Below are 72,089 nucleotides of genomic sequence, written 5' to 3'. Positions count from 1 at the left end.
ACTCCTATTCGTATTCACACTCCTTTTTCTATAAATATTAATGAAGAAATAGGTGAAAAATTTATTCATGATGGCAATACAACTCCTAATGCTTCTAATAGTGACTATGAATATGTTGATGTGGACAAACATTTATCTGCATAATTTTCAAAAGCCTTAATCCTATCTACTAGAATCAAACAAAGTGACTCAGCACATGAGCATAGTCCTTGTTTGAATCTTGTGATAGCTCCCCCTGTTGTGCTTGATGTCACTCCTCTGCCATGTTTCCTGCCTTCCCAAAATAGTGATCAGTAAGATTGGGAGAAGGATGACATGCTAGATTAGCTTCATTAGCACCGTAGATTCTTTACCTCTCTCTCTTTTCATTCTCTTTTGTGACCATTATTCTATGTGTATCCCTATTCTTCTATTTTCCCTATTAATGTCTACTTGAGGATGATGCAAAGCATTGAGATCTCTTTTGGTCTCTTTCATGTTGACTCAAATGACACCTTCTATTCCCTTTCTTCCGAGGTAGTTTTCTTTCTTTGGGGAATGATGATTATTCTATGCACATATGCATATGATATACATGAGTTATCATAAAACATACTGACCTTGAGGAAAGTGGAACTACCTTGTGCTTTGTGTTTTGTGTTCATTATCCTTGAGTTTATTCCTCGATTGGGCACTAAATCCTTGCAATAACATGCTCTCTCTCTCTCTCTCTTGGGTGTATCCTACCTTAAAGCAATCACTCCCAATAAGGCGTGTGAGATCACTTTAACGTGGTGGCATACACTCCACTCATGTTTTCCTTCTTGGTACTCAAAGTTACTTAGTGAACTTGGCTTTGCTTTGTAATTTTTGGTATTCTTTCTTTTCATGACTCATAGTGAGGGGAACCTTGCAACTTGTAGTCATAGTTCTCTCTCTTGATCTTCCCTTTTACTTTGTCAATCGATTTCATAAGGTCCTTAGTCCATTGGGGGCTTGGTATATCTTTCCTCCTTGACATGGTGAAAGTTTTTCAATCTTGTTTCCCTATACTTTACCGGTAGTATTAGCGTATGCTTATACTCCCGCTAAAGGAAGGGGCTAAATGTAGCATCATAAAATTGTGATCTTGCAATTTTCAACTACATTTGGGTCTTCACATTGGTGAAACAAATCCCTAAGCCCGACTGGAGACCTGAGACATGCTCACACTGTCTGAAACTTGTATTTTTCTTGAATCATGCACTCCCCTTTGCTGCTTCTTGTCCTGAATTAGGGCAGGACAAGGGCGTGGCACCCCTATCCTCCTAGGATAGGGACGTGGAGCCCCTGTCCTTGCCTTATTTTGGGCCCCATATGCATTTATCCTTCATTGGGATTTTCATTTGGAAAGTAGGAAAAGTTTCCCTATGTCGGCCTATGATGAAAAATCAGTCAATTAACCCTAATTGACGGATATATAAGATGCATTATCTCTCCCATTTTCATGATAAGTCAATAAGTTGACATGATTTCACTAAGTGGAAATTGCGATCCTAAGTGAAATCAAGCATTGAAGTATTCAAGAATTGAGCATTCTCAAATCTCTTTTCAAGGCTAGGTGTTGCATTCAAGTCAAGGATTCAACCATTGAAGAGGAGATCTCTTGTGACATTCAATTCTACATATCCTTTCAAACAATTCTATCAACATTTCAATTGCATCCTCTCTTGAGGTGAATTCCATTTTAGTCATTTACTTTCATTACTTGTAAGTAATTTTCATCATTTGGTTAATTCCAAAACAAGGGTTTGACGGTTGACCTGAAGGCAAACCCCCAACTCAAATAATTTTTTTTCTCTTTTCTATGTGTAGGTTGCAGGTGTGCAACTGTATTTTTAGATTTGGACTTCATTTTCAGAGGTGGAAAATATCTTTTTGACGCGCAGATTTTTCAGAGGACTGTGTGCGCTTTCAACACAGTCCCGACAACTTTCGCCCAAATTTGCAGGGGAGCTTCATCTCGATATTTTACTGCTAATTCTAGGTGCACATCTTCATCCCTCATTTCTATCTCAACTTATAATCATTTCTTTGTCACATTTACACTTAGTCTTAAATCGCATAATTCAACCTATTACATTCTAAAAGAGGGGTTACTTTCACTTTCCAAATTCATCATCAATTCACTTAACATTCAATCCCTTGAGATTGGATTTAGTGAATTCTCCCCCCTCTTTTAAATGTGATGGGCATGAGAGGTTGAGGGGAATCTTTTGCGAAACTTTTACTCCTTTTCTTGAGGAGAGAAAAGATTTCCTCTTGATTTCTCCATCACCCTTTTCACACCATTACAAGCATAAGGACAATAAGATATTTATCTTGTTCAAATTAGTTACTACCTTTTAGATATTAAATGTTAAGTTTATTAAAATTAGTTGATGATTGAGTCAAGATATTTTTATATTTTTATTTACATTGTCATAAATAAAAAACATTTTCTATTTTTTTTTTCTCTTAATGAAAGAAAATACACACAATTTGTTCTAAATTAAAGTGGATTAATAAATGATATCTAATGTAAAATGATGATTTTAGATTATTTTAAGATAATTGAAAAAAGATAGTTCTAACATTGTAGACAATTCTACTATCTCTAATGAAAAACATCTCACTTTGTCTAATCGCTACACTAGATTCTAGAAAAAGTTTGTGGCCTTGAATCACTTTGGTGGATGTGGATTTTTTTTAATAGTCTACAAAGTTTACCTTGCTAAATGCATATTTTTTCTATATGGTTTACTACAAAATATGAATCTTTGCGAAACAATCATGATTGGTGGGGTCCATAAATATATATTGGATCGTTGAACCGCATGAATCTTGTTCTCCTAGATCAATCCTCTTCTTAGGATTGAATTTATGATCATGAAAAGGGTAAGGATAATAACATTGAAATATGTGAATTCTCTTAAATGATTGTACTAAATGATTGTACAAAATGATTTTTTTAGTATTTCAATCAAGTGACTTTTATGATGAATTTTTTTAAATGTGAATAACTTAACTTTTATGTTCATTGGTAAAATGGAAGTAATTGTATGATTAAAATTATAAGCACACGAAAAAATCATTGAAAAACTGGAAAGAAAAATAATAGGTTAGGGTCAACAAAAAAAACTTTCACATTACATTTGAATATTAAGTTTATAAGGATTAAACTCATAAATGTAGGATTGGTCCTATGCTAACGTGATTAACTTAAGATGAAGGAGAAATAATGTCATTGTAGGGAATGAAAGTCTAGATATGAATGCCAGCATACGCGTAGATTATTACAATTTTTCTGTGGTTTCTAAGAAATTATTTCAACTGTTTACATTTCTCCTTTATAAACTTGAACATCATACATCAACGCATCATTCAAGCTTTTATCTTATGTCATTTTGGTATAAGAGAATTTAGAAAGGGCATGGAAGTTTTCTCGGAAGGCAACCTGTATTTGTTATTATAGCATAAAGAAGAATGGAATAGTCCTACGACAATAAATAACGGCATCATATGGTGGGCGAATTGTTCCATACTGCCAGGTAGATACGTTCCAAAATTGAAGTCACCTTTGTTCTCTCACCACTTCCACACCAGTCAATGTTGATAGTTTGCAAAGAAAGAAAATAGCGAGGCATCAAGGAAGAGAAAGAAAATCAAGCTTCGCGATGAAATTTTCTGTATAATATTCATTTTATTTCTGCAAAATGGTGATTTCTCTTCATAACTGTTTACGTAATTACTTGAATAAGGCAATGGAATGCAACAAAACTAAAAAGCATGGTAGCGACTCTATTTTCTATGCATGTATGATGAATTGTTGGAGTTAATGGCGCCTACTTCCTTTACCCGTCTCGATAGACTTCTTCACTCTCCCATCATTAACTTTTATTTTCTAACTTATCCATTCATGCTTTATTCACTGTTCCAGTTCAAATCGATTCTTAAACCTCACACAATAAGTAAAATATTATTGTGTGAAATATTAAGTCTAAAGGAGGTTAGTCAATTCTGAATGTTTAAAAGTTTTAAGTCTAAAGGATGTTAGTCATTTCTGAATGTTAGTCAATAATAATAATAATAATAATAATAATTCAAAATACTGCGACTTAGATCTATTACCTACAAAAAAAAAAAAAAACTATATATAATTCATCTAATTAATAATTTAATATTTTTCAACATCTACAAAATTTTACATAGAATCTCCATCTTAAGAACATGATATATAAGAGATATAATACATGAAATTTTCAAATGTGAACTAGAAAATTATTATTTAAACCTATTAAAATATGATATTCAAATTTCGAAGTTTGATATGAATCTAAGGGCAAAAAGTTACATATAAATATTCTACTTATTATATCTACTAAAAAAAATTGGTGCACCATTGGAATTCCATTATATTCAACCAAAAATACTTTGACATGTCATGCCATTCATCATAAATTATTTAACTTATATATCTCTTGCTTGAAAATCTACTTTGTATTCAACACATTTTCACATTTTTAATGTTAACTTCTAGAGGTTATAACTTTTGAGTAGAGATGTTAATTTGACTCACTTTTTTAAATTTTAGAGCTCAAAATTGAGCTATACTGTAGACACTACTTCTATAAGTTTTAAACAACCTTAAATATTATTTTGGAAACAAGACAAATATTAGATCCTAGAAGTAGAGTTCTTGTTTATGAACTTAAATTGTACTTTTTGTAATTTTTCATTAATACCAAGACTGAGAAACATTTGCAAACAAATTCATCAATTAGTAAGGAAAATCATATTTAGAGAAGAAAAGTAGGTTTTAGAATCCTAATGTAGGTAGATAATTGACAATACATGTTCATTATAGAAGCTAATCATTGCATATTCTTATTTTTATTTTGTAGGTTTCTATCAAGCACACATTACAAACAATATATTAACAAGATGCTATTTGAAAATCATATTTTTTTCACATACATGTCTGTGATACATACATGCATTGAGATACATAATCATTTTATGATTTACATGCAGCTAAAGTAGGAGCAAAATTTAATAGTGAAATTTCCATATCCAAGCCAATTCCCATTTAGTTTAAGAATATGTTTGAGTGCAATTATATATTTATAAATTTTACAATCAAGTAAACTAGAAAGTAGCAATATGCATCCTTTTAGGCAGGATTAGTAACTTGTATGAAAAAATCATATATGTAAAAGTAATCTATAAGTAGATGATTAACATGTATTAAGGATAAAATCTATGATAGTATCAAGATAGGAACACAATATTTTAAAATGGAAAGTACAAGGTAAATGCCAAAATATGCCATAAGGAGTTTTCTTCCAGAGATGAAGTTACAGTGTATCTCCAAAAGGAGAGGTTTCTAGTAGGCACATACAACAAGCTAAAGATGAAGAAGTTTGGATATTGTAAGATCGTTAAAATTTTGATTTAAGAAATTATTTTGAGGTGGAATTACTAGAGGGAATTGATATTTCACCTATCTTCAACATTGTAGAACTACCAATTTTATGGAGTACAGTCTCATGGAAACATCAGTGAAGCCTCCTTTTGAGAACAATCACTACAACAACAAGCAAAGTAGATAGAGTAAATTATGGATAGCTATAACACTCACAAAACCTAGAACAATGAGTATAGGGCATACCTATCCAAGTGGAAATAAAGCCAGTAGAGGATGTGAAATGAATCTCAAAAGCTAGATTGGAATGACTTTGATCATTTTTTAGAGCTAGCAATGCACAACATGCCCTTTTTGAATAACCCCAAGGGCATGATATAGGAGCATCTCGAAGAACCTTATTCCATTCTATCACAATGGTCAATTTATCTTTATAGAATAGAATTGGGACATCATGGAAACTATACTATAGCATATTAAGGGGACATAAGTTGTGGACTAATCATCTAAAAAATTTCACCACCAAAACTTCACCTTGTCAAGTAGCCATAATTTGGACCTATGAGAGTGTGTGGAACTCTTTCATACCTTGTAGAGCTTCCAAAATAATCGCATGATAGATATGGGTCAAGGCAACCACCAAATAGATTCACACTCATCCACATCACATGGTAGATATGGGTCAAGGCGACCCCTAGATGGATTCACAACCCTCCACATCAATATTGTTGTTTCTTCATCTTCCCTGGGATAACACATATTTTTTTGGATATTAGGCTTGAGGACTAGCTAAGGCCAATTCAAATCACTCCAAAGGATTGTAGTCAATACATAATCATACTCTTAATTTACATGTGTAAGTAGGTTATTAGTTAGGTAGTTATGAGTTATGAAATAAGGATTCACAACTAATTGTTAATAATCCTATGGTGACCTATGAGCCTACACTTGTGGCCAATGGGGCATGTTGTAATTCGCATATGGAAAATCCTGTGGACATGTATAGTTTCTATATTAAATCAGTAAATTTATATGTTTCATTCATTTTTTTTTGTATTGATTTGAATTCTATTGCAAGGTTGGGTAGTCTATTCCAGATTCTCCATCCTTGACTACATCAATTCAACTTCCCTAGGAGGTTGCCTAAAGAGGTGTCTTTTCAATATTCCAAAATGGTAACCAAAAAGGTACATTATCCTATTTTCTCTATAACAACATAATACATTTGAGTGCATTACTCTTCCCCTTCCTCATTTCCACATGTCAAGATGTGTATTTTTCTTAATATTTGCATTATGAATGATACGAAAAATGTGCCCTTTCCTAAAAATTACAATTTCCTTTATACATAGGCCTTAAATATAAAATAATTTTATCCCCTATGTCTCTTTTGACATTTTCCTAGGTACATGGATACATATGATAGATTTCATTTATCCCTTATTCGTTATACCAAATTAAAATAAATATTTTTTGGTCAATGCAAGATTTCTCTTACACCTCTCTTCATGCTTTCACATCAGTATCCTAATTTTTATTTTAGAAAGGACTCCTATATAAATTAAAGAAGTTAAAACCATTTAAATGAGGTCTATTTGATATTCCTAGAACAATGAGACATATACATTTATATTAGACTTATCTACATGTATGGTGTTGTATTGTATTGTATGTGTTCATAACTTACATCTCTTTGACCCTTCTATACAAGATGACATAGAAAATTATCAATTTCATCTTATGAAAATATTTTATCAATAAATATTAGCTAATAAATAATGTTGTATCAAGAAGAAGGAAAGACCATTAAAGAGGGTAGAGAATGAATCTAGGCATTTGAGTTTGCAAGGATTACTTCCATGAAAGGTTAGAGTTAGACTATAGAACTTAAAAAATAAGGTGAGGAAATTTATTTTTCATCAACTTTATATTTCTAATGGCTGAAAATATTGTAATTGAAAAAGTTGATCATTCAAATTAAATCATTATATTAAAGTGATTTTAAATATGAAAACCATTATTCTTGATAGACTATGAGCAAAAAAATTTACACAGTTGATTTCTGAAGCTATTCATGTTAACATTATAGACTATGAAAATTATATATCTTCATTTATTATTTATTTCAAATTGTAGACACCTAAAATTGTCCTCTTTAATTAAATAAATACTTTATTTATTTAATTACCATATCCCAAGTCTTCTATTAATCAAATAAATATTTATTTATTTAATTAATTCATTTAGCCTCATCTAGCCCTTTTCTTATTTAAATAAATATTTTATTTATTTATTATATTTTTCTAAATTAAATAAATATTTTATTAATTTAATTGGTCCCTCTTCTTCTATTAATCAATTAAATATTTATTTATTTAATTAATTCATTATCTTTTTCATCTATGACACATTTCATTCATCCCTTAATTTTCCTCTACCTATCCCCTTCATTATTTTATTATTTCTTCTACCTACCCTTTAATCCTAGCCAACCATTTATTTCTTTCACCTCTTAATCTTATCCCTCCATTTTCTAAAGTGTCTTCTATATGAGAAGATGCTCTCCTTTCATAACCCTAATCAATCATCTAATCAATACTTATGCAATCAAGCCTTCTTGCAATCAAGCAACTTCACAACCACAATTTGTTCTTTGTTGAGATCTTGTACACATACAAAATTTGAGAGAAATTATATCGAACACTATCAATGGAGAGAAGAGACAATGGAGATTTAAACCCTACTTGGCATGTGAATGGTAATATCGCTTCATTTGTTGATTTGCATGTTCTTAGGTATCTTGATTGGTGTATGGTGAATGCTTAATTATATGATTAGGATTATTTGTGCTTGGATCTTTGTGGTTTTACAATAGTTTATATCATCATTTTTCACTGTATACACAAATCATAATAGTTAAGTACATTTATCTTGGAAAAATATTAAGACAGGCCACTTTTTTAATCTTTATAGGATTTGAATAAGTGCAATTTTTAGTGAATCTATATAAGTTATCAATCATTTTATGATGATTTAAAAAAATACAGTTAAAATAGTTTAGGAAAGGTCCTTGGAGAATAAGTTGACTGGTTTTGACTAAGTGTTATTTGATGAATAAACTTAGTTTAATCTTTAATTTAATTTTGTAGCTAAAAAAAATCAAATAATATTCATAGAAAAAATGAAAAAAGAAGAAAATTTTTTCAATATAAAAATTTAATTTATTTTCATTATAAAATTTTTAAATGACAATGTATGATGCTCCATGTTACATAGGAACACAATGTTAAAAATTCCATGTCAATGTTAAAAATTGATTTTCCTACCTCCTTCATCTTATAAAGGAAAGTGCTTGGAATCTTATATGTCTCAACCTAGTGGGGTTTCTCCCATTCCTCCTCCTTTAAATGAAGGAAAAAAACTATGTCCATTGATCCTCAAGCTTCACAAGTCTTAGCTAAAACTAAAAGGAATTGTTGTGTGAGAGAACGCTGATGAAGAAATCATGCCAAGCCTAGTGAGCTTGCTTCCCAAAATATTTCCTCTTTGAAGACACCAAATTTTCACTTGATCCCATATATCTAGCCTTTTCCTAACCCTATGAAGGAAGTTCAACCTAAGTCACCAAGATTAAAAAAGGTTAAAAAAAATGATGGTTCATACTCTTTTCGCATTAGAGATCCTAATTTTATTAATATATATAATGAAATGGATGATGATTTTATTCATACTAAGAATGTCAATTCTAATGATTTTGATAATATGTATGAGCTTATTGATATTAATCATGATTTATCTTCACATTTTTAAAAAGTATTAACCCTAGCTCCTAGTGACAAACAAAGTGTTTCATCATTAGAGCATGGTCCTTGTTTGGAATTTGTATTATCTCAATCTCTTGTAATTAAAATGGATCCTCTTTCATCTTATCCACCTTTCATAAATGATGTTCAACAATGTTCAGAGTTAGATGATTTTCTTGACTAGCTTCACTCAAGTTGTAGATCCTCTCTTGTGTGTTTTCTTGTTTGAAATGTGTTTCCTAGTATATTTTTGTTTTATGTTAGGTTCTCTTTAAATGAACCTTGTTACTCCATTGATGCAAAGATGTCAAATCTATTGTGATGTTTTTCTATTATCTTAACTCTTCTATATATGTTGTCCCTTTTCTTGTCTACTTGGGGATGATCCAAAGCATTGTGATCTTTTTTTGTGTCTTCCACGTTGACTCAAAAAGATGCATGTTCTCTTCTTCCATTATGTTTATAGTTCCACTATGTAATACCCCGCCAGAAACCCTAAAGGAAAACAACACAACTAGGCAACTAAAGGGTGAAATATTTAAAAAAAAAAAAGATTAAGTGCTTTAATTATAACAATTGCATGTTTAATATCACAACAGAAGTCTAACACATGATTTCCTAAGGATTACCAACAAGATTAATTCACAGATTATATTAACACCATGGTTAATCCAATAGTCCATCTAATTAGGAAAAATTAAATACTTAAATTTTAAACATACTCATACATCTATATCCCATAATGAAAGAATCTAAGTATCCCAATGCATTAATTTTTCCATAGATCATTTATACAAAAGATTAAAGCAACTGAATTTACATATATTCTACTAATATAATATTACAAAATCCATATATACATGGTTTCCAATAATACCACGAATTACAAAGTTACAATGTCAAGGTTACATAATTGTTTGATACAATGACCACAAGATCTCCACTGAACAATGATCATGAACATGAGCTAGTACATGGACCACGAACCAAGAAACACCAGCGAAGCCTTTCCTCGCCTGAAGATACAATCCAAAACATCCAATGGGAAGTGGCACTACCACCCGATCATGTGATCCCAAAATGGAACCACCCCACCGTGCTAGGAGATAGTAGAAGACCCTCAAGCAAGCCAAATAAGATAAATACGACAGAACTACATGACTCCGCAAAAATCCATGTGACTCAACTCATAAAAACTAGTGACTCTAAGGAGAGAGTGTCATCGCATGGCTTAAGGTGGTTATCCTAGGTAGGCCTCCATAGGTCCTAGCCCCCATCTAGGGTTATCCTGGTAACCTCTCCTGAACCCCCGGCTCCATCTAAGCATCATGCAGACCCTACCAATCCTATTGTGAAGACAAGGTGATAATTTTGCCATTCCAGGCCTTCTCACCACATCCTGAGCCTATACAAGCACTCAACCATGTGCGAGGCACATTATCTTAATTAATATTTTAGCTACCCACCCCTTAGTCAATTATTAGGTTATCACTTTTTAACTGACTTTCGAGGGGTTATCCTGCCATCCACTTTGGGCACGACCCCCACCCAAAAGCCACTCTCTCTCATAGGACACTAACAGGAAAGGTCTCTCTCTATGTGAACCCTATGGCAAAACTGATAGCCATATCTAATCCTGACAAACTGATAGGACAACTAGTTGACAACACTCACAAGAGTGTAATTGGGTAAAATAGGGTCAACTACTATCTCCTTCATTTCCATCGGATAATATAAGGCACACTCAGACCTGTGAACCTAGGTGGAGACGATACCCTATACCTACTCAGTACTTGTACCTGCAATATCCTGCATCACGAACCACACATGCATATATACAATATAGAAAACATGGCATGCACAACGATGAAGGAGAATCGTGACATTCCCTGTCTCATCAGAGTGAGTGAAGGAAAATTGCCCCCTTGCATCCAATACACTCACAGACATGCAACATAAAATTACACATTGCATAGATAAAGTAAAGTGTCAGTACATGGCAATAATCCATAAAATACCATAAATCACAAGTACTGAAATACTGCAAATAAATTATGCATCTCATATCCAGATAAAGCATGAAATAATGTCATATAAGTCTGAATAACACATCATAGTAATGTATCCACTGAAAGAAAACAATAGTAAAATATGAGTCTAATAAGTTCAAACGAGGAGGGGTACTACATTCTCCCCCCTAAAACTAGGCTTACTCCTAGAAGCCTAAAACAAATAAGAATACAACTCTCTCATCTTCGCTGCATCCTACCAAGTCATCGAGGTCTCATCATTTGGGTCCCATAGGACCCTTACCTGGTCGATGGTACAACCCCTGAGGGTCAAATCTTGATGTTGAAGAATGTGCATGGGCTCCATGGAAAGCTACCCATCCTCGACCTGCAAAGAGTTCCAATCAAGAACCTGTGTCACATCAAGATGATAAGGTCAAAGAACTAAAACATGAAAGACATCGTGGATGCAGGATAGACTCAGTGGCAAGGCAAGACAGTAGGCAACAGGTCCTATCCTCTCAAGGATCTCAAAAGGGCCAAAAAATCAAGGTGCCAACTTAGAACCCTTTCCATAATGAATCGGACTCTTCCGCGGACGCACTCTCAAAAAAATTGGTCACCTATAGAAAATTGATGATCTACCCTATGAGCATTGGCATACTTCTTCTGCCTATCCTGTGCAACTACCAAATGCTCATGAATCTGCTCCACATACTGCTCCATCTCTAGAAGAATATTCAATCCTATAAGCACCCTGTCCTCTAGTCGATCCCAACTCAAAGGAGTGCGGCAAGGATGACCATACAATGCCTGAAAGGGGGACATACCTATGGAGCTATGATATCCATTGTTATAAGAAAACTCCACTAGATAGATACAGTCCTCCCAACACGACTGTTGGTCCATCACATACATGCGAAGCATGTCCTCTAACACCTGATTCACCCGCTCGGTCTGACCATCTGTCTCCAGTTGATACACTGAACTAAAATTCAACTAAGTTCCCAAAGCATGCAAAAGTGAGGTCCATAATGCTGAGGTAAAGATAAGATCTCTATCAGAGATGATCCGCCTCAGAATCCCATGCAATCTCACCACATCTTCCAAGAAAACTTGTGCCACCACTGCTACCATATAGGAAGCTCAAATAGGAACAAAATGAGCAACCTTAGTCAATCTGTCAACAATGACCATGATGGCATAATGACGATGTGAAGAGACAGGCAACCCAACAATGAAATCCATGGAAATGATATCCCATTTCCAATCCAGTACCAAATTAGGTTGTAAAAGCCTTGTCGGGTGCTGATGCTCTACCATCACTCGCTGGCATTCTAAACATCTCGACAAAAAATCAGCAATGTCGCGTTTCATACTTGCCCAATGATAAACCTATCTAAGATTTGCGTGCATCTTCTTGACACTTGGATGTGCTAAGTAAGGCGCACGATGGGCCTCAGTCATGATCAACACACGAAGATCCTCTAAAGGAGGTACATAGATCCATCCAAGGTGACAAAGAAGTCCATCTGCCTCAAGGTTATATCCAAAAAATAAACCCTCTAAAGGCCTTCCGGACTCTATCACAGCTCTAACATCCTGATACCAAGTATCCTAAGGAAGAACTCCAAGAATCCTCCCTCTCAAGTCTACTCCCAGGGATAATACTGAATTCTCATTCCACCTATGACTCAAAGCATCTGCCACCATGTTCTCTTTCCCCTGAATATAACAAACTTCAAAATCATACTCGCAGAGGAATTCCATCCATCTCCGCTGTCGAGAATTCAAGTTCGGCTGGATGAATATATAGTGTAGACTGCGGTGATCACTATGCAACTTAAACTGATGCCCTAACAGAAAATGCCACCATCTAACCAACGCATGAACTACAACTGCCAACTCTAAATCGTGAACTGGATAGTTCAACTCGTGGTTCTTGAGTTTGCAAGACTCATAAGCAACCACACGTCCATCCTGCATAAGCACTACACCTATACCTTCCAAAGAGGCATCTATGCATACCATAAAATCTCTAGATAGATCAGGAACTGCCAAAATCAGAGCACTGACAAGGAGTTCCTTCAAGGTATGAAAAGCTACCTCACACTGCTCTGACCAAACAAACTTCTTCCCTTTCCTCTGAAGAGAAGTAATCGGGTGTCCTCTCCGGGAAAAGCCTTGAACAAAGCGATAGTAGTATCTGGCAAAACCCATAAAACTCCAAACTTCTGAAACACTGGTCTAGGTTGGCCAATCAACAATGGCTTGGATCTTTGAAGGATCCACAGGTACACCTTCTCCCGAAACTACATGACCAAGATAGTTCACCTCAAATTGGAAGAAGTCACACTCCACCAAATTGGCATAAAGTTGATTCTCCCTCAAGCATTGCAATACCTGATGTAAGTGACCCTCATGCTCTTCCATAGTTCTAGAATAAATTAGAATCTCATCCAAGAATACAATGAAGAAATGATCAAGGTAGGTGCAAAAAACCCCATTCATGAGGCTCATGAAAATTGAAGGCACATTCGTCAACCCAAATGGCACCACTGGGAACTCATAGTGACCATAACGAGTATGAAATGTTGTCTTATGAATGTCTGCATCCTGAATATGCAACTGATGGTATCCATATTTCAGGTCAATCTTAGAGAACACCTTGCCTCCCTTAACCTGATCAACAAGATCATCTATACAAGGAAATAGATAACGATTCTGGATGGTTACCTTATTCAGCTATCGGTAATCAATGCATAACAAAAGAGAACCATCTTTCTTCTTAATGAAGATAACAGGCACACCCCAAGGGGAAACTCCTGAGTAGTCATCCGATATGGATCTCTCGAAATAGGTTCAGCACCAGGAACCAAGTCTATGCGAAAGTCTATGTCTCGCTTCGGAGGCATACAAGGAATATCCAATGGAAACACATTAGCATACTCTCAAAGAATAGGGTGACCATCAAGAGCGATTTCTCGACTCTCAAACTCATCCACATCCTCAAGAGTAACTACAAAAAGATAACACCCTCTATTCATGCACCACTTAAGTTGCAGAGCGGAGATCATACGTACAGATATTGGTCTCTAAACTCCAACAATCTCCACTTCTCTGGCCAGGTCATCTAAACACTCCACTATCTTCTTGTGATAGTCCACATGAGCACTGTGAGATGATAGCCAATCCATCCCCAACACAACTCCATAAGAACCCAAAGGAATGACTCGAAGGTCAACTGACAACTGGGAATAAAGGCATCTACATAAACACGAACACCTGTAGCCAACTCTGCTTGCCATCTATCCACCTGCCTAGCAGATGTGATTCTACACCGCTCCACAATGGACGAAGAAATGAAATAATCTAAAGCACCAGAATCAAAATTTACAGAGATAGGAATTCCACACAACACACTTGCTGCCTCAATAACTGTACCCTGATGATCAGCCTAGCGGTCATCCACCACTGCAAACACTCTATGGGATCTACCCGCATCTACCACTGTAGGCTCTGATGCTACTGGCCTCTGACTACTTATATGGTGGGAACGTTGAGGGCACTATGCGACTATGTGACCAAACTGCCCACAAGAGAAGCAAGCTCCCCTACCTGGTCCTCTATTTCCTATCGACCCACTAGACTGATGGAAAATTCCCAGGCTAGGGGCATGAGATGTACTCTGCGAAGACTGGCCTGAAGGGCCCTGTCTGCCCCTTTGCCAGTTCCTGTTCTTCGTATACTGCAAGTTGCCACCCTGCTCGCCTTGGAATTTTTTTGGTCTTGACGGTTGTTGTTGCTGCTACTGTCCACCCTTAGCGGGTGCCTGAGGAGTTCTAAATGGTACAGCTGGCTGGGACTGATTCCCATGAGCTATGTTCCCACTGGAAGGTGCACTCCCTATCTGCACACTTGACTGACCACCTAGTGCACGACTAAGGTTCAGCTCAACCAATCTAGCTTTCACCATGGCTATCTCAACTGACGCTGGCTCAAACACCCTCACTCCTCCACTAATAAGGTCATTTAGACCCCTCAAGAAGTGCTAAACAAGCATCGCCTCATCATTACCAATCCCGACATACTATTTGACCTCATAGAACCTATGCTCATACTGGTCTACTATCATACCATACTGACGCAAAGCGTAGAACTCATCTGCCCTAGTCTTCTTCCACTGGGGTGAGAGAAATCATGCCCTGAATCTCTCTAGAAATAGCTCCCATGTTATGGTGTTAATGCACACACCAATCTTCTCCTCCTCTAATCTCCACCAGATTGAAGCAAAATTATCGAGACGCATGATAGCACATCTCACCTTGGTGTTTCTGCTGTATGGAAACATAGGGAAACACCGATCCAAACTGATAAGCCAGGTCTCTGCCTCGAGACCGATACCCATACCATCAAAGAAGGGAGGGTTGGACTTCATCAAGTCCTTTATGTGACCCAAAGAAGTTGGATCTCGGTCAGCAGGGATCTCCCTCCTCTTGGGTGATCTCTCTCTTTCTCCTCTAGAACTTGCTGATGCAACTCCTCAACCTGAACATGATTAGGCTGATCAACCTCAGGCCTAGGGCCTAACCTGGCAAGAACTTCCTGAAACATCTGTCTTAGCTCTTCCCTTTTGGGAACCTTCTCTCCTGCATGCTATGAATCCTAATGAATAGACTGTTCTGGCTCAACACACATGAGTGGGTGGTGGTGAAGGACTATGACGGTCAGAACCATGGCCCTGTCCTCCATCTTTGCCTCTATTGCGACCACCCGTATGACCACCTCCCCTAGCTTTTCTAGCCATGACCTAGTATAGAAAAAGAGAAAAAGGTTCAGATCTACGGTAAGGATAAAACAAGGGAAACAGAAACATTAAGACCTAAGTAAAAAGGTCAAGTTGAATGGGCTCACTACAAACCCAGAGTACCTAGTGTTGAAACTTGGCCTCTGATACCAAATGTAATGCCCCGCCAAAAACCCTAAACGAAAAAAACACAAGTAGGCAACTAAAGGATGAAATATTTTATTTTTTAAAAATTAAGTGCATTAATTATAACAACTGCATGTTTAATATCACAACGAAAGTCTAACACATGATTTCCTAAGGATTACCAACAAGATTAATTCACAGATTATATTAACACCATGGTTAATCCAATAGTCCATATAATTAGGAAAAATTAAATACTAATCCAATTTCCTCACCTGAAGATACAATCTAGAATATCCGATGGGAAGTGGCACTACCACTTGACAATGTGATCCCAAAATGGAACCACCCCACCGTGCTAGGAGATAGTAGAAGACCCTCAAGAAAGCAAAATAAGACAAATACGATAGAACTACATGACTCTGCAAAATCCATGTGACTCAACTCATAAACACTAGTGACTCTAAGGAGAGAGTGTCATCACATGGCTTAAGGTGGTCACCCTAGGTAGGCCTCCATAGGTCCCGACCCCCATCTTGGGTTATCCTGGTAACCTCTCCCGAACCCCCATCTCCATCTAAGCATCATGTGGACCCTACCAATCCTTTTGTGAAGACAAGGTGATAAGTTTTCCATTCTAGGCCTTCTCACCACATCCTGAGCCTATACGAGCACTCAACCATGTGCGAGGCACATTATCTTAATTAATATTTTGCTACCCACCCCCTAATCAATTATTAAGTTATCACTTTTTAACTGACTTTTGAGGGGTTATCCTGCCATCCTCTTTGGGCGCGGCCCCCGCCCGAAAGCCACTCTCTCTCATAGGACACTAATAGGAAAGGTCTCTCTCTACGAGAACTCTATGGAGAAATTGACAGCCTTATCTAATCCTGAAAAACCATAGGTGAAATATACACAATCACTAACCCAAGATTGACCATTCGGAAACATAACACACAATGGCTCACATCAATAGGGTTATACAACGACACCTGACTAAGGGGTAAAACAACCTTAGTAACAAGACAATAACTCAAATCAGATTTACAATGAAATATGCTTTTACCAGAGAATACCCTTTATTCTAAAGATCCTATAACAGGCAATTTTTTTAAAATAGTAAAAAGGATTAATTACTTGCAAATGCAGATATTTTAGAAAAATAAGAAATACATCTCATTAATAAAAGAAAAGCAAAATTGTCATTTGATCAATAGAGCTAAATTAATCACATAAAAATTTATCTCCTAATGTATTTCCAAGCATAAATATAGAATCTTAAATTATAAGCTTTTCTAGAAATAACCAAATTCTAAATTAATTATATATATATATAATAATATAATACAAATATATATATATATATATATATATAAAATAAAACATGAATTAAAGCACAATATTAAATAATACTAAAATGACACAATGCTCAAAATTAAAAAAAAAAACTTATATATGAATATATACATATATATACATATACATATATATATATACACATATATATATGTATATATATATGTATATATGTATATATATGTATATGTATATGTGTGTATATATGTATATATATGTGTGTATATATATATATGTATATATATATGTGTGTGTGTGTGTGTATATATATTATATATAACATATATATATACACACATATATATATATATATACACACACATATATATACATATATACATATATACACACATATACATATATATATACATATATATATATATATATATATATATATATATATATATATATATATCACATATCACAATTTAATTAAAAACCGAATTAAATAAAACTGGGCACGAAACCTGAATGCACCATATTCTGGATAACAAAAATTATAACCCAGGGAAAAGCAAACAAATTAACTTACTGCTACCTTACGGTAGCAGGTACTACCGCCGGTAACATTGCTACCGCACGGTAGCAGGTACTACTGCAGGTAGCACTGCTACTGTATAGTCATTGTACTACCGTCGGTAGCAACTACCGACTCCTCCCCAAAACAAATTTATATATATATATATATATATTTTATTTTTTTCTTTTTTTCTTTTTTAATTTTTTTTCTTTTTTAAATTTAAAAATTAAATTATAGTAAATGCATAAATCAAATACATAGAAAAAAATGTACAGAGACCCCTTTCTCCTTTTTTTTATCAATTTTTACTGGAATTAAAATTAATTTTCATAGGGATGAAAATTAATTTTCAACAGAGATAAAATCAATGCATCCCCACTCTACTCCATTTTTATTTACAGAAATATCTTCCATAATCCAATATTTCCTTAACCCAAATTTTTTTTAATAAATTTCTATAACCAGGAAGAACACAAAAATTGCATAACACACAGAGGAACTTTTTATGGAACAAAGGAGGGTGAATTTGGCAAAATTTTGCCAGCATAACCCCCTATGATTTTCACAGTACCAAAAAAAAATTAGAACTTACAAGAAAGAATCAATAAACATGAGAATCTCCACAACAGAGATTGGAGATTCAAATAACTAAATTATATTTATTTAAAGAAGACAAGAGAACACTAGACAAAGCAACCCAACCTGTAATGCTTTCTTGGAAGATTCACGTGAGTGGGCTCTATCCTGCAACAAGGTTTCCAATCCAATCCCTCTTACCAGCAATCCTTTGATAATTTCTTTTTCAACAAAACATAGCCTCCAAAATAATTTTTCTTTCTCCAAAAATCTCTACCTCCTTTTTCTCCAACCCCTTCAAAAGAAAAAGATATATTCCCTTTTAACCTAAAATTTTAGGTTGCACATATTTTTCCCCAAAACCCTAATATTTAATTTTAGTAATAAAAGCAATTTTATTTTCTTTTCTAATTCCTACAAAAGGAATAAATTAACATGCAATAAGCAAAAATCATTTTTTTCTTTTCTTTTCTCATGCAAATTAATTAATTTCCTTAAAAAAAAAAAATTAAAGTAGTACTTTAATTCTAATTTATTCTTTTATTCATTTATTTATTTATTATTATTATTATTGTTATTATTTTTCATTTTTTATTTTTTAATTCTAGGAAACAATAAATGAAATTTTAATCTAATTTATTTTTCACTAAAATTTAAATAAGATATATTTCTAATATAATGCAACTTGCAATTTAATTTAATAACTTCTTTTAATTTAATTAAATTTATAATCTCAATCCATAAAGTACATAATTTTAAAAATACCAACTATGAGATAGCTCCATATATTTAATTATTAAAATTAAATCCACTAAACACACAAACTGAGCAAACCCCAAGCAAAGACTTAGAAAAAGTCAAACAACAATACACGAAGGCCGAACAAACTGACGACACTCACAAGAGTGTAATTGGGTAAAATAGGGTCAACTACTATCTCCTCCACTTCCATCGGACAATATAAGGCATGCTCAGACCTATGAAGCCAGGTGGAGACAATACCCCCTACCTACCTGGTACTTGTACCTGCAATATCCTGCATCACTGAACCACACATGCATATATACAATATAGAAAACACAACATGCACACCGATGAAGGAGAATCGCAATGTTCCCTATCTCACTAGAGTGAGTGAAGGAAAATCGTCCCCTTGCATCCAATACACTCGCAGACACGCAACATAAAATTACACATTGCATAGATAGAGTAAAGTGTCAATACATAGCAATAATCCATAAAATACCATAAATTACAAGTACTAAAATACTACAAATAAATTATGCATCTCATATCTAGATAAAGCATAAAATAATGTCATATAAGTCTGAATAACGCATCATAGTAATGTATCCACTTAAAGTAAACAATAGTAAAATATGAGTCTAATAATTTCAAACGAGGAGGGGTACTAAACACTACCTTTTTGGGATGAGGTCAATTTAATACAAATTATATTGATATACATTATTTATCATAAGTGGATACTAACCCTAGAGTTAGTGGATTCCTTATGTGCTTTTTTTTCATATATGTTTTGTGACCATTATTATTTTATTTCTCCTTTCTTGGGGGAATATCATTGTGGTAATGTGATTGTCTTTTGGATGCATGCTACCTTCAAGCAATTCCTCTTGATAAGGTGTATTCAATCACTTTAATATGGAGGCATACACTTTTCTCAATGTTACACTTTTTGCACTCATCATAATGTGTTTTCATAGTCAAGTTACTTTGAAAAATGAGCTTTTTCTTTGTAATTTAGTATTATTCTTTTTTATGACTCGTAGTAAGAAAATGTAACTAGGATAGCACGATAATGTGCTCTCTCTCTCTCTCTCTCTCTCTCTCTCTCTCTCTCTCTCTCTCTCTCTCTCTCTCTCTCTCTCTCTCTCTCCTCCTTTCTTATGATGTCCCTTTTATCTCGATATTAGAGTTGTAAGATCCTAAAGCCCTTGTGTTCTTAGAGTGTCTTGTCTCTTTTGTATCTTCATGAAAGTTTTTCAATGCAAAATTATACATTACCATTGGTATGTAGCTTAGTCTTATACTCCCACTAAAGTGAGGGCTAAATGTAGTGTCCTAAATTGTACTCACCTACAATTTTGTCCTCACCTAGTCCTCACTTTAGCATTCTAGTTTTTAAGGCTTGATTACAATGTTGATTCTACTCACACCACCTATTACTCTATATTTTCATCTTCTTCCTAATTCTCCCTCTATGCTGGAGTCCTGATTTATAAGACCAAGGCATGCCACACCCTAGGCCTCTAAATTAGGTCCCAATCTACAGCCTCATAATGGTCATCACAAATGAGTAGGAATTTGGATCTTGTGTTGACCTATTTTGAAAATTGAATTTGACAAAGTTTAGAAAAGTATGAAATGAGGTTTTCCCATCTCATTGGAAAAAACTAACAACTTCTGAGATCTCAATACACTATAGAAAATTCAAGTGAGAAAGAAACCGGTCATTCATCAAGCATTGGAGTAGAAGTGAAGCCAAATTCAAGAATTGAAAATAGCATTCATCATCAATGTTTTATGAATAAATCCTATACAAAACCATAAAATCTTTGTGTGAAGGTGAACAAAACTTCATCACTGTAAATATTGTGGTTTCAAGAATTAAATTTGAGATTCTGTCTTTCCCTCAAAACAATAGTGATCTATTGTAATCTTTTATTAAATTTGTCAATTCAATTTCATGGTCAATTTTAAAACCAAGGTTTGACCTAAGGAAAACCCCTATTCCAAACACATTTCCCTTTATTTATATGTGGAGGAAATATGTGCAAAGCTTTACTCGAGAAATCTAGCAGAGTCAACAGTGACAAATAGGTTCAATTTTTTGACAATAAAAAATTAGAGGACCGGGGTAGATCTATGCTACCTAGTCCCAAAATATCAGGTTGAACTTCTGAGAATAGGTTCTAAACATCTTTTTTTCCTTGATCTAAGTTTGTGGTTAAATGGGATATCTATAGATTATTGTTTCCATTAGTATACTTTAATATTATATTATTTTATTGTAATTTCAAAATTACATTATAAATTCAATTAAGAAAGAGGATAATCATTACCAACTAGTTGAATCCAATCAAAATCTCAGTCTCTTTCCCATTGGGATTGAGCCTAGATCTCTTGGGTTCAACCCTCTTTCAATCTAAGTTGGTTAAATTGGTCTATTTAGTGGATTTACTTACTGAAACCCTAATTCCTAATTTTCCACATTACACTACCAAGGAGAAACATCACCTAATGAACTTGCAGATCTAAGAAACATAACCTTGGGAAAGATATAAGATAAGTACATTCTCAACTTAGGCTCACTTCTTTAGGGCAAGATATAGAAAATTATGCTAGAAGACACATTGTCATTCATCATTAACAGATATAGTAGAAATGATATGTTAAGGATATCCTAGACATGAAATTATCCTTGAATAACATAATCAAGTGATTAATATCATGGAAAACATCTCTAAAAATAATCTTTTTCTATGCATATTGTCTTCTTGAATATATCACCTTCAAATATTTTCAAAATATAACTTTCATACATTCACAAACTCAAATCTTCTTCCATATCATTTGTATACACTTCTCATCACTCCGCAAACATTTTTCTTATTACCTTTAACTCACTTATTCCACTCTACACAATTATTTCATCTACACTTCTTAAATATGAAATAGAATGTCAAAAACCTAATTGAGGTTTGACCAAGATAGAATGAACATAATGGCACAAAATAAGGCACCCAAACCAAAAGTACTCAAGGTGGTCCACTCTAGGAAATAGAGGGGACCCAAATACATCATGAAACATCCTTCCAAGATGGAGCAAATGATTCACACACACTAATACTTCCTCTAAGGTCGGTACCAAATGTAATATTTAGATAGGCATTAAAGCTTGTTAAACAATCGGCCAAAAAGATATCTTTTGATGTAAAATATTTCATGTGGATCTCTACATGTGACTAAGGTGTAAGTCATAACAATATTCCAACTTGACATGCAAAGTGTATCTAGACCAAAAAAAAAAGATCAAAATAAGATAATCCAGTAAAATATGCCAAACCACAACATAACTAAATATATTATACTAAAATCAACATAACTCACTTGCAAAACACAAAAAGCACAAGTATACTATAAGAACCATATAGTTACATCCACTAAACCACAAAAAAATCTTCAACATATCTAGAGGCCAACAAAGACTATTTGGACTAGTTTGATAGACACTCTACTTGCTATAAAGTAATAACAATTGACTTATAAAAAAAAAAAAACTAGAAAATCAAATCAAATGACCAATGAAACATTAAAAACTCTTTCTTGCATATTGCCACAACCAACACCAAAATATTTCCACCAACTAAAACACCAATAGAAGATATATCTAGACCTGAATCCATTTGGATAACCAGGTTTGACATCAATGACAACCATACAAACTCATATTTCCAACAACACAATATTTTTTAGAGAAATATAAAATTGGAACACAAACATTTTATTCTATTGATTTAAAAGATTACAAGAGCTTCTTCATCAACTAATTAAGGATCAAACTAATTGATAGAGAATGAATTATGATTGCCTCATTATATAGATGTCTTAGATACATCCAAATACAGGAAAACTTTTATTATTGGAAATGGAGAAAAAAAATAAAACTAGAAACCTTAAACAATTTTTACTACATAGACATTCCAAATAAAGCTAAAAAACTAAAGCATAAGACAATGCAAGTGGGAGGAATTACTAAACAATATTCCAACAATCTCCCCTTAATTTCAACCACTAATGGCTTTAACACAAAAATAATGATATATAATCTCAAGTTCTTCTCTTCACAACATCTATGACCAATTTCATTTCTTCATCCAACTTGTGTGGGTTTCTCCTCTACCACGGTGTGGTGATCTTCTTTTCAATCCCATTTTATGTATTTATTACTCCAAATGTTCATTCTCTCTCCTTCTATAGAGGGATTTAATTATTTTTACAAAATTCTATGACATTTTTTAAGCCTAATATATAGCTTCCTCACACAAATTCATGTTGGTGGCTTTGACTAATTCTTTGACATTTACAAGTTCCACAATCTTTATCATACAAATCACCATTTTTTATGATTTGTAATAGTTGTATTTTTATTTTTCAACAATCTTATAAATGAAGGGATTCACCTTTTTGGAGGTGTATTTAAACTTATAGTTTATGCCAGATTGTAATCTCATCTTTCAAGGGTTTACTTCACCTCATTGAGTATGTGGCTTTTGCATTGAAAGCAATATTGACTTTTTTTTCTTCAAAAAAAAATCACCCTTTCAACACAAGTGTCTTATCTAATGGAAAAATATCATAAAAATGGTTTATGATCTTCGTTGATCTCCTCTGGTGGCTTTCTATGCATTGTTTCTTTTGTATTCAACTATTTTTTATTTAATAGTTTATATAGTTCTTTGACTAGTTCTTTAACGCACACTCTCTTCCTTCTTCAAATTCATTAACCCAAAATTTTTTATAGAACCTACTCTGATACCAAATGAAGGAAATATAAAACTAGAACAAAAATATACTATTTTATTGATTCGGAAGATTACAAGATCTTCTTGATCAGCGGATCAAGGATTAGACTAACGGATAGTAGAACTACCTCATTTTATAGATGTCTTAGATGCATCCAAATATGGAAAATTTGTATTGTTGTAAATAAAGAAAAAAATAAAAGTGAAAACCTAAAGCCATTTTTACTACATAAAAATTCCCAATAAAGCTTAAAAACTAAAAGCATAAAACTATGAAAGTGGTACGAATTACTAAACAACATTCTATCAACAATTTTTACTAGAAGTTTTCAAGCGGTGGCTTAGCCATCCCATGAAATACAAATGTTGGAGTTCCTTCTTTCTTACGATACTAAATATGGAAGTTGCACATGGTGAACATTTTTAAAAATTGAGCTATAATTACAAATACAAAATCAAGTGGAGGAAGAAAAGGAGGATTCCAAGATATTGATTTTAGTTTTGTTATTCATGTCGACATTTTTGTAATGCCTCCTGGGTAGCCTCCTCTACATTTCTCTCACAATGTATCATCATTATTTCTTTATGACATGTAGAAAAATGAGAGTATACAAAACAAAAATTAAATCAAGCCAATGTTTCAGATAGAGAACAATAGAGAATGATATTATTGAATTCTTTAGGATTGAGTTTCAATATAAAACAATAGTTTTTATAATGGTTTTTTCAAAAGCTTATTGAAAGGAAATTACTTATTAACTAAAAGTAAAATATTTAATTAATGATTTAATATTGTTCAAGATTTATACAATTCTACATAGAATCTCCATCTCAGAAATATGATATATTGGAGAAATAAACAATGAAACCATCAAATGTTAATTAGAAAATTATTATCCAAAGCCAAAAAAATATTTTTCCAATTCCTAGAGCTTGATATGAATGGAAAGGCTAAAAGTTGCATATTCCTTCGACTTATTATCACCTTGTTATAATCCACTAACCAAACTGGGTGTTCCATTTTGATTCCATTATATTGAACCAAATATTATTTATGATGTGTCATGCCATGCATCATAAACTGGTCAACATCCATAGCTCTTCCTTGAAACTCTAATTTGTATGCAACACATTTTTTCATAGGTTATAAATTTTCAATTGAGATGTTAATTTGACTCACTGTTTAAATTTTAGAGCTCAAAAGTGAGCTAAATTAAATACATTATTCCTGGAAGTTTTCAACAACATAAAATATTTCTTTAGAAAAAAGACAAATGTTATAGCCTAGAAATAAAGTTTTTGTTTATAAACATAAAAAAATTATTTTTATAATTTTTCATTAAGACGAAGGCTAAGACACATATCCTAACAGATTCATCAATTAGTAAGGAAAATAATCTTGAGAGAAGAAAAGTTGATTTGAGAATCCTAATGTAGGTAGATATTTTTTTAATTAATTAAAAATATATGTGTAGAATAGAAACTAATCATTGCATATTTATTATTTATTCTGTAGGCTTCCATCAAGCACATATGACAAAGAATAGATTGAAATGATGTTATTTGCAAGATTTTCTCATATTTATTTCGCATACATGTTTTTGATAGCTATGTAAATTTGATGACCAACATGCACCTAAAGTAGGGGTAAAATGTAATGGTGAAATTTCCACATCCAAACCAATTCCTATTTAGTTTTGTGTTATTAAATAGGAATACATTTGAATGCAACTATATATATATAATTTTTTATAATTAACTAAACTAAGAAATTGAAATATGCATCTTTTTTAGACAAGATTAATGAATTGGATGAAAAATTTATAAATGCAAAACAAATTTAGAAATAATTAATTAACATGTATTCTACAAAACATAATTAAAATGTATCAGGAAATCATTCGTTAGAAAAGCAATGGGTTCATTTTTAATAGCTCCTTAATTTCCCATAATGTGATCATCCCTATCACATGTGGAGACAATGAAGGCAATCAATCCAATGATAGCCTTTTTTATGAGTATTTTTTACTGGACAAGGTTGGTTTTATTAGTTGCAGTTTGTTATTGTGACACTTTTAGACTCTCTATTCTATCACTTTACTGTAATCTACTGATATGAGGGGCTCCTTAAAGAGGACTAGGCCTAAAAGCTGCAAGGAATTATAGAAAAACAAAGAGGTGTAGGATATTTTCCACAAAGTGGGTATGACACCCTTCTTTTTGGCCATGAAGGGTTATCATAGAGCTATGTCGACAAGATTTTGTAATTCTTGGCCAAATGGCGACATGTTTGCTGGTCAAATTTCCTTTGTGGTTTTGTTGAAGCTTATAGTGGAAGTTACTGGGTTGCAAAATGAGGCCGAGAAAGTGGAAAGGAAAGGCTCTGGCGATTACATGACTTACATGAAGAAATTCTTTGAGAAAGGGAAGAGGTCAATGGCAGTGCAAAATGGGTATGGTTGTTTTGTCTTGCCTAAGCCTTATGCTATTGTTAGCTATTTTGTGATGAAATATTTTACCTTAGAAGTTAGGTATACCTCTATGCATGGCTGCCATTTCTCTATACTAAATCACATTAGGCATGGAGATAGGATTGATTTGCCTTATTTGCTTTTCACTTCTCTTGCACCTAGTATTGCTAATAGTGCTAACCGTCCATTGCAGTTGTTTGCTTACCCTTCTTGAAAACTTGGAACCTAAGAAAGAAGCCCATGAATTCTCTGTTAAATTGAACTCATAGAAACTAATCCCATGCCTTCACCTGATAGTACCCCTATGACCAAATCCAAAGGCAAGAAGCCCTATGTTGTACAAGAACAGGAAACCCTCAAGGTAGCCTTGCTTAAAATTAATCCTAATAAAATAAAATTGAAAACCCCTAAAAATAGTCCTATTAAGGATAGAAATCTCAACAAAGATTCCTCCAAAAAAAGGATCACCATTCACCTTGACCTACATTACTCTGACAAGGAAGAGGAGAGGAAAAAAGAGAAATAAAAGGAGGGCAGTTTTGGAGAGAGAAGGTTTGCTCATCTCTTGGCCAAAGATAGACAAGTTAGGATCGAACTTAAAGTGACCACTCATAATTTAGCTAAGGAATTTAAGCTAGAAGAGGATGAAACTTCCTTTAACTAGGAAACCGAGGATGAGGAGTTTCATATTGAAGAGGAGGAATGAGAGGAATACTACAAAGAATAAATGAATGAGGAGAGTAAATCCTCAGAGGACAAAGAGGATTTTGTTTTGGTTTCCCCATCCCATTACTCTCTAGATGACATTGATATGGAACCTTGCTCCAAGGATTCACCCTCTAGTGTGGGGAAGGATGGCACTAGGAAGATGCAGGATTGGATAATTGATATGCAAGTTAGGGTGATGAACCTTGAGGAAAAAATTGAAGAGTACAGGCAGGGATTTCACCAAATGGGCAACCCCTTAAGCTCTCTATGCACCATCACCAATAGCATTATGAGGAAAGAGGCTATGGGATATGTTTCTGGATAGAGCAGGATAAAAAAAAAAGTTAGGAAGTTGTCAAAGCAAGGCATACTGGATGACTAAGACAAAAATGAGGAGATAATTCCCTTGGACATCTTGAATGAATAGGTTTAAAGACTGGAGAGAAACTGGAACCTCATCAGGGAAGATTAAGAAGTTTCTATTTTACTTTTTGTTGTTGATGATATGTAGTACAGTTAGGCATAGGTGTTATAGTGAAAGTCTTTTGAATAGGCTTATGTGTCGTTTACTTCAGACTTTTATTAAAACTATTTTCTCTGCTATGTTCATGGACTCTTTATGTTTAGTTATTCGTAGCTATATTTTAGGTAGATGGTGGCTTGATCAGAATAGTATGTTTAGATATATGGACATAATGGTTTTTGATTACTTCTGAGAGAGGTTGAAATGGTGCATTGGTGTAGCTGTTTGATGATAGATTCTGTGATGCTACACTTTGATTTTGCTGTTTTGTTGGGTTCAAGGCCCTCTCCCTACAAATATAATAGAAAGAATGTATTAAGACTAAAATCTATGATAAGATCAAGATATTTTCCAAACAAAAAGATATTAATTATAAATTTTAGAAATCAGAATTCCACATTCTTTACCCAAATTATTTTTCTTGGAAACTAAAATTGACCACATCTTACCTTATAATTGCTTTAGCTAAACAAAAATAAAAAAATCTTATGATTCTAAATTATCCATACCCATGCTTATCACCTATTAATCTAAATTAATATATATTTGTACAGACACTTTATTAGATTATAGAGTTTATTTTCGTTATAGTAAAGATAATTTTGCTTTGCATTCACGAAATGAATCAAGTACCACTGTCTAAAATCATGTGCCTGCAATCTCTTCTTTTGTCTGTTAGCAAATGTACAATTATCGCTTGGAGTGAGGTTCGGGCAAAGCATCCATATCTGGCCTGCAGCGTGCTTTTGAAGTCGTGATAAAAAGTCCATACATGTTGTCTGGGTAAAGAATGGCGAGCCGTTACTTTGGAAAAAGCAAGATTTGGCCGCGTTACTTTGAATAAATACCCGTTTCATTATTGGAGGAATAAATTAGTGTTTGTTGTTAACATGTGGAAACTTGTGGAAACTTTTAGGACAGGAATTTTCTTTTCTTTGCAGAGTCTTTACAGTGTGAGTGTTCAGAGAAATGTAGAACAAATAAACGAAGTAATGTGACACAAAAGGCAATGTCCAGATATGGTTTACAAACCGTAAAATGCACGTCACTTTATTATTTTAAAAGAGCTGTTTCGAGTTCGCTCCAATCCAAATTAGCGGGGAGCATAATGAGAATACTTCCTAAATCTGTTAGTATTTATATTGTTGGATCATTTGGATTTAAACACACTCATCTTCTACACTGCCCTTTTAATTACATCATTGTTGTGGTCTGTTTGTATTGAGTTTAGGAGGGTTGGGATTGGAAATGGATTATGATCTGGATGAAATCAAGATGATATTTGCGCCATGTGCTCTAATAATATGCATGGTATGGGATATTTTAATGGAGCTGGCCAAAGACTACGTAAACATAAGTTCCTGGGTACCAAACAATCTCTTCGTTTTAAGTGCTCTCACAGTAGAAATTCTTGGCTATATTGATATTCAGAAAGTGAATGTTCTTGACCCGTCTAGTCCAAAAGACTTAGAAGTCTTAATTGATGACCAACTGAAAATGGATGCAGCAAGGCTCACAATGTGTGTTTTCCTGGGATGTCTTCTGCCGGGGATGGCCATGGCAGGTACCAAAGGGAGGTGGAGCAATGTAGCCGCCCTGTTCTTAAGTTTGTCATTTCATATTGGCACTGAAATTTATGCACTGTAGAATCTCAATGGCTCCGAAGTCGAAAGAGAATCGGGTCTGTGGTTCGTGTCATCTGGTTTGCTGCTCTTAGTGGGAGTATCATCTCTCCTGCTCTTGTTAGGGGCAGTCATCTTGTCTGGTAAGCTTGCGCATGATGGTGTCCTTCTGATATTGGAGAAAAGCTCGGGAAAGACGTAGAAAATGAAGGCTTCAAGCGGGGGTCGTTAAGAAGTGAGGTGATGGAGTCGTGGGTTGCAGTTCGCGCATGGAAGACATTGTACTTTCTGTCAAGCTCAGTGTTCAATCCAGGTGCGGCAATGATTGTGACAATTTGTGTTGCTTTCATGGCCGCTAAAGTGAGATGTCGTTCATATCTTCTTCATCATAACCATGGAGAAGGTAATTTCACATTTTATCTTCAATGCGTTTTTATTTTAGTGGGATGGATCCTAATGCTCTGCAGATGGATCAAGACGGCACTTTCTTGTGCAACTTCTTTCGAGAAAGGAAGATTCACAAAAATAATGGGTTTCTTCTTAAAGCCAGCAGCCGTTGTGGTGAACCCGTTGTGCCCTAGCCTGGCATATTTTCTCCTAAATCCAAAAGAGATTAGGCTGAGAAATATTTTAGTTTCCTTTCCCCGCAATATATGGTGCCTGGTTTTGTGGAATATTTTAATTTCCCTTCCCTGCCTTGTACTCCTCCTTCCTTTGTGTAATTTAATTTTAGCAATCATTTAATTGGGCTTGTTCTGCTTTATCTGTTGGCATTTCTCGGCTCTTGTATTTGGGAGCAAGTTAAGTCAGACACTCTGGAAAATTTACAGCAAGTCTGATTTAACGAATGATGAATATTCGAGATACCAGTCGGTACTTGAGCCCATATATTCTAACAAAGTAAAAATAGACACTTTCTGGGTACTCAATAAAAAATCATTTTGTAGAATAAAGCGTAGCATGGATGGAGTTGATAGCATTGAGCAGAGGTGCACAAAATTGCTTTCCATAATGGGAACCCGTAAACTGTCTGAAAATCAGCGTCTTCGGCCGGCTGAGGGAGGATGGATGGAAACAATGTCAAGCATATTCAAAGCTATAGCTGATATTGAGATTGGTTTGGATATGGAGGATGCTTTTGAAGCATACAGGGAGACACAGGATGTGCTAAAGTTTGTGGACTGTCCAGACAACATAGTTGAAGACAACCTCAATATTTTTGGCACATTGAATGTCATAGCCTTTGCGTACAGTATAAATTGGGAAGGAAAAATTTGCAAGCTGGAGAAAAAGTTGAAGCAGGGCCTACGCACATCTCTTACAGAAGAGCGGGAGAGAGTAGGAGTAATTATACCAGAAGAGCGGGAGAGAGTAAACGAGATGCTTAGAGAATTTAAGCACAAATTGGAACGATCTTGTGAAGGAACGTCCAACAGTCTCTTGATCAGACTTGAGGAATGTTCTTATTATAATCTGGTGGAATTGGGTGATATGCTACGCGCGTTGGTGAGCCATGTCATAGTTTCCAGTGTATTAGAAGCTCGGGATGCTATAGTTAAACACACAAAGCAGTGGGTACGGAATTTAGATGAAAGGAAAATCAAGAGAGCTATTGAACTTGCAGTAAAAGTGAGCGCACTGTTAGAAAACCTGGTCGAAGATGAGGACATCTTATTTAGCAATTTGTAGTATTATAAATAATGTATGAAATTTCTAGTAGTTTTTGTATTATTTAATACTTTTATGTGTCAAGTTAAAGCATAGCAAAAATCTGAAAGCAATAATAAAAGCGAAATGCATGTCGGTAGTGAACTTTTGGCTTCATTGCATTTGTCCCTCTCAATTCAGCTTTTTCTTAAATTATGGACCCGAATTTCAGATTTCAATTGTGTTTAATTTCAAGTTTTTAAAAATTCTATGTATTATTTTTGCAATTCAGTTATCTTTATTGTATGGTAATATTGTATGTCTGTTATTAATAACATTTAGAGAAGAGTGGCACTTCCTTTGGAAATCAGATTAACCACCTTGCCAAATCCACTGCTTCTTTTTATGGCATCAAAATGACTCACTCGTTGGTTATCACAAAGTGTGGGTTGAGTGTGATTTGTTCAACATTATCAATTATTTGACGGGGTCTCAAAATCTTAGTTGGTTTATTAAAACATGGACTCCTTAAACCTTATTAAAGGCTTTGATAATGTCTTTATATCTCATGTTTATAGGGAAGGTAATTTCCTTAATGTTGATATCAAGAGTGGATATCATTAGATAAGAATTTGGGAAGATGATGGATGGAAGAATACACTCAAGAATGATGAAGGATTGTAAGAGTTGTTAGTCATGCCTTTTGGACTAACTAATGTGCCAAGAACATTCATGCAATTAATGAATGAGATGTTGAAGGATTTCCTAGGTGAGTTCTACATTGTTTACCTAGACAATAATAATTTTTCATAAAACAAAAAAAATAAGAACATCTATGGCATTATATTAGACAAGTGTTTGAATGACTGAGAGGAGAAATTGTTGCTCAATTATCAAGAAATGTAGTTTCATGAAGAGAGTACAGTTTATTTGGGTTTTTCCATCTTTTTAGAAGAACTGAATATGGATCAGGAGATTGTGAGAGCAATTCTGGAATGGCCAACACTAATAGACATTAGGTAGGTATAATCTTCCCATGGCTTGGCAATTTTTTACTAAATGTTCATTAGAAAATTTAGTACCATTGGTACACCAATGACTCGAAATATGAGAGGAGACCAAAAGGAGTTGAAATGGAAATTTGAAGCACAAAAGAGTTTTTCAGTTATTGAAGAAAAAAGAGATGGACGAATTGGTACTATCCTTCATAGATTTCAACCATGTTTTTCAAGTGGATTGTGATGTCAGTGACAGTGTTATAGAAGTTGTCTTGAATCGATATGAAAGACCAATTAAATAATTTAGTGATAAATTGATTGATGACCAAAGGAGATATTTAGTATATGATCAATAATTCTATGTCATAATTCAAAGCCTTGAAGAAGTGGAGAAACTAATTGCTACCAAAGGAGTTCATGTTATGTATTAGTCATCAAGCTCTTTAGGACATGAATAGTCAAGGTAATTTGAACCAAAGGCAAATGCAGTGGGTTGAATTCATGTAGAGCTATACTTTTTTCCTATAACATTGGTGTGGAAAGTCAAATAAAGTTATGGATGTAGTAATTAGGTCAAGGAGTCCAATGATGAAAATGATAGTGGCAATGATTGGATTTCATGAACTGAAAAACTATATGAAGTTGATCCTAATTTTGTGGAGGCCTTGAAGGTAAGCATAGGTCCGTTAATAATTGATTAGAGGAAATAGATAGACTATTTCATCCAAAATGATATGTTGTTTAAGGGTGACCTATTGTGCATTCCTATGAACTCTATGCAACATAATCTAATGAAGGATAAGCATTATGGAGGATTGGAAAAATACTTTGGCATTGATAAGACCACAACATTGATAGGTGAGAATTACTTTTGGCCTGCGATGTCCAAAATTATGTTTAGGAATTTTAGAAATGCCAAATAGATAGGGGGACAACTCGCAATCCTGATTTCTATCAAACCCTTATAGTTTTGGAAAGGCCTTGTAAAGATATCAGCATGAATTTTTTGTTGGGACTAGGAAGAATCCAAAGAGGGTGTGATTCTATATCTTTGGTCATGTATTGATTCTCTGAGAAGGCATAATTCATTTCTTGTAAAAAAAACCCATGATGTTGTGTATATTACATTTTTTTCTTTTGGAAAGTGGTGAGACTACAAAAAATACCATAGAAAATTATTTTTGACCTAGATACCAAGCTTACCAGATTTTTTTAATAACATTGTTGAAGAAGATGAAGAAAGACCTGAATTTTAGGTCCACATTTCATCCCTAAACCAATGGATAAATCGAGATGGTGAACAAAATCTTTGGGAACCTACTCAAATGCTTGGTAGGAGACAAGATTACAAACTAGTATTTAATTATACAACAACAAAAATTTGTATACAATAACTTGTAAAGAAGAGTATATGGAAGAAAGTAATTGACATTGTTATCAAATTACATCCCAAGGGAGTTCCAGATCTCAGAGATATCAACTTAGAATTAAAAAGAGTGCAAAGGTAGGGGAATCTATATACCATATGGAGATTATGCAAAAGAAAGTCAAGCATCTTTTGGAGTCTATGAATGAAAAGTACAAGAATCAAGTCGATGCCAAAATATGTAGTAAGGAGTTTCATTCTAGAGATGAAGTCATCGTGTATCTTCAGAAAGCGAGGGTTTTAATAGGTACATACAAAAAACTAAAGATGAATAAGTTTTGACCTTGCAAGATCATTAAAAATTTATTTTAGGAAATTCTTATGAGGTGGAATTACTAGAGGGCATTGACATTTCACCAATCTTCAACATTGTAGAACTCTACCAATTTTATGGAGAACAGTTTCATGGGAACATCAATGAAGGGTCTCTTTGAGAATAGTCACCACATCAACAACCAAAGCATATAGAGAAGATTCTAGATAGCTAGAATAGGCACAAAACCTAGGACAAGAAATATAGAGTGTACCTAGCCAAGTGTAAAGACAAGCCAATAGAAGATGTGACATAGCTCTGAAAAGCTAAAGTAGAATGAATTTGATCATTTCTGGAGATAGCAATGCACAAAATGCCCTTTTTGAATAACCCTGGGGGAATGATTAAAGATAATCTTGAATAACCTTATTGCATCCTATTGCAATGGTCAATTTATCTCTAAAGATTGGAATTCGGACATTATGGAAAGTCTAGTATAGCATATCAAGGGGACATCAGTTGTGGATTAATCATCTGGAATTATTCTCCACCAAAAGTCCACCCTGTCAAGTAGCCAAAATTTGAACTTATTAGAGATGGTGTATGGAACTCTTTCGCACCTTGCAGAGATTGCACAACAGTCACATAGTAGATATGGGTAGAGGAAACCCCCAGATGGATTAGCACTCCTTTGCATAAATTTTGTTCTTTCTTCTATTGGGAAAATGGTGTCTCAACCTTACATTTACATAGGTTACTATTTATATTAATTTTTTCGTTGAGAACAAAATGGTGTGAAATTCTCCCCAAAGCTTTGTATTAGCTAGATAAGCATGATGGTAAATTATTGTTGCGAGATCTTAGCTAGTTTTGAAGATATTAAAGTTTTCATTTTTGAAGGGTGTGATGAAATGTTTAAAGGTAATTTTGAGGATTTTAGACCATCCAAAATTTCTTAAAAAGTGGACATAACCAGCATAGCAGGTTACAAGATAATAAAGCACTTTGTGAGCTTTCCGCCACTTCAAACAGTTTGTCAATCAGGCACAAGGTTTGTGAGTTATTGCCTCTGGAAGTTTGGAATCCTGAAATAGGAAATATAATTTGAATCGGACACATAATGAGCTATAAAAGGGGGGGACATGTGTTGATGTCTGTTTTGACATGCCATAAGGCATATAGATTGGAGATAAAGTCGGGTCTACTTTATTGGGTGGTTTTAGCCCATGGTTTTATAATATTGTTTGATGGTTTCTTGTATTGTATCTCCTGTATATGAGATACCTGAGATAGAGGTTGTGTGTAAGAGTGTTATGGCTATTGAGTTACCTCTAAATGTTTGATTAGTGGTACGCCTATAAAGAGATTTCTTTGCAAGTATATTGTAATCTCTTATTGATTGCTAAATAATATATTGAGCTTCTTTTCGAGTGTGGGGCTTTTCTTTCAAAATGGTTTTCCCCATGTAAATCACTATGTTGTGGTATGTATGTTATTATGTCTATTTATGTTAAGTTTTTGTAACTATTTTAACAATCTGTAAAAGTTTTACATTACCCTCCTCTCAAGGTTAGTGTAGGAAGTTGTTGCGCTACTTAACTTTGTTACATCTTCATCTTCCTTGGGTTGACACATACATTTCATTAGGCATTGGGCTGAGAGTCTAGCTAAGGCCAATGCAAATCACTCCTAAGGATTGTAGTAAATATATAATGACTCTAAGTTTATGTGTAAGTAGGCTATTAGTTTGGTAGTTAGGAGTTACAAAATTAAGGATCACCACAAATTTTAACATATAATTTGTAATAAGCCTATGGTGGCCTATGAGCCTACATGTGTGGCCAATAGGGCATGTCATAATTTACATATGAAAAATTTATGGGCACATATAGTTACTAATTTCAATCAATAAATTTACATGTTTCATTCAATTTTTTTGCATTGAGTTGAATTCTACTATAAGGCTAGACAATCCATTATAGACTCTCTATGATTGCATTATTTCAACTTCCCTAGGATGGTGCCTTAAGAGGTGTCTTTTCAATTTTCCAAAGTGGGTATCTAAAAAGGTGCCTTTTTCCTATATTCTTTGTAACAACGCAATACATGTGAGTGCATGACTCTTTCCCTTACCCATTTCTCCACCAAGAAGGGGATTTTTTTTATTTTTTGCATTATAAATGATAGGAAAATGTGTCCTTTCCTAAAAAAAACAATTTTATTTATAGATAGGCATTAAATATAAAATAATGCTATCCCTTATGTTCCTTTGGACACTTTTCTAGGTACATGGAGACATATAATAGCTTGCATTCAGCCCTTGTTGGCAATACCAAATTAAAATAAATATTTTTAGTTAATGCAAAATTTCTCTTACACCCCTCGATGCTTTTGCACTAGTATCCTAATTTATATTTGAAAAATGACTCCTATATAAATTAAAGAAGTTAAATCCATTTAGATGAAGTCTATTTGAAGTGAGAGAAATGAATTTATATTAGACTTATCTACATATATATGGTGTTTATTGTATTGTGTTTGTTCAAAACTTTCATCTCCTTGAGCCTTCTATATAAGATGATATAGAAAATGGTCAATTTCATCTTATTAAACTATTTTATTATTAAATATCAAATACTGATGTTGTATCAAGAAGAAGGCAAGAGCATTAAAGAGGTTAGAGAATGAATCTAGGCATACGAGTTTGCAAGGATTACTTCAATGAAAGGTTAGACTATAGAACTCGAAAAAGAAAGTGAGGAAATGTATTTTTCATTGACTTTATATTTCTGATGTTCAAATTATCATGATTAAAAAAGGCGATCATTCAAATTAAATCATTGAATAAAAGTGACTTTAAATACTCAGATTGTAACAATTAAGTACATTTATCTTGAAAAACCATTAAGATAATTCAGTTTTCTATTCTTCATATGACATGAATAACTGCATTTATTTAGTGATTATATATAAGTTGTTGATCATTTTATGATGATTTAAAGTTAAAATAGATAAGGAAATGTCCTCGGAGAATAAGCTGATTAGTTTTGACTAGTGATTGAATTTAATCTGATCTTAGTTTAATTTTGTATGCCACAAAAAATCAAATAAGATTCATAAAAGCAAATGATAAAAAAAAAAAAAAAAATTATCAGTGTAAAAATGCTTTTTTTTTTTATTATAAATTTTTAAATGAAAATGTAATATGCTCTATGTTACAAAAGAATGCAATTTTAAAAATTCAATACCAACGTTTCTAAAATTTAGAATCTAACTAACTAAGAATATATTACATTTTGTTAGTGTAATTAGTTTTCTCATCATAATTTTTAAGGCAGAAATGTATTCTGCCTGCATGTTATGTTAAAAGTTGAATGGAAGGGTTGTTAAATTTAGAATCCAAACATGTATTAGCCATGCATAAATATACTCTACTCCCAAGGAGTCCTTGTCCCTACAGTTTGATATGCCAACATGTCACAGTTGTTAATAATACACGTATAATGCCAGATACCTCAAGTAGGGCAAATTTTGTGATTTAAAGCAACATGACTACATAATATATTTTTGAGATCATTACTTTTACAGTGTTTATTACTCAAGAAATGCTTCTACAATATACTAAAGGAAGTATTATTTGATTGTGTCGCATCACTGGATTACTATCCCTTTTACAATTCTGATCTAATGGGTGTTTATACAAAGAAAAGCATTTGATATTGAAAATAAATTTCACAACATTCTCTGCAGATTCGTTCACCATAATTCTTGAGCATGAACCCACATTCCTATTTAGTCAAAATTTTGAGGTCCTATCTCCATAATCATTAGTCATTTCAGGATAATGAAATCTTCATAATCAAATCAGGCATATTAATAAGCACAATATACCATTTCTTCTTATGCACGGATTCTCTATAGCAGGACATGCTGCAGCGCCATCTGATTGACTAGGACTGTGAAATTACATTTCCTTTTAATTGTTTGTTTTTCATTCTCTTAGGACAAAAGGGGTTTCAAAAGGAAAGAAAACAATCAGAGATTCAATAGAAAATAAAGAAATTCAATATATGAAACTGCCATTCATATAAGTTTTTGATATTGTTAATAGTTGCAGCACTTTGGCAGACAAGAACTCATATCCCAACCGAAATTTGCAGAGGATAAAAGATAGCCGTTACGTTGTTCACAGGTTTGCCGTTTAGTTCTGAATTAAAGACTCCGTTAGTGCAGGGTTATCACGATTGCCAATTATAAGCGACCACATAACCTGCACATCCTGGTAATGGCAGAATTTCACTTCCTCATACAAGATAGTAATACCCTGATTGGAACCTGAGGACAGAAAAAAAAAACACAGTATCCGATAAGCACGAATAACCCACAAAAGTCCATCAATCATATCCCAAAAGGAATGGAAATACACACCTTTTCTGTGGTTTCTATCGTTTGATTGCCTGTGAATGCTCTTCCATACCTTTCTTATGGGTAATGTCAGAATATTTATCAAGCCCATAATGAATGGTACAACAATCAGAAAGTTTGTCAGATAAGAATGAATTGAATCTAGAAGCTATTTAATACATAGATTTGGTTTTTTTTCTATTTGCAATTCCTCTCAGTTTGTTCACAGATTGAGTACTGTAAGGAAGTTAGATTTAGATGATGTTGTGTCTCCAAAACACATCCCTCCTTTAGAATACACACGTCATAACGTGCCTGTGCAAAACAAATCTTGTTCCAAAAATATCCTACTAAAATATATTCAGATCACAGCTAAAATTCTAAAACTAGACAATCCTACCTTACCTGGCAACAACTAAACTGTCCCAACTTGCTACAGCTTTTGGACAATCCTCGAGCTTAACATGTTCTTGTTAGGTATTGTATAATGCATTGCCCGTGCAATGTCTTTTTGTTGGCAAGATATTTATAAATGCACCAAAAATAGATGGATACTTTCAAAAGTAGTTTTATCTACCTGAAACTGAAAGAGGGTGAAAAGACACGAAGCTCAAATAGTAGATTGGATTATTAAAAAGAAAATCAAAAACTTATGAAACAAACATGTAACGTTTTAGAGAAAACTATAGAGCACAAATTTTAGTTAATGGTGGCTCCATTATTAGCTGAGACATTTATTAAGCCTTAAGACACTACGGTACATGGACATTTTTCCAAGCATTTATATCCAATGAGAAGGAAAAATAGAATTTTATTTGATTGGTTTGTAGTTGAGCTAGAATACAGATTGAATCTAAAATTAGAAAAATATTGTTAAATCTGAAGAAATAGTGGGTGGTGTGAAATTATATCTTAAAATTATTTAAATTGGGAGATGATATTTCAAATAACAATTTCTCAAAAAAGAAAATAATTATAGAAACTACTGATCCTAAACGGAAACAATTATTTAAATAACAAATGTATAACACAACACACTCAAAGAAAAGATTTAGTATAAGTGCAATAAATTCAAGACTAAGAAAGGGGTCCCAATCTTAAGGGTTGAACTCGGACTATCTTAGGTGTTGGAGTAATCTCGCATCTTGAAAATATCTCTCATATTTATTTGTTTGTTCTCTAGTAGGCTCTATAAGTATGCATATAATGGACATGGTCTTTGACGTATGGAGCAATGAATTAAAGTTCTTGTGGATATTACACCATAATATTATAAATCTAGGGTGTGGCATTCCCACCTTACTCTCCACCTTCATCTTCTAGAACACACACAAAATTGCCTTTACATGAGATAGGATTGCTTCCTAATCCTTATCCTTTATCTATAGAAGATTAAACCTTCTTGATGCTCCTAAAGGCTCACTTGATTACCCTTCCTTCTCTTAAATATCATCCATCTAATCAATCCAATCCTTCCTTTTATGGCTATCATCATTTAGTAGGTTGTAGCATTGAACATTTGATGTGTCTTCTCTCTCTCTTTGTTGATTTAAATTTCCTTTTTATCATGTTTCTCCTCACTATGTGACATTGGTGGGTTCATTGTCATTCATGGTGGGACAATATTATGTGCTATGATACTTTATCTTTGATAGCAACATAATAATTTATGGCAGGGCTATACTTTTCTATGCATTGGGAGAAAAGATAATTCATGTTTGATGGGTGTACCCTTGTTTAGGGAACTCATCTCCTTATTTTGGGAACTGTGTGTAGAAGTTGATCATCAACCATAAGAGCCAAGAATCATCTACAAGCAAAACAACTATCACACAAAAGCGATCAAGCAAAGATTTTATGCTCTATAATAACTAGTGAGTTCTGTATTATTGCACAAAAGAATTGAACATTCAATATTGAAGGTACAATTACAATGAATGAATGCTTTCCTTATAGAAAGTAAGACATGCCCTAATCCTAAAAATTTGTATAACTAAAATAATTCAAAGTAAGAGCTAAATTAAGCTCAACTAGAATCTATAAAAGATAACTAGAAGTGCCTCTAAGTGAACTCGGACTAAAAAGCATAACACCTAGATAAAATAAAGCACCTAAGTTTAGCTTAAGTGAAAAAATAATTAGAGGACCCAATTAAAAATAATTCGATACTTGTCCTAAAATTACTCTAACACCCCCACTTAACTTAGGGATAAGTTAACGAGCTAATATATGAATGAGTCTTGGCAACAAAGGCTTGATTAGGAATTCAAGTACAAACCAATGCAACATAATGAAACTCACACCAATGAGGTCTCTCAAAATGGAGAAAAGGAGAAAAATTACATGGGAAAAAACCCCTCTCAAAAAATGAGAGATACAAAGATACTACATGTGACTAAGATACTAAATCGTTCAAAGAAGTACAAAGAATATGCCCCCCATAAGAGATAGAAGAAGAGATGATGTATCCCCCCCCATAATAAAGAAGCTCCAATGCTGAAGATGAAAGCTTGAGGATTTATGTTGATGGAGATCTAAGAGTGGTAAACCACGTTACTCCCCTTAGGAAGAAAAAAGTCAAGTGGCCAAGGTTGAAAAAAATCCATGAAAGGAGATGGAAGGAATAGTCTTTGGATGTGTGTCATGGAAGATTTCTTAGCTATCTAACTATTTTTAAAAAAAACTCCAAATCAACTAAACTGAATCCAAACAACTATGAAAATGCATGGTGAATAATATTTGAAGGCACTAAAGATGGGATGATAGAAATTATCAAATTGTCATCAAAGAGGAAGCCCAAGTATCCTCAATCATGTTCCCAATCTCTAGAGTGTGTTATGTATCAGATAACTACACAATATGTTGCAAGTACTCATCCCACTCTTCTGAAACTAGAAAGGAACAATCAACTTGCTAAACTAAATTGATCTCTGAAAAATTGGGAGGTGGAGGAGGATCAAAACAAGCATCAATAATGACTATAGACGATTGAAGAACACATAGGTTCAACTGACCAAATCTCTCCTTAGATTTCTAATCTACTCTCGATGCATGAGAGATATGACCAGCCACTGGATTTGCATGCTCAATGGAGACAAATGTGAGAACTCATACAATCACACTGCATGATCAACACTACCAATTGCAAGTAGCTCTCTACTATGAAGATCTCTTATTAGCACTGAATTAGGGGTAAACTCAACTGTCTTGGCTATACAACTATGAGTAATCTAGTAGATGGAAAGAAGGTTTGAAGATAATGCAGGGACACAAATAACATTGTTAAATGTGCCACCATAAACCTCAATAGAAGCACTCCCATTAAAATTCGTTTGAGTGTTACTACCCATCAATTATTATGAAAAGGACGATGCTCAAAAGAATAGAATATACCCTCTGATGATGCCATATAATGTGAAGCTCCTGAATCAAGAAGCCACCTCAAGGAATAAGAATGTGTAGATGAAAATAGAGCATGGACCTTCATCTTGTCTTCACCATATTCTATAGAAGAAGACTCAGAATGTCTAGATCCTAAAGTGATAGAAGAAAATGTACTAGGTGAAGGTGGTTGAATATATTGCTTCTTTAGAGGATGTGTCATCCCATCAATCTTCTTTGCAAAACATTTATTCTAATCATGTCATATCTTAGTGGAATATACACACTTTGACTTATCTTTCTTCAATAATGACCTATTGGAAGAGGAAGAAGAATCTAAATAATCATGTGATTGTGTGTCCTTGGGCTACTCATGTGACTTGGAATCCTTGTGTTTCTATTTCCTATCTTTGCCATGTGAAACCTTCTTATCTTTGGAACTCAAAGAAGAAAGAAGAACCTATGATTTAGAAGACTTCAATCTTCCCATATAAAGAAACTTGGTTTTCTCATGTGTGAGTTGAGAAGAAAACTCATCAAGTGAAGGCAAGGATAGAGAGAATCAACTTAGAGCCCTCCTTCTCAATTTTGCACTACCTCAACTATAATCCAAGAGACTTGAGTTTGGTGAAGAAGTCCTAGATGTTATCAGAATCATTAGGATTCAAGCCAATAAGTTCATTCTCCAACTAAAAATCCCTTAACGCATCTTGCTTTCCAAATAGGGACTCCAATGTAGTTTAGATCTCATTGGGTATTGTGCAAGACTCAACATGAAAGAGAAAATATGGAGAGATAGACATGCATAATGTTCCAAAATCCTCATAATACCTATTAAACCATTTTCTCTTCTTAGCATCACTTATAGGGTCAACTTTTGTACCTATGGTCACTAGGTATAACCCTTGGTGTTTCAAGTGAATCTCTATTTGTTGTTTCCAACCATGATAGTTAAAGGGAGTAAGGGGAACAATATTAAATGGATCCATGAGAAATTAAAACAAAGTATAGAAATGAATCAATAAAGAAATATATATCTTCTGAATGCCAAAAAATTTCCACTTGAATCATAGAAAAAATAATCGATTTGAATCTTTTCCAAGATAGAACCAAAAAAGGAAAATATTGAGATATTTGAGTACCTGATGAAAAATTAGCTGAAATAGGGCTTGAGATTCAAATAGGGGACTATGAGGGATTTATGACGATGTATGGAAGTCGAAAAATGGAGTTTGGACGTGGAAGATATTGCCCCAGAAGTGCAAAAAAGAAGGTTGACTTTGGAGTCTTGGTACAAAAATTGGTATAGAATTTGATTAAAGAACCTATAGAATAAGATTGGTGCTAGAACCATCTTTCCAACAATATGTTGTTTTCCCAATCTTGACTTTGTATGACAATGTTATGAGAAAAAACCCATACGCTGCTTTTTATGGTTTGGAAAGTATATACAGAGTAGATTGGCTAAATTTAGCTAGGTACTGAATTTTTTGGAACACTAATAAAGAACCAAATCCACTAATGTCAGTGCTAACCACATTTAACATGGATAGATACATACCTTTTGAAGTGATGTTTTTCCATTTTTTATTTGTTTCTTTTTTAAACTTTTGACCAAAATATTTTATGAAAGCCATTGAAAAATTTAATGGTCACTAAAAATTACAAGCCCATGATTTTTTTATTTTATTTCTAATGTAGGTATCGATGCACATCTAGACAATATGGCCATATAGAATTGTGTGCACCTCATAAAGCATGCTAATACAAAATTACCAATTTTTTTGCCGATCTCTAATTTTGACTATTTGATAGGCGATCTTAAGGTTTTTGGGCAATTCTAAATGCAATGGTGACTTCCATTTTGCACCAAATTTCCCATATCATAAATTATATAAACACATAAAAAATTCAAATTTAAACAAATAAAATCATAACAATGGATTTATGTGGGAAAACCCTTTAGGGAAAAAAAACCACACTCCAAAACCTAGAGCTCATTGTATTATCAGTAACAACCAATCATTAAAATACAATGCATAGAGCCAATGCTCTTTAGAAAGAGAACTCTAGAGAACTTTTGGCACATAGCAGCTTCTTAGAATATATTCAACCTTGTCATACAAAATGCACTAAGGGAAGACACATTTATAGAGCTCAAAACATGAGTGGAAAGCGCCCATGGTTTCCAAAAGCAACTCATACTTTCAAAAGCTAAGTGTTATTTAAACAAAAACTTGTCATTTCCTTGAGATCTTGCACATGGAAACTTTACAAAGTACTAGCGCATGAATCGGTCATAAGGGTCATCTTGTAATATGCAACACCTACCTCACACCACTTGTCAAAAGTGAACTCCACCATTTATACCAACTACCAAATAATAACTCTTCCATTGAATTAGTAACCATCATTATAGATAAAAGAAACTATTATTTTCTCCACATACCAATGCATGACACTAGTCTCTTATTTTTTAGGACTTCCAAATTGATGTAAAATAGAATAATTAAATAAACATGTTAGGAATCTAATGTTGAGACACCTTTATCCCAACAAAGACATCCTACTTTTTAATCATAATTAATTATTTTTGCAAATATGAAAAAATTAAACCTAAGATATTTAAGGGAGACATATTAAACTTCCCTCGATATAATCTCCTTAGGCACATATCAAGACCTAATAGAAAATCTCCACAAATCTTAAAATATTGACAAAAATATAAATTTAATTCCACTTTCAAGAATAAAATTAAATCACTAAAAAATGTTTTTTATAAATAAGTGGACCTCAATGTAAGCATTCTAAAACTTTTAATATATCATATCGATAAAATATTATACTTTTGAAATGTAATTATAAATTTAGGTGCATACCTTCAAGAAACCAATTAAAACAAGAAATTTGGTCATCAAAATATGTTCCATAGTCTATATGGATGTTCCTGTTTTAGTAAAATCGAATATGATTCTACATTCAAATCTACGCAAAAATGGTATCTATGTTTCTCAAGAAATTTTATTTATCCTACTTTACAAATTTGTTTATGACCATACCTTTAACGTGCTTTTGTTTGAAGTTTAGTTTATTATTTCTCGTACATGACATAATTAACTATTGGTCATTTTACCTCTTGGTCATTGTCTCTTTTGTTTTCACAATCTTGATTTTAGTAAATAGTTAAACTTGCAATCTTTCCATCATTCTTTATCATCAAATTATGGATTAGAAACTATGTTTATAAATCTTGATTTAAAATCGGAATACATGAATATTTTTAAATGATTCATCCATAATATCATGGACTACCCCAAAAAAATAAAAAATCATATGCTCATAAATATCTATTTCTTTTTGTTTTGTATCATACGGAAATACAGACATGATTACTTGATGTGAGTAGTATTTTATGATCTCTTTAGTATAATATGACAATCATTATGAGAGATCCAAGGGTCTTCATGATATTAGGAGGTGAATTGTGCTACAAAAAATACGTTCTGGAATTTTGAGTAGGAACATAATTTTTTGGAAATCTATAACTTCAAGTCTAATTTCTTAGAAACCATGTCAATGATGATTACTGTGAATTTTTTTTTTTTTTGGAGGAAGATGCATATGATCTCTATTAAATGTTGAATATTATTTTTACAACATTTTAGATTAAATGTTTTTAATAATTATAATTGAAGGCATCAAACTTAATTAATATTTGTTCCTTATAACTAAAATTGAATCTTTTACAGTCATGGCTAAACATAACTAACATTATTTTAATAAAACAAATAATTTTTCCACAATCCATGATAGCTGTATAATTTTGCTTTTGGTTTTGATTGTATATGATTTTTTGCATCAACGTTTCAGATCACACTCTGTAATCCATCATCAATTAATACAAAAAATATCACACAATCAAAATCTGAAGCAAAACTATACAGCTATCATTATTTTCTTATCATGCTTTCGAAAGGATTGACTTCCGTGGAGCACTGCCACTGACTGAATCGGCACAATGGGTATTGTTGTGAAGGTTCACGAAAATCGACCACAAGACATTAATATCTTCGTCCTTGCAATATTTGACGTCCTCATACAAAACATAAATTCCACTTTCTGACAAAAACAAGAGAAACAAAGATTGGTAATGAAATCACACTCATACAGAAAATATGGATTATAATAAATGGGATTGCTTACTCTTCTTATGGGCTTTGAATAATCGCTTATACAAGAACCTCCATATTCTTCTGAGAGGTTTTAGCATTCTCTTCTTTAACATGGACCGTCCCATTGCTCTTTTCCCTACTTGAAGAAGGAATGTGCAAAGATCATAAATAACCCACACAAAATAATTGTGAATGAGTTCATTCGAAGTCTATTTTTTTGGTTGGTATTCCAACTTACCTTCCATAAATGATGATTTTGAGAGAGAATATCTAACGAGAGAATGAGTGATGGTTGGGGAAGACATATGAGGTCATTCTTGAGATTGTGATATATTAACCAGGGGCAGACATCTCACAGCAAACCTGAAATGATAACGACAAATTAAAGGACAGTTTAACATATTTTACACTGTTCTTTTAACGTTCTGTGAACTTGGATGACCTAAGTATAGATTTCATTGTATTTTCGACATTTTAAAGTGATTTCACGGTTTTTAACTTTAGAAGAGAAAGAGTTAGTTCATCCATTCCATCACCCAATTTAAGTATATGTAGCATAGCATCGAAAAGGGAATATATATCATCTGTCTCTATCTATTTGGGTTAGCTAAACAGATATTTTTTATTCTTAAATGCATAATTGATCTCGACAATTGAGAAAAATAAATATAATATTCAGTTAAAAAAAAATTAAAAGAAAAAGTTGATGTTGAAGGCATAGAAAATCGATTCTCCAATGTCATGGAATGTTATGATTTAATTAGATAAGTGACATAGAATCTACAAACTACTATATTATTTGTTAGATCAACATATGTGGATGATCTTTGCACCTATATAAATGAGTCAACCCACAACACAAAACCTATATTTTGTAAGAATGAAATGATCGCAATTTGATAGTGCTGGTTAACAGATTTGGTTTCTTGAAATAACATGAGTAAATGATTTCTACTGTCTAAACAAAGAAATTCATATAAACGAACAGTTGGGTAAATTGTATACCTTGTTTATACTAGCTTGCACTTGAATTTTAATGTGGTACAACTTCCACATAAGATTAAATTAAATATTCCTTTTTTATTTTTTGTAGTAAAGATTTAGACATGAAAGTAGAAAAAACATCTAATACTTGTTCATCACTATGATACAAGCACACAACAAATATGAAAACATAAAATTACAAAACATTTGAAATACTATCTTGAACAAATCTTTCAATTTTCTCTCAACACAAAGATAAAATGTTTAAAAACTTTTCGTAAAAATGCTATTACTAATCTTTAATCTATAGATCAATAGTTGATAATAGAAAGATAATATTTAGTTATCGAAAATGATTCTTTTGAATAACCAACGTCCCACTTAAATACAGGGAATTTTTAAAATAATAAACTTTTGAACAGAGTCTTTTATAACACAAGAAACATTAAAACAGTGAAATTTTTAAAGAACCAATCAGCATTGAGTTGGTGGGGTTGTAGTTAATTCTATGAGATTTCCACAACTCATGCTATATTCTCTTAATTCTTTCTGGATTCGATTGTGTTTGAATTTTTTATCATCGACGTTTCGAATCACTCCGTGATTCATCATCAAGATGTAAAAAGGAATTCCAAGGCAAGTTTTCACCTCCTTCGAATTCTTTTTTACATCGTGATAATGAATCATGCAATGTGATTAGAAACATTGATGATAAAAAATTCAAACACAATCGAATCCACAAAAAATTAAGAGAATGAAATTATAGTTGTTAATTTGAACAAGTAGAGGTGGCTAAGAAGCTAAAAGTCATTCCTTGAAATCTCTATATGTCTTTAGGAGTGGAGCCAATTTTTCATGTCTAGGGATGACAATGGATTTCAATTTAATGTTCCAAAATACTTTTTCGCTTTGGTCTTATTTATTCTATGTTGAATATTTGCAGGTTGATCAACTTTGCAGTTAAGACAATGGCTGATATTCACAATTTTCTAAAAAATTGTCTCTTCCAAACATTTGTTTATCAAAGCTTGACTTAATTGGATTCTAAATTTCTTCCTTAATTTCATCTATTGCTATCACCTCATTGCCAATATTCTTTTTCAACTTACTTGCAACGTCGTTAGGCAATTTGGCTATTTCCGTATTCACTTTGCTGCATTCCTTTATTATTACCCATAAATACATTGCTTAACAAGATGACTCCTCCATTTTAAAGCGTCGGACCACCTTGTCCATCTTTTCTAATTTAGATCTATTAAAACATTCTCTCTAATAGCACTTTAAGTATCCATCATGGCTATCTCATTTAATTTAACAAGTACCTATTTCAATCCATTAAACTCAAAATGAGTAAGTTTCTTTAATTGTAGGATATTATCATATACCCTTTTGATCTCTTCCAGGAATGGAGGACCCTTGATAAAAATATCTTCATTCCATGCTGTACATATTTCACCAAGAGAGCTATCTTCTTGTACCTTATTGAATATCGCTTCTGAGAACTTGCAGAAGTAATCTATCTATGTTATCTTGAGTTTGTCTGACTAGCAACATATAAGGATTAATAAAATTATTCAGACAGTTTGTCAAAACATCTATATGTCCCTTAAGTTCTTTTTCTATCTTCTCGCTTTTGAAGATTTCTAATATTCTACTAGCGATCACTTGGAAATTATGATTGTCTTCTTCTTTTCTTGTTGGCCCTAAGTCTACTCTTGAAACATTGAAATCATCTACGTAGCTTGACTAGGATCTTTATTTCTTATGGGTTGAGTAATTTCTATATAGTCATTGCTAGTATCATCATCTTCCATCAACCTATATGTTGTTTTCAACTTTTTAGCTTTGGGTGTTCTCTAAAGTAATTTCTCAACTATAATATTGTCATCGGGCATCCTAAATGGTACCATTTTTATCTTCTTTCTTAATGAAGATTCCAATCAAGAAAGAGCTCTTCTCGAATCTATTTGAGAAGACATACAAGGGGTCAAGAAATCGAGAGTTCTCCCCAAATGGGAAGCCTTATTAGTTTTCTATTGATCAAATAGGAAAACTGGGGAGGCCTTATCTCCTTGAGCTCCTGTTGTTGGCTCATCTTCTTCTACAGGATTTGCATTTAGAATCTCCACTTCAGCATCTTGCTCCTTAACTTGAATTACATGAATCTAGTAAAGGACAATCCCCACATGTTTTCTCAGGTGTTTTATTTTTATTCGAATCTTTTCCATTTCCTCAACCAACTCCTACTACATATTGCTAGGAAGATAGACTCACATTGGATGTTGAGGTTACACTATTTGGGGAAGGCTGTGTACTTGTCGATGTAGCTATTTTAGTTCTTGTTTTTGCACACTCTCCCTTTTTCTAAGCTAACCACTCTTTTGTTCTTTTGAAGACAACAACGGTCCTAGTTTGTAAATAACTTGGTTCCCTTAAACTCCAATCTATACAAAATATTGGTGACCATGAATTTTCAATAATAAATTGGATTAACTAAATTAGACTGGTCATCATTAATATCAAAGACATCCTAACTGAGTTCATACAATACAATCTATTTAAGATTGTGTCTCATCCAATTTGTCATTCTTACTTCATAGTCATCTACTTAGCCTAAGGTTAGTGAGTAGAGATATGGACAAACTTTTCATTACAAGTGCTCAAGCCCATGGTAGCATTTTGGGGTGAAATCTCAGTTGAATGGCTCAAGTGAGTCTTTAAGTTCAAGGATGATGAATTCATCCATAAGGTGTTTGTGGTGTTAGGGGAATTCTTCTTGGATGCGCTATGCAAATACAGAACAAACACTGACATCACCTCTATGTTCAAGGGTAGGTGCCTCAAGTTGTGTTCTAAGGAAGAGGCTTTTTGGATTGCCATGAAATGCATTAGGAAGGAATGGTGTTGGTTCCTGGCATCGTTCATGCCACTTGCAAGACCAAGAGAAGGATTTGTGGCATTAGGGAGTGATTGGTTGCACATGGTGAAGTTATTCCCCCTCTATGCCCCTTCTTCATTTGCGGAGCTAACTAGGATAAGGAAGTTAGTCGTGTTGCAGCCCAAATTGGGCTAGGAGAAATTAAGAATTTTCTGCGCACCATGAAAAATCGAGCTTGCCGTGAAGAGTTGGATATCGCTTCGTGGAGTGAGGAACGTAAGCAAGAAGAGCTGAAGCAAAAGAGGGGACATCCTCCAAGTTTGAAAATCGCTGAAAGGTTGAAGATGCCAAAGGTGGCGGGTGCTTCTTCCGGTAGTGGGCATACGGTGGTGGACAATTCTTCAACTTTGCGGGAGGCATAAATTTTTCTTTGGATGTTTTATATGCATAGTGATCCAAGTGGGCAGTTGGAGCTCATCATTTTTAGTGGGTTTCCTAGTTCGTTCTTCTCTGTTGTTACTAGTTGTTTGAGTCTGGGTGGGTGAGTTAGTGTTCAAATTCGTCTTTATTGTTTTTATCTATGGTACAATAATGGTACTGCTATGAGTTTTGTTTTCCCCTATGGGTGGTAGTGCTATTTTGGCTTGGTGTTGTTTTCTATTTTTAATGGACTTCTGTTGTACACTTGATCTTTATAATATTATTAAAAATATAATCTTAAACATAATATTTAATTATTAGTTTGAGATTATATATTAATTTAATTATATTTATATAATATTAATTATAATTGATTGTAATATAAAACTTAGAGAAATAGTTTGTGGGCTACAAGTTTGGTGACATTCTTTTTCAAGAGGACAAAGTTGGTGACGAAGAAGTGACGGAAAGAAAACCACAAGATCAGTCTAGGAGCTCTTGTATGTTGTTGTTTGATTCCAAACTCTCTAGAGATTTTTATCTGTAGGCACTAGTTTCTAGGTGGCTCCCTCTGCAAAATTTTATAGTTTTCCTTTCATTGCTTTAATTGGGGTTGTTTATAGTTAATGGGTCTCTAGCCCCCTTGTAAAAATCCTCTATAGTATGGTTTATATGGTAGAGTGAGCCTTGTTCTCTGCTAGCTTCTTTTTTGGTATTAAGTTTATTAGCTAATATTTAACTATGGTATGTAGTCCAAGCATGGCTCTCTGCAACTCTTATAGTTTTATCCTCTCTGTTCGTACTTTTTAAATGTTTATACTTATTCTTAATAATATATATATGCGCTTGCACTTTTCTTTAAAAAAAATAAAAAATATAATTGATCTTAATAAAATAACTATTAATAATTATAAATTATATATAAACAATAAAGTGAAAATAGGTATTTTTTAATGAGAAAAACATTTAAATTTATGATTAAATGTTAATAAATTGCATTGTATATATCAAAATAATTAAAAAGAAAATTACGATTTTCAAAAAGTATTAATAAAAAATAGAATGATTTCAAAAAAAATTTATGCAAATTGTAATTATAAAATTTACATACTTGGGTTTTCTCTTTTAATAGAAATATTTGTTGTGCATGCTTGTAATGAAACAATTTAAATATATATTTTATCTAATTTAAATGTTTTGAAATAGATCTGTGTACAACATTAATTGATTTTACTACCTATATTTCTAAAATAAATAAAATTAAAATCTATATATATTTATATATAAAAATGACTTTAGTTACAAGATTATCAATAAAAAATGATAAAAGTTATTTAAAATAGACATTTATTTTTTAAATATAAAGAAATATAAAAAGGCCTATAAAATATATCATTCCTATAAATTTGCTCTTATAACAACAAATTTTTTCATCTAGTCATATTGTAGATAAATAATTTCTACTTGAAAAATACAAATCTTAAATTTATAAAAGTCAAGTTTACATTGAAAACTAAAATAATAATACTACTTTTTGATTGGTGCAAAAAATCATTTAATTAGGCTTAAGTGAATGCAATAGTATTTCCTATAGGTACTAAAACTCTTTTCAGAATGTATAATAGAAACCTCTAAATCTATTGCTAAGTAATAATAACTCCTTGTATTCATGAAACTAATAAATTCATAAAACTAATATCTTACATTGATTTCTTACCTTGCTTCTAGGTCATAATACAACCCTAAACATCAAGGCTAACTCTATCACCATGTGTATTTATAATACCATTCCATTCAATTTAACTACATTTTTTTTTCTCAATAGGTATTTGAAGGATTAGATTTACATGGAACACTAGCACTAAATTAATTGGCATAGTAGGTATCATTGTGAATGTTCACAACAATCTACCACAACTTGTTCAAATATTTGTCACTGTTGGATTTGACATCCTCATACAAAATACAAATTCCACTTTCTATAGACAAAAATAACAAAACAGAGACATTTAATGAATTTGTATTTACACTCATACAAAGTTAGTAAATTTACATTTACATTTACTTACTCTTCTTGTGGACTATTCATAATCACTTATACGTGTACCTCCACATCCTTTTGAGAGGGCTTAGCTCCCTTTTCTTTAATATTGAGTGTGAAAGAGCTTAATTATATTATAAAAAACAACTAACACTTACAATAATGCACAGAACTAGTGCTTTTGAGGAAAACTTATAGCAACATAGAACTTTAAAGAACTTTTGGTAGATAACAACTTCTCAAAAGATACTCAAACTTGTCATACAAAATACACTAAGGAGCCACATATTGATATATCTTAACACATGAGTGGAGCATGCCCATGGTTTCCAAGACCAACTCATACACTGAAAAAGTAAGTGGTATTAAGACAACAAGTTGCCATTTCCATGACATGTTGCACATAACAACGTTCCAAAGCACAAATACATGACTCAGTCATAATTGTCATCTTGCCATATGCAAAACCTACCTCATATTAGTCACTTGTCAAAAGTAACCTTCACCATAAAGACATGTTGTCAAATAATAACTCTCCATGACTCTTCCACAAAACTAGTAATCATTATAGTAAATAAAATAAGCTATCATAGTCCTAAGATGGAAACCTATGACACTAGTCCCCTAATTTTTAGGACATTGAAAGTGGGTGAAAAATAAATCTATTAAATAAATATGTTAGGAATATATGTTTGATATTTCTTAATCACAACATTCTCCTATTTGTCAAAGTAAATCTTCTCAAGGCCCTAAGGCCCATAGAACTGGCATGCCATATGAACTTGAACTCAGTGATGACTAATTTTTTTAGTGCATCTCCAATATCTACCAAAGCATAAAATTTTTCCATCTTCCACCATATCACAAATAAAGTGAAATTGTACATCAATATGTTTTGTTCCAGCATCAAGAGTAGGATATTTTTCTAAAAAAAATAGCACTCTGGCTTTCACAATAGATGATAATCTATCTTACATCAAACTCATAGCAAAGAAAAATCTCTTAAGACAAATGGCTCCCTTACAAGAATAATCAAGCATGTAATTTTCTTTTATATTTGAGATCAGAACTATACCCTACCACTTACTCATCCAACTAATAGCACCACCAAACATCATGAAAACATATCTACTGGTGAATCTTCTACTATCAATGTTTCCTACCCAATTTTAATCCACATCCATGAATGCAAATTGAATATTGAGGTCCACAGGACAACCATGAAAAAAAAAATGAATGTTCCTATGCATCCCTCAAATACCTGAACACTCTCTTAAATGCATCTCAATGTACCCTACTAGGATTAGTTATAAATAAACTATCTTTCAAAAAGGCTCTTATTTCTCAAGATTCTAAAACCATTCTAACCAATATGGACAATTCTCTAGTGACATAAGATTTTCTTCTATTCTAACTTATCTTGATCTATAGATAATTTACACCCTTAGTTTCCTTTAAAGAATGACCATTAGATGTAGAAACAATAGTCTTCTTCTCTTCTTGATATGATGGTTAGGATGAAGAACCCAAAGCTCCTTTTTTGTAATTCATAGAAGAGCTATTATACCAAACCATGCGTGCATCTAAGTTTTATAAGGGTTTAGTCTAAATACCATTAGTAAATACCATAGAACCTCTTGTCATATTACATCTACCACTTGATAAAACAAGTTAAACACCAACATCATTTAGCTTGCTAATTGAAAGTAGATTTCATACCAAACCAATTACTCTTCCACTACCAACAAACTTCAAGTGAGAGTCATTACCCAGATACACCTTACCACCATCAAAATCTTTATACTTCTAGAACCAACTTTTGTGAGAGCTCATGTGAAAAGGGGCACCTAGGTCAATCAAACACACATATTCTTATTAATGTTTTGCCAAGTCTAATAAAAAAAGAATCTACATTAGCATGAGAGGAATTTTTATAGTTATAATTAGAGAAATCCTTTTTACCTTTATTTTTCTTGTCCTCACACTCTCTATAGAAATGACCATGTTTGTGGTAGCTCCAATATTTCTCCTTAGACTTCTTATTGGAATACTTAGATCTCCCCCAAATACTTAGATTTGCCCTTCTTTCCTTTCTTCATTGTTATATGATGAAGAGCTAAGGCCTCCTTAACCTTATTGGAATATTTCCTTCATATATCTTCATATAAAAATGAAGCAACCACATCCTCCCTCTTGAAAGTGGTTGTTGTGCTTCCAAAGGGAATCACAAGGTGTTTCCATGATTCCAACAAAGAACATAACAAAATCATGCAATTATCTAGTTCATTTATCTTGATACCAAAAGAACCTAATTGGGAAACCAACATATTAAATGTATTTAAGTGATGTGCAATAGATCCTCATTCTTCCATCCTCAGATAATACAACTTCTTTCTCAGGAATATTTAATATTCACATAGATTTTCCCTGATAAAAATTATCAAGCTTATTCAAAAGCTCAACTAGATTCTTCTCTTTATTGACATTTAGGAGCACAAGATAAACCATATAGAGTCTTATCAAACTCTTGGATTTTTTATCCATTATCTCCTATACATCTTCCACTGTAGTTAGTAGTTACATCAAAAAAAGTGCAACCGATAGGTCTTTTTCTATAAAAATATCCTCTGTTTTAAGTTTCCACTAATCCAAATTACCACCATTAAACTTGTCCATCTCTATTTTTCTAGAAGTTCTTTCCATCCCAAAACTACAACAAGGGCATGGAAACTTCCTCTATATAGCTCCCACTAAAACTAGATCAACACAAAAAACTCTTCTACCCAACAATTGAAAGAAAGATGACCAAGATCTAATAAAATTTAAAAGGAAATTATGTGTAAAATAACACTCCCAAATGCTAAATATTGTAAGAGAGATGATGTAAAATTTTATCACAAACCTTTTAACTATTATAGAGTAGATAAGCACATATGAAATTTGGTTTAAACAAATCAAACCATAAAACTAGATTTATGTACCTAGAAAACCTTTTTGGGAAAAAAATCACACTTGTAAACATAGAGCTCAATCATTTTATTAGTAACAACCAACAATTACAATACATTGCATAGAGCATGTGCTCTTAAGGAGCCATTATAGAAAAAGAGAACTTTGGAGAACTTTCGACGCATAGAAAATTCATAAAATATATTCAACCTCATCATACAAAATACACTAAGGAGCTGTACAATTTTAGAGCTCAACAATTGAGTGGAAAGCACCCATGATTTCCAAAACCAACTCATACATTCAAAAGGTTATTGGTATTAAAACAAGTTGCCATTTCTTTGACATTTTGCACATGGAAACTTTTCAAAGCACTAGCACATGACTCATTCATATGGTCATCTTTCTATATGCAACACCTACCTCACACAACTTGTCAAAAGTGAACTCTACCATAATACCAACTACTTAATATTAACTCTTCATGACTTTTCCACCAAACTAGTAATTGTCATAGTAGATAAAATAAACTATTATAGTCTCAACATAAAAATCCATGGCACTAGTCCCCCAGTTTTTAGGACTTCCAAATCGATGCAAAATAAAATAATTAAATAAAATAGGACTCTAATATTGAGACACCTAAATCCCAACAAAGGCATCCTATTTTTTTATCATATTTAACTATTGCTGCAAATGTGCATTATTTATAACTAAGATATTTAAAGGAGACAAAAAAAACTCCCCTAGATATAATTCCCTTAAGCATATATCAAGACCTAATAGAATATTTTCAAAAAAAAAAAATATTGACAAAAATATAAATTTAATTCCACTTTCAAGAATAAAATAGCATTACTCAAAAATATCCTTTAATAAGTAGGTGGACGTCATTGTTAGCATTCTAAAAAATATCCTTTGATGAATAGGACCTCAATGTTAGCATTCTAAAATTTTATTATATTATGTTTGTCATATATTATACTTTTGAAATGTAATAATAAATTTAGGTACATTATAAATAGGTAATGATGTCCCTTCAAGAAATTAATTAAAAAAATAACAAAATTTGTCACAAAAAATATCGAAATATGTCTTATAGTCTACATGAATGTTCTTGTTTTATTAAAATTGAATATGATATGTTAAAATATAGATCTAAATTTTTTATTAATTCCAATTAATACAAAATAAAAATCTATCAATATTATTACACACTATATGTATGTGTATGTGTATGTATATGTGTATGTGTATGTGTATGTAAATTAATACAAAATAAAAATCTATCAATATTATTACACACTATATGTATGTATATGTCTATGTATATGTATATGTGTATGTGTATGTGTATGTATATATGTATATTGACATATATATTAGAATTACATGAAATTTTAAAATTATTATATATTCAAATATACATAAAAATGTCAAATAATTTTATTTATCCTACTTTTACAAATTTGTTTAGCACCTTATCTTTAATTTGCTTTTGTTTGAAGTTTACTTTATTATTTCTCTTACATGACATAATTACCATTGGTCATTTTACCTCTTTTTTTTACACAATCTTGATTCTCAATACTTATTGTTCTTAAAACTAATTACTATGTTAACTTGCAATCTTTCTATCATTCTTTTTCATCAAATTATGGATTACAAACTAAAGCTTGATTCAAAATCGGGAAACATAAATATTTTTTAAAGCGTCATCCATAATGTCATCAACTACCCAAAAAAAAAAAATCATAGGCTCATTAATATTTATTTTCTTTTTGTTATTGTGTCATACGGAAATACAGATATGATATCTTGATGTGATTAGGGTTTTATGTTCGCTTTGCTATAACATGACAATCATTATGAGACATTCAAGGTCTTCATGATATTAGGAGGTGAATTGTGTTGCAATAATAAGTTCTGGAATTTTGTGCAGGAACATGTTTTTTTTTAAAAATCTATTAACTTCAAGTCTAATTCTTAGAAACCATGTCAATGATTACTGTGAAATTTTTTCCGAGGAAGATGAATATGAACATCTCTACTAAATCTTGAAAATAATTTTAAGAAAATTTTAGATTAAATGTTTTTAACAATTATAATCAAAGGCATCAAGGCATCAAGGCATCAAATTCAATTATTATTTGGTCTCTATAACTAAAAATGAATCGTTTACAGCCATGGTTGAAATTAACTAACATTATTTTATCATCAGGCCTTGCAAGGGATTGACTTCCATGGGGCACTGACACTGACTGAATCGGCACAATGCGTATTGTTGTGAAGGTTCACGAAAATCGACCACAAGACATTAATATCTTCGTCATTGCAGGATTTGACGTCCTCGTACAAAACATAAATTCCACTTTCTGTAGACAAAAAACAAGAGAAAAAAAAACCTGGTAATGAAATTACATTCATACAGAATTAATGGATAATAAGAAATGGGGTTGCTTACTCTTCTTATGGGCTTTGAATAGTCGCTTACACAAGAACCTCCATATTCTTCTGAGAGGTTTTAGCACTCTCTTCTTTAACATGGAGCGTGCCATTGCTCTTTCCCCTACTTGGAGAAGGAATGCGCAAAGAACATAAATAACCCACACAAAAGAGCTGCGAATGAGTTCATTCGAAGTCTATTTTTTCGGTTGGTATTCCGACTTACCTTCCATAAATGATGATTTTGTGAGAGAGTATCTAACGAGAGAATGAGTGATGGTTGGGGAAGATATATGAGGCCATTCTTGAGATTGTGATGTATTAACCAGGGGCAGACATCTCACGGCAAACCTGAAATTATAACTAGATATCGAAGGACAGTTTAACATGTTTTACACACTGTTCTTTTAACGTTCTGTGAGCTTCCATGAGCGTCGTATAGATTTCTCTTTATTTACGACATTTTAAAATAATTTAACGATTTAACTTTAGAAGAGAAAGAGTTAGTTGCTGCATTCCATACCAAATTTAAGTATATTTAGCATAGCATCGAAAAGGAAATATATCTTCTCTCTCTATTTATTTGGGTAAACTAAACAGATATATTTGATTCTTAAATACATAATTAAACTAGACAAATGAATTAAATAAATATAATATTCAGTTAATTATTTAAAAAAAAAAAATTGTTTCTGATAAAGATAAACGGGTTTTACATGGACCCAAAACCAAAAGTTTTGCAAAAGCAGACCATCAACCAAACAAACAGAAACCAACAGCAAAATAGGGGAGCACCCCGGAACAGACACGAAAGCAAAAAGAGACACAGACAACAAAACAAAAGCACTCAAATAAGAGAGTGCACCAGCTCCTTGTTCTTTTGGATGGTAATCTTGTTGATTTCCTCTAGTTCCTCCATAATGAACCAGGAGGTGCCCTTATTGCCACTCCTGCTTCTAGTCCTGTAACTAGGGCCTGTGGTTTTGTTGCCGCCAACAACAATGTCTTTACCTCCAAGATCTTTCTCACGATTACTATGAATGGATCTGTACTTCGCAACCATGACATTGATCTTTTCGAGCCCCTCCATACTATTATTCATGGCCTCCTTGCTTATGTTGACCAGGTTTTTGAGGTTTTTCTTTATCTCTGCCATAGACTATTCAACCTTTTCAATTATTTGTTCATGGTTGCATTTCATAACCTCAATATCTTGGGAGAGCTTCTGGGTCATGATCATGAGCTTCTCAGATTTGCTAGGCTTTGGTGAAGCTGTGAAGATATCTGTTACCTCCTTAACCCCCACTTTGAGGGTATCAATTTCTTTCTCCACCCACTTACAATAGCTCTCTTGGCTTCTGGTCGCTTCCATCACCAGGTTCATCAGAGTACCATTCCTCTGTAACTCACTTTCCACTTCTTTAGGCATAGTCCCCTGCTTTTCCTTCAAGACATTAAGAGGAATGTCTAGTTTGATTTCTTGGTCTGAAGTCTTCAGACCATAGTCCTTAGCCGCAAGCTTCTTCTTTTTAGAAAGAGGTTCAACTTTAGAAATCAACTTGTTGGTAGATTTATATTTGCTGGCTGCCCATCTGGGGGGGTTCTTACTGCTAAAAGTACTAGGGGTGACTAACATTTCACCTTCTTCCACTGACTTATAATCAGGGTCATCAACAGGTTTGGCACTCCCACTATCCTCCATTTCCATATCCGAATCAAAGACTTCTTGAATATTAGTATGTTGGCCTTTCTCAGAGAGAGAGGGCATAACTTCAAGGGTCTTAGCATACTCCATGATGAGCACAATAAGCCCTTCATGAAGGACATGATTATTTGGATTCTCCAGATGTTTTTCAAGACTATTCTCCAAAGAGGAGGCCAGATTGAAAGGAATAGAAATGACTTTACCATGCCTAAAGTGATTCAAAATGGTAAAATGGTAAGAAAATATACAGGCATATCTGTCATCAAGCGTAACGTACCTCATGATAAATTCAGCCATATTCGCCCAGGGAGCCATAAGATATTTCCTATTGTAGTCACCATCAACCATCTTGTTAACTCTTGATTGCTCCTTGTCTTTGTCAAAAAAATTCGCCAAGTCTTCCTCCCTGTTATGTTGTCTCTATAGAACCTTCTGTCATTCATCGCCAGACCAATAACCATAGCCACCAAGGTTTCATTCACCTAGTAATCAACTCCATAAGTCCTCAGAACCCCTTTCTTCCACCCATTGACAAAGGTTTATGTGAGCAGAGGAGAAGGGCCATGGAGTCTTTCCAAGAAGGGGACAATTTCCCCATCAACAATTTCCTGCCATACCTCCTTAGTTCTCTTCCATTTCTCAAAAGTAGGTGGTTCTTGCCTATTCTTGTCTCCACCTATAATGATCCGGGTCGCCAAACATAAGCAGGAAATGGGTCACACCAGAGATGTCTCCAAACAGTAGCAGGAAATGGGCCACACAATTAGATAGAAAATCCAGGTACAAGGGAAGTTTCTAGATCTTTGGATAAGGAAAACAAAAAGTAGTCATTTCCCCAACAACTTAATCAAATCATGAGTAAAATTCATTGATTACCGCGAGTGGATGGAATCATCACAAGCCAGATCGCATAATTGTTTTGGGAAAGAGTCCCTACTGCTCCACCATTTAACTACCACATAGCCCACCGTTATATTGGTTAGTAGATCCATTGCTTTATTACCTTCTCGAAAGACGTGCAAAATTTTGAATTCATCCAACTCATTTATTATGTCCCAATAATCCTTGATCCAGTTAGAAATAGTCCAGCTAGGATTCGTACACCCATTCAAACAATTAACAGTGTTTAGTGAGTCATATTCCAACCAGACCTTTCTAAAACCTTCCCTTTTAGCCATGTGTAACCCAATGTGGGCAGCCCTGGCCTCCACAAAGTGGTTGGACTAGGTGCCCAGAGGGAGTGCCACCACAAAAACCAGCAAAGCCATATGATTCCTAGTCACTCCCCTGCACTCGGTCGGCCCAGGATTCCCTTTAGCCGCCCTGTCCATGTTGATTTTGATCCATCCCATAGGGGGGAGATGCCAAAGAACATTTTGTCTGCACTTCTTTGTTTTGTGCACTAGAATGGCAATATTCCAGTCAATTTTCCATTGTTTGATAGTATCACATTCCTCTAGGAGAGTAGGGAGGGGATGGTCATTCCTTCTACTAGGGCAGGAGTGCAGAAAATTCTCCTTGATAGAATTATGATTCTAATAGCCACAACAGGCGCATAAGATATCAAATCTCTAAAGACTCTATTGTTTCTTTCTTTCCAAATACCCCAAGCAATATGATGAAGAGACATATTCCAGAGGACTCCCAAAGGCTGATTGTCAAAGGGACACTTCCATTCAAACCACAACCTTTGAACAAAATCAGGGAATACCCAATTTGTCTTCCAAATATCAAGGATGAAATTCCAGACATCCCTGACAAAAGAGCAATGCAGCAACAGATGACCAGCATTTTTCTCCTCTTCTTTGCAAAGGAAACATCTATTAGTAAGAGGAAGACCTATTTTCCAAATATTGTTAATGGTAGAAATATTACCTTGCATAAACAACCAAAAAAAATGTTGATTTTTAGGATTAAGAGCTTATTCCAGATACCTGCCCAGAAAGGGGGGGTGAAATGTTTCTAGAGATGAACTTGTAAGCATCGACAACCTTGAATTTCCCAGAAGAGGAGAAATTCTAGAACACTTCATCCTCTACATGAAAGCAAGGGATATATATACAATTCAACCAAGGTTGCAAAGGTATCGAAGCATTATCCATAGAATTGAGATCGAACCAGGGTCCATCTCTAATATAATCAGCCATCCAGGAGCCAATTTTTTCGAGACATAATTATTTGAAAGGAGGAGCCCAAACATAATCTGATAGGGGGCCATCACCAATCCACTAGTCTTCCCAAAACTTGATTTTGGTACCATTCCCCAACACCCATCTACAACCATGCAAAATAACTTTGGAGGAGCCAAAGAAATTGCTCCATAAATCACATACAAAGTTGGGAAGGTCATAAGATTCTAGAGTGTTTTGGATATCCAAAATGTGGTATTTATGTTTGAAAATGTCAATCCATTCATTATTCTTTTTAAGACATCTCCACAGTTGCTTGGCCATCAGGGCTTTATTAAAATCTCTTAGACACAGTTGCTTGGCCATCAGGGCTTTATTAAAATCTCATAGATTTCTAATGTCTAGTCCTCCCATGGACTTGGGAGGGAAAACCTGATTCTAAGCAACAAGATGTAATCTATTCTTAGTTTCAGTCCCTATCCACAAATTTTTTTTTTTGAATTCTTTCTAGTTTATCAACAATTTTGGTGGCGATTTTGAATAAACTCATAGCATAAACTGGGAGGCTCTGTAGCAAAGTTTTGAGTAGCTGGATTTTACCAGCTTGGATTAACAAAGCACCTTTCCACCCAGCCAACCTATTTTGGAATCTATCAATAAGGTTCACCCAAAAGTAATCTGGGGCCGAACCATGGTAGAGGGGAAGACCTAAATAAGAGTCGGGCATAATTCCAACTTTACACCCTAGAATTGAGGCAATCTTTTTTTTCTATGCGTAGGGGTGTTAAAGAAAAAAATTGGGCTTTTAGCCAGGCTAATTTTTGGCCCAATGCCTTGTTCATAAGTATCCAGAGTCGTTTTTAAATTCTTAGCTTCTTTAACCAAACTTTCCCCCATCAACAAAGTATCATCCACAAATTGTTGGTGAGAGCATGAAGAGGCCTGAGAGGAGGGCTGTAATCCGATAATATTGCCTTTTGTGACTTCCCTCTGGATAATTTTACAGAGAGCTTCACTCATCAAAATGAAAAGAAAAGGAGATAGAGCATCGTACTGTCTAATGCTCCTTGATGCAAAGAAGAAACCAAAGGTGACTTCATTAATCAAGACTGAAAATTTGGGGGTGGACACACATTGTTCAATAATCTGGATGAAGTTATCTCCGAATCCAAACGCCCTAAGGATTTGGAGAAGAAAACTCCAGTTGACTCTATCAAAAGCTTTCAACAGGTCCAATTTAAAAAAAAAACCAAGTTTTTTATTGATAGATAAGGAGTGGATGTTCTCATACACCACAATAATAGAATCCAAGATCTTCCTCCCAGGAACAAACCCATTCTGATGTTTTGAAATTTAATAAGGGATGAAATTCTTAAGTCTAAGCACCAAGATTTTCGTGAAAATTTTATATATAAAATTGCAAAGAATAATAGGTCTAAAATCCTGAAAAGAGAAGGCATCAGGTTTCTTGTGGATGAGGACAAGGAAGGTGGCATTCAGCTCCTTCAGGAGAGAGCTAGACCTAAAAAACTCTTGTGTTGCAGCGACCACATCAGAGCATATAATCAGCCAAATGTTTTGAAATAAAAATAGAGGGAAGCCATCAGGGCCAGGGACTTTGTTACCTTCAAAAGTGAAGACTACATTGTGAACTTCATCATGAGAGGGGATTCTAGTAAGCTCCAACTTCATAACCTGAGAGACAATGTTGGGAACCTCCTGCAAGATCTCATTTTGGGCTAGAGGGTCAAGAGGATCATCGACCCAAAGGAGATTAGTGAAATAACTGATGGCTTCCTGGCGAATCTCTTCATGCTTGTCAGCCCATCTCTAGGCAACTTGAATTTTATTGTTTCTATTAGAAGCCTTGTTCTTGAGGGTCGTCATATGAAAAAACTTAGTGTTTTTGTCGCCACTTTTAAGCCATAAGGCTCTAGATCTTTGCTTCTAGAATTACTCCTCTTTTGAAATAATATCGTGCAATTTAGTTAAAATCTCAATTTATTTGTTTGAGACATCTATATTAAATCCAAAATCTTGGATATGCTTTTGGACCTCCTCAATATCTAGTTTGAGCTTATCTTTAATTTTGAATATATTACCAAAAGAGGACTTGTTCTATCATTGAATATTGGACTTGATTTTGGATAGCTTCTTAGCTATATGAAACATGGTCATACCTTGGATATCAATATTCCACCACTCCATAATTTTATCTTGTATGTCAGGGGCCATGAGCCACATTTTATAAAATTTGAAGGGGGTACGCCTTTCTTCCAAACAACAGAGTCACCAAAAGGCAAATAGGAAAGTGGTCTAATTCAACTCGGGGCAAGGTATTGAATTTGCAGGAAGCATTCTGTATCCAATCAAGAGAGACAAGGCCCCTATTCAGCTTAACCTAAATGAGATCCTCCCCACTGCATCTGTTGGACCAAGTGAACTTAGCACCAATTAGATCCAGGTCCAAAAGGCTCAAATAATTGATCATGTCAGCCAGGTCTTGTCTACTATCAATAGAGATAGGCATGCCCCCAGATTTCTCAAATTTTGAGAGTGGGATGTTGAAATCACCCAGAAGAACCCATTTCTCATTAGGGAAGAGCGATCTAGCATGGCAACTGGAAGACCAGAGAGCTTTCCTAGCAGATCTCCCATTAGGAGCATAGATGTTGGAAATAATCCAGGAGGATCCATCTTTAAGGTTATAGAATCCAATAGCAATGTGATTAGGAGAAGAGAGAACCACCTTACCACATAATAGTCTTGGATTCCAAAGAGTGGCGATACTGCCTGAAGCACCATCTGCATCAACATAGTAAACACCACAATCTCCAAAGATCACTAATTTAATCTTTTCCACTTTCCTACCAGGCATTTTAGTTTCTTGGAAAAGGAAAATGTCTGGCTTATGATCTCTAACCAAATTGGATAGAAGATCTTGCTTATGGGGATGATTTAAACCCCTTATATTCCACGAGATAACTTTTATTTAGCAAGAGAGGTGGATCCCATCCCCATTTCTGGTAACGTTCTTTGGGCACTGTCTACAATGGAAACCTGAGTTTTCCTATCTCTACTAACCGCATTAGGTGGCCTCCCCACCCCCCTTGAATCTAACCCACAATCCGATTTTTGTTTGTTTCTGGTTAAACCTCCCTAGAGACCGGAGTATTTTGGCCAATAGGGGAGTTCCTTCTTTTGTTTTTGGGTTTGACCTCAATAAAAGGACTGGAGTCCTCTAGGGATGATTCCAGCATGGGAGAGATCAAGGGTTTCGCCTCAACAGAGTTGTCCATATCAATGACCAGATGAATGGAAATATCCTGGACAGATCCAATAGCATTTATAATGATTTCTTCTTCACAGGGGGCATCCAGAGTAGGGGATTCCCCAATATTCTCCTCAAGGGGCGTAGGGTTCGGGTCAAGGACAACAGGAATTTTTGAAGAGAAGCTAGCTCTATGCAAAACCCTATCCCACACAATCGGGGAAGGAATAGAGGGATTAATAGATCCATCTGAATCATTTCTCATACCTTTCAAAGGAGGATTAGCGGGCAGGGCATCCATCTTTTCTAAGAGCGGTTGTCATTCCTCTTTCTCCATTCCTTCTTTGGCTTAGACGGACACTGTCTGGCCCAATGACCCACTTTTTTACAATAGAAACACACGAAAGGGATTGATTCATACTCCACTTTCTGCACCCATCTACCTAGCTTAGAGAAAAGATCAATCTTGGAAGATAGATTAGTAGACTGATTAACATTGACACATAATCTGGCATAAACCAGACGTCTTTTAGCTATAGTCATTGGGTCAATTGAAATTAGCTCACCAAAACAAGCTGCAATAACCACAAATATCTCTTCTCCCTAGAATTCCATGGGTAAACTTGGCAATCTGACCCAGATTGGGGCTTCATTACATTCCCAATCTTTGGGGTGAAAACTTGGTTCGCACTTTTTGAGGGCCAATGAGGCTTTTCCTAGCATCTAGGGACCTCCCACTAAAACAAATAAAAAATCTTCTTCACAAGCGGATGAAAAAGAGAAGAAGACACCAACCATAGCAACAACATCAATTTGGCCCTTACCCTTCCATTTTCTAGACACCCAGGATCTAATAGCCTCAATATTGGGACATGGTCCAACAAATTTACCCACCAAGACTAAGTTCATGTGAGCCATATTTTGATCCACAATACAGTTCGGGATAGAGATGGAGCAAGCACCAGACTCCTAGTCAACTTTATGCTGTATCGGTGAAATGGCCTTACCCTTAATCTTAGTTGCAAATAAAGAAGCCCATTTCTTATTGCACTCCGCAGACAAAATCTTTTTATTGGGGCCCTCAATGCCACCAAGTTTGTCAGAGATGAGATTTACCATTGGCAGTATTCTGCATGGTACCACCATCCCATGTATCATTTGAGGCCCCATCAAGGGATCATGGACTGAATCAGTGGGGCGAGTCACGGGGGAATCCCCTGGACTCTCAACATGCAAGAAACTTGCACCAAGGCCATTCAAATTCACACTTGAACTCGCTCCTAGAAAGTTAGCCATCTCAATTAGATCATTAGATCATTAGATCATTAAGGTCTAGAACATACAAATTACTATATTATTATTTAGGTCAACATATTTGTAAGTGATCGTTGTATCTATAGAAATGAGTCAACCCACAACACAAAAAAATAAATGTAAGAATGAAATGAGCTAAATTTGCTAGGAAAAAGCATGTGCTTACATGCCATGCTATGGATCCAAATGAGAAACAAATGGTGTTTACAAATATTTTTAATGGAATGTGTTAAATTGTGAGAGGCATGTCATTTCTAGTCAAGCCTTTAGAAAGAATGGTTCAATAGTTTTGTAACAATGATTAAATATAACAAATAAATGGGTCTTGGGTCTACAATGTTATATGCTCTAATATTGTTGGTGTATAAGTATAACGAATTCTCTTGATAGTACTCTTCGGTTAATATAGAATTTATAGCATACTTTACAATGAACAAAGGAATGTATTAAAATACAAAAATATAACACATTTGAACCAACACAAATATGTGCTAAGTGAGCTCGTAATTGTTAGTGAAAATGTCATCAATGTTAAAATGTTGAAATTTGAAATCTAAAATTTTCATACCAAGGTGATGGAAATGAAATGATCAAAGTCAATTCCACACCTACCAATCTAGCTTATGGTGATGAATGAGAGACTAAATTTTATGGATTAGTAATAATAAGATTAAGATATGACAAGTCATGAGGTAAATTTCATCCAAGAATATGTCATTTATAGACTTTTAAATACTTAGAAGATATTATAATAAATTGAAAACAAAAGAATAAGAAAAAATGGCATGGATATTCAATTTGCACCATTGGATTTTGTCCCCATGTTGATGTGGATTAGACCTGCATTGAGAATGAATGTAAAAAAAATTAGCATAAAATTCACTAATTTTAAACACTTAACTAATATAGATATGTTCAAATGATACACATACTATTCATATTTCATGTGTTTTCCTTGCACACCATAAGAGTGATACCAGGAGAATTTTGATGTGAAGTGCTCCAAGGAAAAATAACATCAAATTACTATTTCTAACTATATGAAAATACAACCAAGGTAGTGAGTTTATATACACTAGAGAGAAGGGAGAAGTGGCAAAATGGACCAATAGGGAGAGGCCACTATACAGGTTAAAGATAGCAAAAGAACCTTCCCAAGATAGAGAATGCCACCTCCCTTGTAGGATTTCAACACCTCAAATCACCCACTCACTAATTAAACTCACTTTATTTAACGTAACAAAGCTTAATAAAAGTGTAGGGAAAACCTAGGAAAAGGGAAAAATATAAGCCCAACTAGGAAAATAAAAACCTACACTAACACCCCCCTTTAAGCATATCTTAGGTGGGTGAAAATATGGGTTTTGGTAAATGAAGCCTGATGAGGTACCCATATACATAGTACTCCCCCAAATAGAGAAGAAGCCCACTCCCAACAAAAGAGATTATGCCCCCCTAGAATAGAGAGAAAGAAAGAAGGAACTAAGAAGTCACCCCAAAAGAGGACACCCACAGTATCCCAAAAAAAGCTCTCAAATGAATGAACTTTCTCTTAGCGAAGGGTTTGGTGAAGATGTTTGTAGCCTGATCTAATGTCTGACAGTATGGAAGATCAAGAACCTTCTCATGAATTAGGTCCTGAATGTAGTTCTTGTGAATCTGAATATGTTTGGTCTGTTGATGATGGACCAGATTGCGAGAAATCTGAATGGCACTCTACTTGTCACAAAAGATGATTGTAGGCTTCTGAAAGGGAATTCAAAGCTTAGTGATAATATGCTAAATCCATATGGCCTTGATAGGAGCATTAACTAATCCTTGATACTTAGCATCAATAGATGAAAGAGTAATAGCAGATTGCTTCTTGCTCAACAAAGAAATTGGACTAGAACCAAGAGAGAAGCAATACCTTGAAGTAGACTTATGATCTTAATAATCACCAACCCAATCTGAATCTGTATATCCTACCAATTTAATATCCACACCCATTGCATAGTGAATCACATAATTGTGAGTGTCATGTTCATAGTGAAGAATCCACTTAGCTACCTTCCAATGAAGCTTTTGTGGCTCCTACATGAATTTAGAGAGTAGGCTCACACCATATGAAATAGCAGGCCTTGTTTGAGTCAAATATATGAGGCTTGCAATGATCTGGTGATACAAGGTTGTATCCACCAAGGGTAAAGAACAATACACCTCATGTTTGACTACTTATAGAAATGGAGTCGGTGCAAGCTTATAGTCAACCATGTGAAGTTACGAGAGCATATAAAGAGTGTACTTAGGTTGTCCAATGAAGATACGATAAGATGACTGTGTGATCTCAATCCCTCATAAGTAGTGTAGTAGGCCTAAGTTAGGCATCAAGAAATGATCATGTAGGGTAGTTTTGACTGACTTGATGTGGGATGAGTGACTCCTTGTGATCAACAAGTCATCAACATAGAGAACAAGGAAAGAGAGAGTATCATCCTACTATAAAATATAGATGATCGGATCAAAATGGTGTTGACTAAACCCAACTGATAAAAGGAAGGAGTCCATCTTGCAACCAGGCTCAAGAAGACTATTTAAGGCCATAGAGAGACTTTCGAAGGTGGAAAATAAGTGAAGCATCCTAGATGAGCCCCTATGGCTTCTCTATATATATTTCCTCCTGAAGATCACCTTGAAGAAAACCACTCTTCACATCCATCTGATAAAATTTCCAGCAATGGGTTGCAACAATAGTAAGAACAAGTTGAATGCAATTCATCTTGGCAAGTGGCGCAAAGAGTAATCATTCCCAAGAACCTAGGAGAATCCTTAGGTGACTAAATGAGCCTTATGCTTATCAATCAAACCATCTATAAAAAACTTTTGCTTAGTAGATCCACTTGTACCAAACAAGTTTCCTTCCATTAGGAAGAGGGACTAAATCCCAAGTATGCTTCATCTCCAAGGAATTGAACTCCTCCTGCATAACAACATCCCACTTAGGGACACTTGAAGCTTCCTAAAAGGACTATGGATCCAAATTTGTAGAAAACAAGAGATGTAGAGCATGCTGAAATTGTGACGTTGTTCTTCTCACATCTAAAGGATCACTGACCCAATCACTAGCTAACTCTAATGTCTAACGAGCCCAAAGAGGCACAATAATTGGAGAATGATGAGAATCTGTAGGAGAATAATCACCCTCTAAATGATGATTAAGAGAAGATGAATATGAATCCTCATAATCTCCATTTAAAGTTGAGCAAGAAGACTCCTTAGAAGGATAAGGATAATTAAAATCCTCGAAAGGACAATCATCATGAAATCACAATGTCTCCATAGGAATGAAAGATGGAGAGTGGAAGAAGAGGAACTGGAAGTTCCCTCCTCAAAATGAACAGTCCTCTCAATGAAAATATCATGTGTGGTAGGATGGAGAAGATTGTAGCCTTTGACACCATCTAGATACCCAACAAATATGGAAGGCTTGCTCTATAGAACCATAGCCTTGTGTTTCTTTGCTAGACCATGGGCCCATGCAGGAGACCGAAACAATCAAAAGTGTTTGATTGTGGGTTTTTTATTAGTCCAAGCTTGAAAAATAGTTACTCCCCTCACAACTCGATGAGGAACCCAATTTTGGATATAACATGCATAATTGCTGGCGTTTTCCCAATATTGAGATGCCAATGATCTAGAGTGAATCATACAATTATCCATTTCCTTCAAGGACTGATTCTTTTTTTCTGCAACTCCATTTTGTTGTGGAGTGTAGCGAGCTATGTGTTGAAGATCAATGCCTTTTGAGATATAAAATTATTCAAACCTCTAGTTGACATATTCCCCCCATTATAGGTGCACAAAACCTTGATGGTTTTCTCTAATTGTTTTCTCCAAAAGCTTTGAATTCCTAAAAAAACTCAAAGACTTCAAAATTTTGTTTGGGAAAATATATGGGTAAAATTACGGACCTATGGCCCACTTTTGGCTAAGTGGGACACCAAAAATGAGTACCACTTGGCTGAGTAGGACTCAACCGAGTGGTACCCAACCGAATCCGCATGGGTCCATGTGGAGGGCAGGTGGCGGGGGATCATCCTCAAGTACCACTCAATCATGCCCTGCTTTGTATATACCCCCATGATCTCCTAGCCCCACATATCCATAGTTCGAAAAACTTGGAGCCAGTGAGGGGCTGGGAAAACATTCGACCAAGTAAGGTAGGACCAATTACCCATTTGTTTTTTTTGTAAGTTTTAAATGGTATATGTGTGTGTGTGTGTGTGTGTGTGTGTGTGTGTGTCAAAATAATGTTTTTTCATGCTTAAGACCACTAAGACCTCTTTGGCCCCATGTAAGGCTCCTTAAGACCCCTAATACAACCAATTATGTGATAATAGGTCCTATTATGACATAATAGGACGTATTGTCACATAATTGGTCGTATTACGACATAATAGGATCTATTATCACATAATAGGTCCTATTACGACATAATAGGACCTATTACGACATAATAGGACCTATTATGATATAATAGAACCTATTATGTCGTAATAGGACCTGTTATGTCGTAATAGGACCTATTATGTCGTAATAGGAGTTGTTATCACATAATAGGTCGTATTATGACATAATAGGATCTATTATGTGATAACAGGTCCTATTATGACATAATAGGTCCTATTATCACATAATAGGCCCTATTATGTTGTTATCACATAATAGGTCGTATTATGACATAATAGGATCTATTATGTGATAACAGGTCCTATTACGACATAATAGGTCCTATTATCACATAATAGGTCCTATTATGATATAATAGGGCCTATTATGTGACATTAGGTCCTATTACGACATAATAGGACCTATTATCACATTATAGGACCTATTATGTTGTATTAGGTCCTAGTATCACATAATAGACCCTATTATGTTGCAATAGGTCCTCGTATCACATAATAGGCCATATTATGTCACAATAGGACCTATTATTACATAATAAGTCGTATTACGACATAATAGGACCCTATAATGTGATAATAGGTCCTATTGCGACATAATAGGACCTATTGTCACATAATAGGCCCTATTGTGTTGTAATAGGTCCTAGTATCACATAATAGGCCCCATTATGTCGTAATAGGGCCTATTATGTCATAAGAGGACTTATTTTCATATAATAGGTCCTATTACAACATAATAGGACCTATTATGTGATAATAGGTCGTATTTAGACATTATAGGACCTATTATCACATAATAAGTCCTATTACAACATAATAGGACCTATTATGTGATAATAGGTCCTATTTAGACATTATAGGACCTATTATCACATATAGGCCCTATTATGTCGTAATAGGACATATTATCACACAATAGGCCCCATTATATCGTAAGACTCCTTAAGACCCCTATGACCCTTTAAGACCACTAAGACCTCTTTCAACCCTTAAGACCAAGTTATGACCCCTTAAGACCACTAAGACCTGTTTGAATCCTTAAGACCATGCTATGACCCCTTAAGACCCCTATGACCGAGCTTAAGACCATTATGACCCCTTAAGACCAAGTTATGACACCTGAAGACCCCTTAAGACTCCTAATAGGACCCCTTAAGACCCCTTTGACCACTTAAGACCCCTTTGACTCCTTAGGATACACAAGTAAATTTATATAAATATATTTAAATTTAAATTCATGTGTCTTATTTTTTTCTTTTATATATATATTTAATAAATAACTGTACATGTAACTGCATGTTTGTACACTATAATTTTTTAACTTGGAAATTGTGTACAATGTAGGCACCTCGAGCAGCTAATGGATCGCATCAGGGATCAATTCAAGGAATGAGATAGAGATATATTGTTGTACATGCTCGATTGATATATTCCATATACATTTGTAGATCTGAAATTTTTATACACATGTTGTGGATATTTCTCTAGATACAAATGTGTGGACATTTCAGTCATTTTTATGTACTTTTGTAGACTTATTTTAGACATTATATCTATGCACTTCATGTGTTACATGTTTATTTAGATACATTTCATTTGTTACACACATTTATTTCATGTTTATAAATCATTTTTTGTGTATATTTTAAATTATGCCAGTGATATCATCTCAAAAGATTATGTAAATTTATGTGTATTTTCTATTACATATGCATGCATGATACCTGTTCTT

At 34.0% G+C, this 72,089-nt stretch overlaps 1 long non-coding RNA gene across 1 annotated transcript; it reads right to left on the bottom strand.

Annotated features, from left to right (window-relative positions):
• Window positions 1–57,167: 57,167 nt before the first annotated feature.
• LOC131078605 (uncharacterized) lies at window positions 57,168–57,616 on the bottom strand. The gene is made up of 2 exons (XR_009113798.2): window positions 57,510–57,616; window positions 57,168–57,420 (listed from the first exon to the last, which is right to left on the bottom strand). It is a non-coding gene; the product is annotated as an uncharacterized LOC131078605 (long non-coding RNA).
• Window positions 57,617–72,089: the final 14,473 nt, after the last annotated feature.

The sequence above is a fragment of the Cryptomeria japonica genome, chromosome 3, assembly GCF_030272615.1.
Source record: "Cryptomeria japonica chromosome 3, Sugi_1.0, whole genome shotgun sequence".
Lineage (NCBI taxonomy): Eukaryota > Viridiplantae > Streptophyta > Pinopsida > Cupressales > Cupressaceae > Cryptomeria > Cryptomeria japonica.
Note: the sequence above shows the minus strand (reverse complement) of the source record. Positions and strands in the feature narration are given on the sequence as shown.